This window comes from Heterocephalus glaber, unplaced genomic scaffold (assembly GCF_053883595.1).
Source record: "Heterocephalus glaber isolate CG9 unplaced genomic scaffold, H.glaber_assembly_v1.0 deba00000546, whole genome shotgun sequence".
NCBI lineage: Eukaryota > Metazoa > Chordata > Mammalia > Rodentia > Bathyergidae > Heterocephalus > Heterocephalus glaber.
The window spans coordinates 23,017,373-23,087,143 of NW_028258147.1; the positions used below are offsets into that span (position 1 = coordinate 23,017,373).

At 36.5% G+C, this 69,771-nt stretch overlaps 1 protein-coding gene, 1 long non-coding RNA gene and 1 pseudogene across 2 annotated transcripts; 1 reads left to right on the top strand and 2 right to left on the bottom strand.

Moving 5' to 3' along the window:
* Positions 1–15,837: 15,837 nt before the first annotated feature.
* LOC147829647 (uncharacterized) lies at positions 15,838–23,063 on the bottom strand. The gene is made up of 2 exons (XR_015448739.1): positions 22,810–23,063; positions 15,838–17,548 (listed from the first exon to the last, which is right to left on the bottom strand). It is a non-coding gene; the product is annotated as an uncharacterized LOC147829647 (long non-coding RNA).
* Positions 23,064–24,294: 1,231 nt separating this feature from the next.
* On the bottom strand, positions 24,295–25,194 carry LOC101714837 (taste receptor type 2 member 2-like). The gene is given in 1 exon segment (XM_021244752.1): positions 24,295–25,194. A coding segment is annotated over 1 exon segment (900 nt).
* Positions 25,195–53,836: 28,642 nt separating this feature from the next.
* Positions 53,837–55,583, top strand: LOC101715195 (mitochondrial nucleoid-associated protein 1 pseudogene; annotated as a pseudogene).
* The last annotated feature ends 14,188 nt before the right edge of the window (positions 55,584–69,771 follow it).

Consider the following 69,771-nt stretch of genomic DNA (forward strand, 5'->3'; position numbering starts at 1 on the left):
TGTTGTAGAAGTGGAAGCTCCTGGATACAAGAGGGGAGGGCTGTCACATACCACCATAGGCCAGATGGAGCTGCATCTCTGTGATGCAGGTACCAAGTTGATTCTGCTGGAGCCTCTTACTGAGGTTTCCTTCAGGTGGTTCTGGGAGAAGAGTCCAGGAGAGGTGGTGACAGGTGTAGCAGAGCCATGTGGATGCTAACAGTGGTCAGTTGCCTAGGCAGAGTGTAAGGGAGACTGACTAGATTCATGTGGAGCATCAGCCAACCCTGGGGAGGAGCTGCATCAAGCCGAGGACCACAATTAACAGAAAGTTTCCTTATCATTCACCAGGAAGGCTCTGCTTGATTTTCCATGATTCCTCCCTCCTTAAAAGGGCCAACCCCTCCACCAAAGGCTCTGCCAAGGATGTGGGAAGTTTCCAGACTAGGACATTCAGCGGCTCCTCTTCTTCCCCTCTCCAGCAGGCACTGAGCCAGCCTGTGCCTAAAAGAAAGGTAGACATTCAAGAACAGAAGAATGAAAAGACTCAAAGCATTGTCCCTGCCGGCCCAGCAAAAACAGAGGATGAAATCCCTGCCTTGTGCCTTGGCTCATCATGTCACCTCCCCGAGGGCTTGCCTGTTTGTCTCCCTGGCTTCAGGAGCATCTGCTTGGGCTTTGCATTTATATCCCTGGGATATAATGCTTCCCATTTATATCTCCAGCTCAGGTTGTTAATTTATGGTTTTGCTGCCATCATCAGGAAGGCTCTAGGCAAAAGCAATAGCAATTTAATGACTATATAGCTGAGAGAGCTCAGAATTTTGGGAGATTTTGTCTAGTAGGAGGAAATGAAATGCAGAAGTATACCCAGGAGAGGTATCTTAGCTCTGTAAAACCCCAAAGCATCTTTACAAAGAAAAATTAAAGGCAAATTTAGACTAGAGTTAAGTAAGGGATATTACAAATGTAAAGTTTTATGGGTCTGCTAGAAAAATGAACATTTGCAAGTTACTGAGAGAAGCCAGACTGAGATCTGTAGGCCATGGGTGCTGATAAAGAAAGACTGAATTATGTGGCAAACACACTGAATGGACATGATTATAAACTGCAATGAGAGCAAAAATAACCTGAGTGAAACAAACTTCAGTGATGTTATTGATTAGAACATTACTCACATGAATGTAGTAAACAAAACTTTTTTAGAGGGTGATGGAATGGACCCAACAGTGATGACATGAAGACTAGTTTCCTAGAAGTGCCTGGTCATGGAGGAGGGCTGTGCTGAGGTCATTTTGCTAATTTGAGACTTGCCAGGCACTGCAAATGGTGGCCCCTGGTATCCCAGAAACCCTGTCCACGCTCTCTCTTCAGGGCCTGTTTACCACCAGCTGCCCTGCCTTCCTCTGCCACTGGCCTCACCATCTCTCAGGTCACTGAGGCAGGTTGGCCACCTCTGCCGCCCCTGTCATTCTGAGGGCAGTTAATGCCCTTGGATGTTGGGCTACCATCTCAGACTCAAAGACTGGATTAATTAATGTTTCTTTTCTTCCCATTATCTACCTTCTAATTCAGTGCTATCTCTTGTCTTCATTTCTCACAGTAGCGATTCTGTGCTCTCAGTCACTCACACCTGAAACCAAGTTGCTTTATATTTTTCCTTTATTAACCAACACTTGAACTAGAGAATTAAACTTGCCCAATGAGAAATCAGGCCTTTGCCCTTGGCTCCAGGAGATGATCTGTAAGCTTTTATAATGTCCTGCCTGATAAGAGTGTTTATCTGTGGGCCTTGGGCCACCCCAAACAATCCATCAATGCGATTCATGCTGGGGGCTGTGGACCATGTAATAATATCAGCTCAAACTCCAGAGAGGCTCAGAACTGTAAGTCAGCCTTGCAGGCAGTGTGCAGGCAGTGTGCAGGCAGTGTGCAGGCAGTGAGCAAGCTCCACCTCAAACTGGGCACCAGGGGTTCAGTGAGCTTTCCTGGCTGGTAGTACTCCACGTGTATTGTCACACATCATTTCCGGGGAGGTCAGCATTGTGCATGGCTCCAGTGCCAGAGGACAGTGGGAGCTCCATATAGGAACTCCCCTGGACTCTGTCCATGTGTCTTTTCCCTTGGTTGATCAATCTGTATCGTAATAAATCATAACAATGAGTATAACAGCTGTCAGTGAGTTCTGTAAGTCATTTTATCAAATTATCAAAGCTAAGGGTGACCTTCCCCCCACACCTCAAACTAGCAGCTGATCCCTGAAATGAGGGTGATCTTTACAGGCTTTATCCTACTTGACCTTACAATTGCCTCATCCTTGCCAGAATTCACTACTGAAATGTCACATAAGGGTTTTTGATACTTGCCAGTCTATATTTAAAAATTTCCCTACCACTAAAGCTATAAAGCACTTAAAGACAGGTGCTATATCTTAGTCAGTTTATGGGGTTTTGTTTTATTTCTGGTACCTGGGACATATTAAGTGAGGAATAATTTATTTTTAAATGAATGAAATAGACATATGTACAGCCAAGACCAAGTAGCAAGTGAAATACGTAGTTCAAATCTGCTATTGATCCTGAAACATATGGAAATAAGCAAGTAAATACCATAATATAGGACACTGGGGATGTAAAAGTTATCACAGTGCAATTTAACCAAGCTGAAACTTGGCTGTGTTGCTGGTGGCTGGTAAAGGCTGTACTTCCTCATATGTATGAGCTATACCTCAAACTGGATTCTTAAAGCATAGATTGGAAGCTTTAGACACATATACTCAACTGCCTTCTGGACATTTGTTCTTGATCTCAGAGTGTATTTAACATGAGCAAATTGAAATTTATTAATTTCCTAACCCACAGTCCTCCTTCTTTTGAATATTGTCCAATCTCAGTAAATACCCTCTCATCCACCAAGTGGCCAGAAAACTGAAAATTATCCATGACTTTTTCCTCTCCCTTGCCCCTTCCTTTAGTTATCACCAAGCCCAGTGGATTCTTTTTCTAGGTATTCTTTTTTCTATTCCCAGCCCTACTCCAGAAGGACATCAGTATCATTCACCAGACTTTCAACTTCCTGCCTACCAGTTTTCCTGCCTCACCTCTTAACCCTCTGCAATCCATTCACCATGATGCAACCAGAGCGATTATTTTTAAAGAAGCACAAACCTTACCTTATCTGTTTTCTTAATGCCTTGTAATAATTCCCACTGCCCTACATGTTGAGCCTCCTACACACCATTACCACCTTCCTGTACAGCCTCATCTCTCACCACTTCCTCCTCATGCTTGATGCCCCAGGTATTCTGAGCTCCATCTAATTCCTCTCATTCATTTCACCCCATCTCTTGACTCCTATCTCTTGACCCATCCTATTCTTTCTGCCTGCAAAATTATTCTATCTACTGTGCCTAGCTAATTCCTACACATCCATTAGGTATGCATAGAGTTCATACTCTGGAAAGTATTCTATAATATATTGAATTTTCCTTAGAGTCCCACAGTACCTATTATCCCACATGTTCTATAAAGTCCTGAGCTGCCCATGTGGGTGGACTCTCCGAAGTTTTCATGTAGTGAGGAGGTTAATGTCACATGGAGAGGCCATGTGTATGTGCTCCCATCCAAATCCTCTGCATCCTCTGACCAGACATGTGAAACTCCCCCATCTCCCAGCCATTTGAGCCTTTTTGACAGAAGCCCTAGACTTTGTTTAACAGGGAAGAACCGACTTTATTGTACTCTACATTCCTAACTTACAAATTTTGTTAGCATAATTAACTGGTGATTTTATACCACTGCATCTTTAAGTCAATTTGTTACTCAGGACCAACCAGTAATTAATATACCTTCTCTGGCTCCCCAGGTCTGGATTAGGCCCCCATTCCCTGAATTCCCATAGCATCTTATACTTTTCCCATTGGAATTTTGCATGCTGAATTTCACTCCCAACTTCCTCCTCTCTATAACACACTACAACACACTTCACTAAGTCAGTGAAGGCAAAGATTACATTTACCTCGTGTACCTATATATCCTCAGCAACCCGCATATGTCTGACACAAATAGGCCATAAGCAGTAACTATCCAACAGATCTGCAATAAGGAGGTGGTCATGACATCACTAGAAAACTTGCCCAAAACATCACAGCAGGAGAAATGCAGCCCACAGGACTCACCTACCCAGTGAGTAAGATCTGTCACCTTGAGAGGAAAGCTCCTTAGGTCAGCATGAGGGTCAACAAGAGCCCAAACCCAGTTCCACTACAAAACTGGCTTTCAGTCTGTGAATGTTTTATGAAAGGAAGACAAGCCAAGCACAGGAAGAAAGATCCAGAGAGCAGAAAGGTTAGAATGTCGAGGCCATGGCTCTAGATGGAAAATTATACTGGGAGCTTAGATCACAAAGGGACCCAGGGAGAGTAGCAATGTCTGCCTGACCTTTATCTAAGACCCAAAATTAATTATTAATCATAAAGCCTACCCCAAATCTATTGAGGGTAGAGTTAAAACCTGATTTCAATAGAGGCCTTTATAGTGCTTAAAAGATCTAGAGAAAAGGACCAGAGCTTCACCCAGGGAAATGATGAAAGGGTCAGTGAGGTTTATGTATGCATCAGAGAAGAAAAGTTAAAGGAATTTAGCTAAGAAGTCAAGGTTTCTTTCAGAGTAACTATATGGAAATGTAAACACTTTAATTCTGTAGTCAAGTAAAAACCTACAGAAAGAAAAGGAATATTTAATACTATTTTCTGATTAGCCATAATGAATTAGAAGTGTGTTTTGTCATATGTAATGTAATTATTTCTACCAATTGCTGTTTAAATAAATTAGATAAAGGAGACTGAGGATTAGAATGAAGATTTCCTTAGATGGAAACTAGAAAAGCAATGAAAACTATTTTGAAAGTGAAGAAGTTTACCTTTAAATTTCTCTACCTCCAATTACCTGAGTTTTCTTTCTCAAAACATAAGTATTAAACGTAGTTGTTAATTAAGTGACGGATTGTGACAAATGTAGAAGCAACAGTCTAACCAGAAGCCACTGCACTGGCAGTGAAAACTGGCATTTTACAGAGGTTTGTGATGGTTCTTTAAAAAGGAATGAGTCACAGCGCCAGCCCTTCCATTGGCTCTGGCCAGTATCACAGCCTGTGGTCTGTGAGCAGCAGCACCGTCAGCCCTGGCGCCCAGGCAGCAGGCATGTCCAATGGGCTGGGGACCCAGTTCTTCCGAGGATCCTCCACACACTACACATCCCTCTCACATGCAGTCCCAGCTGCCTCGTCCTGGAGCTCACCCTTGCACTAAGGGGCGGCCACTGTCCCAGACATTCCTAATAGCCAATATGATGGCGCTGCCCAAGGCTGCCTCACAGCCTCATGGATGCCTGTGTCACCTCTTTCCATATGACCCAGGCCTTTCTCAGAGGCTCAGGGCTTTTCCACTGTGGTGACCAGTGCTGATCTGTTCCATCCACCTCTGAGGCACGGATGGCAAGCTCATGGGTCCAGGGACAGGAATCAGAAGATAAAGCCAGGTTGACTTCATTCTAAAGTAAGAGAACGATTTGCTATTTGCCGATACCCCTTTCCCCAAGATTCACTGGCAAAAAATTTTCCCAGAGTCCCAAAACTTCTCATACAGTGTGTAGGTGATTTTAGCACACCTGAATTTGTAATCTCCATGGGTCCTACTTTAGTAAGACACAAAGCAAACTTTCAATTCTCTTCCCTGTTGCTTAAGAGTAGTTAGAGGTAAGCTGCTAAGGACAGAGTAGAGTCATAGTGAGAACAGCAGATTTTAGATGAACTGGTGATTTGACTCCTGCCCACTAACCGGTGTTTATTTTAAGCATATTCAGCTAATCTCTTGTATTATGACACCAAATGTTTTATATTTTTTTTGACAAAATAGCCAAAGACAATCAGCAGAAATAATTTTCTGCAGAATAGAGGTAATATTCAAGAAAAGAAAGGAAAGAGGTTGGATGTGAATCCTGTTTCAAAAATTTTTTTTAAAAAGAGGTTGGGCTATGATTCAGTGTGAAGGCTCTGGATTCAACTCCTAGTAGGGCTTCCCCTCAAAAAAAGAAAACTTTCAGTGACTTTTTAAAAAATGCAAAGCATATATATATATATATATATATATATATATATATATATAATAAAATCTAGAAGGTATAAAAGGGTATAAATCTCTCTGGCCATATTTTTAATGTCTATTTGTTTTTCTGAAAAGTAAAAAAAATCCTTAGGTTGTTTTATTTTGGGTTTGCTTCAAGAATAGCATTAGGAGTAATTTCTTGTGTTTGTACCAAGAAAAAAAATCTATTTACCTGACATGTGGTATTATTAGACTCACTTTCTATTTTAATTCAAATCTTCTTAATTAAATTACTTTCCTGCCTCCCAACATTCTGAGATCTGTGACTATGGTAAAATCCTACCACCTAGTGGAAAAGCTCTTTACTGTTTATTCTAAGTATAGTTTAGAATTTAGAATACATTAACTGTTTTAGTGTACATTAACTGTTAGCTATTAGCTATATATGTCAATCAATTTTAAAATGTATTGTTAAGGGAATAAATTGTTAAAGGTATTTCAATAAGGATCTTTATAAATTGTAGGCCCAAAGACTCCACAGTGTTACAATTCCCAGAAAGCAGTGGTTACTGTGTACTCTTGAGATCTACTTTCATTGTTGGGATTTTTTTCTATTTTTATGTGTTCATTTAGTGTTGATAATGTAAAGATCTAAGCACAAATGAGTGACATAAACAATAGTTATAATCTGCGAATGCTAAGCATAATAACTTCATATGCATGTCAGTCTATGGAAGTCATTCAAACTGAGAAAGGATCATTCTTTTCTCTTAAGTCTGAGAAACAGGATAGATCATATTTTCAGAGGATCTGGAGGTTGTATTTTTACAATGAATAGACAGTAATTCTATATTTAATATTTAATGCTTTATTTGGTTTGACTACCTCATTCCAGGCAATAATCTTGAAGGCACAAAACTTACGTTAGAAATTATGGATGTAAGATCTAAGTCAAGGAGAGAACCAGGGGAATTCAGGAAGTCAAGAATCATAATAAAGTCAAATATATAAATATGATTATTAATCCAGACTGGCAAATAACTGTATTGAAACTACACCTAGGAAACTACTACTGAGTGGAGGTAGAAAAAGCTTGAAAGGAGGAAATGTCAATAATATTGTGTGAGTGGAATCAATAATGAAAAGGGAGTGTGGATATAATTTGGACCACAGCAGTTGTTGGAGGGTTGATGAGCTATCCGCTGATAATCTGGGTTTCCCAAGAGCAACGTAGCCTGGCACTGCCTTCATGTCAGTCACTCCTAGCTCATCATTCTCCATTTAAAACACTTTATTTGCTCAGGAACAAATGTAAATTGGAAGGAATCCAAAGAAAGCTAAAATGATCTTACAAAGACAGATTTTAAAAAAACAGACTAGATGAGTTAAAGGTGGAAAATCTGAATGAGAACAAGAAGACAAAAGAATTAAATCCCAAGAAAGCATAATGCAAAGATTTTGGAGTATTAGGAAAAAGCAAGCAAGCAAACAAACAAACAAACAAAACACCCAAGGCTATGTGAGTTGCAGGAAACAGAGTTCAGCTTTATGAAGGAGAATTTGCTGACAGGGTATTTCTTTTTCTAAACCTCATGAGTCAGGAATAGAGCCCAACATTGCAAAAATGTCAGGAGCACATAGACTCTCTAAACAGGGCAGTTTCGTGGCAGGCAAGTTCTGCAGCTGCCCAGAATCTTGTGCTTGGCTAATGTTCTTCTCCAACCTCTTGAAATTCTCAATAACTTATAAACTAAGGGCCTGCAGTTTTGTTTTGCACTGGGCCCCACAAATGATGTAGCTGATCTTGGACTAAGCTGAAATTATTTAGAGTTTTTCACCACTACTGGCAAAAGATTTTTTTTTTCTTGCAGAAAAACCTGAAAATAGAAAATAAACAAGATCAAGGACAATGTGTTTACCTACTTTCTCTCCAAGACCGTCTTTCTCTCTTTCCTACCCACTGAGCTTCTCTTAGTCATCTCACTGTGGACAGCAGCCCCCCAAATAGGAGGCTTGCTTTGCCAACACAAGCCACCTCATCAGAGTCCATAAGCAACAGATTCCTCCACAGATGTCACTACACTTTAGTCAAGTCTTTCTTTTGCCAACTGGCATCTCTAATCTTTCCAGATTAAATCATATATTACAGAATCCACAATCCACCTCTGATGAGTAAAGAGATTCATTAGTAAATAAAACAGAAGACCTCCAGGGGCTGGGAGAATTACTGATTTTTTTATTCCAAAACTATTAATAAACAGAGAATTTTAGGGAATATTTGTATATATAAACATATCACTAAAAGCTAATGTTTCTTTATTCATCTGTTTGAAGGACTTCCTCTCTCCCAGATATTGTTTGGAAAGGAGGACTCAGGGATAAGAATAGTTATGGTCTCCACTCTCATGGTGGTTATACCAGAGCTATACCAAATGCTTCACAAGTATATTACTTCCTTTTAACCATGTTATGAGATCAGTATTTGTCATAATCATTTTTAGACAGAAGAGAAGGTGGAGAGAGGTCAAGTTTCTTTCCAAAGGCCACAGAGCTATCAAGAAGCAGAGCTATGCTTCTAATCTAGTTCTCCTGACTCCAAAACTCACCTGGTATCTGGCAGGACTAGGCTGTCTCCTTGAGGGGACAAACTAAAATTATTTCAGAACATCTGTTTAAGAAGCCTGGATACCTCTGGCAAAGAGATTGAAAAGAGATTAGAAGGATTAGATATGGTCCTCCAGTCATTCACCTCATGAAAGGCTAATATGCAAAATATATAAAGAACACCAAAATAACAACTGTAAAGTAAGTAATCCAAATTTTTAAAATGGTTAAACTATATAAATAGACAGTTCTCAAAAGAAGAAATGTAAATATATGAAAAGAAGCTGAATGGCACTATTCATTAGGAAAATACAAATCAAAAACCATTATGAAATATCACCTTATGCCAGTTGGAATGGCTATTATAAAAAATAACAAATGCTAGCTAGGATGTGGAGAAAATGGGGCCTTTTAGTTTATTTTGATGAAAAAGTGAAAGAGTAGATTCACTATAACAAACAGTATGGTGGTTCTAACCAAAATTAGGAAAAAAAGAAAACTAAAATAGATCCAGTGATTGCACTCCTGAGTATACACTCAAGGTAAATGAGTCACCATACAAAAGAGACACTTATAGTACCGTGTTTATTGTGGCACTGATCACAATAGTTAAGATCTGGAATTTGCCTAGGTGCCTATACAAGAATGAATGGATAAAGAAAACATAATATATATCCACAGTATAGAATTATTCAGCCATAAGAAAGAATGAAATTTTATAATGTGTAGCAAAATGGACAGAACTAGAAGAGATTGTGTTAAAATCAGTCAGACACCAAAAGACAAGTATTGCATGTTCTCTCTCATATGTGGAAACTTAAAAACGAAAAAGTTGGCCTGGAAGTAGAATAGTGATTAGTAGAGATTGGAAAAATGATAGGGGGAAGGGGAGGGGGAAGTCAGAAGGGCGTATGTATGAAAACTCAGTGAATCTCATTAATATTAACAACGGTAATTTTCAAAAAGACTTACATAAATGGAAAGACATTCTATATTTATGGATTGGAAAACTTAATATTAGATTTCAAATTACCCCAAATTGATGCATGGTTTCGGTGCAACTTCTGTCAAAATTCCTATAGTCTTTTTCTTTTCTTTTCTTTTTTTTTTTTGACAGAAATTGACAAACTGATCTCAGTTATAAATATGAAGGAAACAGACAAAATATTCTTGAAAAAATAAGAGGAAACGTGGATTCTCACACTTCCTGGTTTCAAAGTTTGCTACAAAAATCTAACAATTTGGTACTGGCATAAGGGCAGACATATAGACAAACAGAAAAGAATTGAGAGACTGTAAATAATTGCACATATCCATGTCAGTTTATTTGCACAAAGGTGACAAGATCATTCTAATAATAATTTCTCAACAAATGATGTCAAGGTAGCTGGTTATCCACATGCAAAGGAAGAAATTAAGAACTCTGTCTCATGCCATTTAAAAAAATTGATTCAAAATGGATCAGTGACCTAAATATAACAGCTAAAATTGTAAAACTCTTAAACAGAAACATAGGTGTAAACATTCATGATCTTGGAGTAAGCAATGGTTTCTTTTTTTGGTACCAGGGAACAAACCTGGGACCTTGTGCTTGGGAGGTGGCAGAACCACTGAGCTAAATCCCTGGCTGGTTTCTTAAATATAATACAAAAAGAATAAGCAACAAAATAAAATCAATAAATTGAACTTTTTTACAATTAAAAAAGTACCAAAATTGTTATTATGGCATTTTCTAAAGGAAATGAATTTGTTTTAATTATTTATGATGTCTTATTTTGTCGTGTAGTATGAACTTATTCTTACATATTTTTTCTTAAAAATATGTGTGTAAAATTAGGCTTCACTCGTGTATGAATTATAGATGAACATGTGTCCTTGCCTGCACAGAAATAAATCAGCTGGGGGGCTAGTTGAATGATTAAAGCCTGCGATTGCATTGTTCCTTCATAATTTTCCCTTAACAGGAAAAAAATGAAAGAATAGAAAAATATGAAGTTATAAGATATATAGTTGAGAAATTAGGGGAAAATAATGATATTTTCATTAGTTAATATTGATTTTATGCAAATTATATTTTGTACAAGACGTTTCATTGAAATTAAAGAGTGGCCTTAATCTACATTCAACATCCACATTTATTCATTTATGAAGTCAAAGACCAGTTTAACTGCCACCTCTAAATCAAAGTATTTTAAGATATTCCTACCAGTATTTATCTTTTATTTTTCTGAATACAATAATGGAATATGAAGCTACATTTTGCCTTGTATTTTATAATTATCAAAAAGTTTGTCACTAGAGCATAAAATCACTGAAATGAAGATTTCTACAAATCTTATACATAACTCTATGTATTTTGGGTTCAACTGTGTAAAATTACTGTTTCAACCTTTGAAAAATGCAAATTTTATATATTTTAACCACAATAGGAATAACTATGTTTTATCAAATTTTGAGAATTACAGATATTTCCACTTTAGAAATTATGTCTAAAAGCCCAGACATCTAATCATATTTTTATAAGTAATGAAAAACTTCACTTCCAATAGAAGCAATATTAAACAAACTTCATTTGATTTTTTTCTCAAATATTTTCTATTGGAAAATGGCAAAATATTGTTAACTGCCTTCTCTAAATTGCTAATTAAAAATGAATACATTTCTTTGGTTAGTAAATGTACACAAATTTAAGCTTCATTTGCTTACATATTTTAATTTAATTTTGTGACATTAAATGTTTTGGGAATAGACACACAAATAGATATTTCTGATGCCTAAATGTTGCCAATATAAGAAATGATCATTGTAAAATAGAGCTAAGAGCACAGTGAACTCCCTAGACCACAAGTTTATGTACATTCTTAAATTTGTATAGAAGGGAATTCAGTACTTTCTGACAGCCACATTTCCTCCTTCTTGATATATTGCTATGATTCCTTATTTGCTATATTAATATAAATAAATTTCTTCTCTTATAAGTGAATTCATCTCATATATTAAAACATGTTCAATAAAATACATGGATTACAAAGAACTAGTTAATTGAAAAAATAAAAGAATTCAAAATAAAAACAAAAGCAGGGGTATTCAGTAGAAAATTGCTACCTTTATTCATCATTTGAAACACAGCTTTTTGTAAAATTTTCTGGAAAACGTATCTCAACAAATCTTTCCTGCAAAGGTAAATAAATAGTTTATAAGAGAAACATTTAGCCTTTGCTCTGTAAGGAACCCAGATTATAGTAAAGTTGTGTTTATAGTTTGACAAGAAATAGATTTTATTTTCTGAAGGTATTAATTTGTAGTTGAAAAAAATTAAAATAGGATGTCTAATTATTGCCTAAAACCTAGTAAGAAGCCAATAAATCCATCATTTTAGTTAAGGGGTTAGAAAATCAACAGAGAGAGAGAGAGGGAGAGAGAATATAATATATTCGATCTGGATAACTCATTTTTGGTAGGTGTTTAATAATCTCCTTTACAAGGTGATGTGAGTTTCACATATATATGTTTCTGAGAAGCACATTAAACTTTTATTTATAAGGGATTAATATGAATTAATTTCTCCAAAAGTCATTTTATAAAACAAAGATTATGAGTTCTTTCTACCCTATGGCTCAACCTACTGACTTCTGCTCAACAACTTATGGAGATAGCTTCTTTATCAAATCTTACACAATTAGGCACGTATCTTTCGACAAGATTTTTAAAAAAACTTTATGTTATAGAAAATTTCAAACATACATAAACATTTTAAACATACAAAGAAGACAAAATTGTGTAATCCATCCCCATCATCATGTAATAATCATCTGCTTTAAAATTACCAATACATGGCCAATCTTGTTTCAAAAAAATGCTTTACTATATCTAGAATTTCCCTCCATTTCTCTTATTATTTTGAACCATCAGACCATTTTATCACTAATTATTTTAGAATATTTCCCCTTAAAATAACAATATTTTTATTTTAAAACATAAGCACAGCATAACATCTTTGAAACTGAACATAAACACCAATACCAATGAGTATCATGATTCCTATTATAAGTGTCATAAATGATTTTGGTTTTGCTTTTTTCTTTATTAATTTTCCTTTTGAGGAGGTTAATTATTTACTCACATTTATCAAATTTCCTATGACTTGAGAATTAATTTCATATCTTTGTAATGGAATATAAAAGTTTCCTTGCCAATTTCCCTCATGGTTGGAGTCTTTTGACTATTTCGACTATTATTTCATTTAAAGAGAAAGCCACTAGGTGGGAGCAGTGCATTACTTAGAATTTTGTCCCAGTTCATAAACTGAAAAGTAAAACTAAATTCTCTTGTACTGTTTTCCCTGATGTTCAATTTTATGAATTTTTTTCTCATGAAAATGACAGTAAAGTTGAATTGACTAATTTTTGGAAATAGAATTAACCTATCCTTATGTTATCTGATTTTACGCACTTATTTTCATGGAGATGGATACCACTTTTAATAAAAAACTTGTATTCAAGTGCCTGTTTCTGTTTAGTTCACTATTATTAATTGTAGGAATTAAAATAAAATTGAGCATGGCCTGTGATTTCAAAAATATTACAAATAATTGGCTAGAATAGATAAAAACTGTAAGAACGCATCATGAGACAATGTATTAAATTTCAAGTGACTGATCTTGATAGTTACACTTAGAGGAAATTAATAAGAAGAAAATCTGGGAAATCTGAGAATGTCTGGAGATTTCTTAGAGTAACTAAGAACAACAATTATCCTTGATGACAGCATCATCCTTAATAAAAAAGAGAAGGGAAGGAAAGGCATTTGGATGAACAAACAGTATATGCTACCCCTTGAAATTCTCTTTAATGCTCTCTTGTATGCATTCTCAGAATTTTCTTACATGGAAATATTATTTTGAAGCTAAGTAACTGAAATTATATGTAGAATTACCAAAGACTTTTCCTTAAGTGTATACTTATGAACATCATATACTAAAATTTTATTGCACGTAAAACTGTGAAAAGTATAAAGATCTGGTTCTCAGCTTCCACAAAAACAAAAAGCTAAAAAATTGTAGCAAATGAAAACTTCAGCACACTGATTTATATATATAAATATATTTAGAAATTAAGCACACTTTTGAGTGCTGAACAACATGTTTATACGAATGAATTAACTTAAAATGAGTTGTAGTAATAATTTTATCATGTAACAGCTAGCTACAGTTTAAAATACTCTGTAAATTAGGAAGGAAGTAAAATAAACCTTAAATTATACTCTGAAGAAGAGAAGAATGACAGAGTTTCTTTACTGGGAAGAAGCAATAAATAATATTACTAATATTATCACATAGTTAAATACTCTAATTTCTATTTTTATTGCCTTTTTTACCAAGGGAACAATTTCCAAGTGGTAAATAAACATGATAAGAAAGAATTTATGCTTAACAGGAAGGAGATAATAAAGTAACATAATTATTTACATAAATTCAGGTCCATAAAATTATATGTATTACACAGCAGAACAATGAGAGTGTTGGCCTTGGCAAATGAGGTAGTACCTTTGGCAAATTTTTTAAGAGGACAATGTTCTATAAGCCAGGATATCAGCCATTAGAGATTTTTACATTCATCTCTGAAACAGTGTGTGAGGTAGCCCCTTTATGGTCATCACTGTGCATGTCACACAGTGTCAGCGATGGACAAAGTCGTAAACAAAAAGAAGGAAAAAAGAGGGACAAGTCTTCAGATTCTCGTAATAGTCCCTGGGCAGGGCTCTGGGCCAAGGCAAGGTGAACATGTTGTGTAGTGGGAATTCCTTATTACTAAGCAAGCCTAAGAGCAACTTTACAACAAGAAGAGGTGGACACAGAAAATTAAGGAAGAAGGTATCTGGGAATAAATATTACTGACTTTGGATGCCAGCCATTCACAAGGAAATTTGAAAAAATTGTCCAGTCCACATCTGCTGACAATGGGAACATGTGCAAAGTGGCTTTCCTGTTTTTCAAGAGTAAAAGCAAGTGGGAAGCGAGTTTGGAAGCAATTTCTCCTTTAAAAGAGAGAAAAACTTCCAGTTCTAATCATCTCAGTGTTTACACAGCCCAAGGTAAGTTCTCAGGGTCATTTTAAGACAGTTATGTTTGTTATACCACAGAACCCCAATAAATTCTAGAAGAGAGTTTTAAACAAACGATCAGTGATTTCTGTAAGGAAGAGGGTCTTTCTAATGACTCAGAAATGGACATATTTGTTTACAAAACAGGTTCGTGCATGAAAAAGAGACACCTAGTAATCTGTAATTCTAACAAATTGTGCCTAATATTCAAATCTCAATAACAAGGGGCCTCTGAAATTTAGAGCAGTTAGAGCCTTTTCTCCAGTTATCCATGTCCAAGACACAGATTAAAGTAGGCTGCCTTGACTGAGTGTGAATGGTTCTTTGAAGCAGGATTTACCTTGTTTTGTATTACTTACCAGGCCAAATCTCCACAACACACAGCAATTTGCCACCTCTGATTCCAGTGTATTTGTCACTGCAGTGGCCTTTCCAGAGAACTTGGGTGAGAATCACCTTCCCAGCCTTCCTCTTCTCAACTCACATCCTCTGGTTGTTCATCAATTTTGCTTTATCACTTTCTTCTGTCTGTTGCGGTTTATGGGATTCTAAAATGCTCATTTACTCCCTTTCCTGCCTCATCAAAATACTAACTTTGCCTATCATTCTAAAGTGATGTATACTTTATCTTTTAGAGTACTAATATGGAATTTAATTTTATTTCTTCAATTTCAAAACAGTAGAGAAATGCATGCCTTTCATTTAATGGTAATTGAAAATTTTTCTTGACCCAGTACAATAATTTAAGCCTAACTGACCTTTGCTCTGTGCCAGAAACTGTTCCAATGTTTTACATCTGCTAACACATCCAGACTGGACTGACAGCAACCTCTGGGAGTAGGTACTTTATTATTTCACTTTACAGATGAGGAGACTAAGCAGAGAGTCTAATAACATGTTCAAGTTTTTAGAGCCAATTAGCAGCTGGCCACATGGGAATCCATCCAATTTGCATCTGTGTCCCGGCCCGCGGGTAAGTCAACGGAGACCCTAGAGGGGGAGCGAGGATGAGAGGGGACAGGGGACACGAGAGATGGAGACAAGACGGGTTTCTGATCAAGTCTCGTTTATTGCAGAAGCTGTTACAACATATATACCGTAGGGCTAGAGGGGAGGAGCAAGAGGAGGGTACTGGGGCTACTTCCTTGTTGCCGGGTAGATTTGCAGCAGGCCCGGATATGTCCGTAAAAGGCACTCAAGAGTTCTAGCGGGGGGGCAAGGCCCCCCACAGGTCCTCCCTTTAAAATTATAATTTTAGAAAGGCGTCAGGAGAGCCAAGCCTGCGGGGGCTGAGCCTGTCTTGGGTCAGAGCAACACACGTGTCTGCACCGTGCACCTTACCCGTCATCGGTTAACCAGAGAATCAAGGCTCTGGCACCTGTCTTAGGCGGCACACGAGGGCTCTCTCATTGCATGGCACGCTTGCTCAGTTGCCCGTCATTGGCTTGCCAGCCCACTCACCAGGTGGGGCGAGAACACTTCGCCACGGCAAGGACCTAATCGATGGTCCGACATTCGTCCTGGTCAGCCATTGCCAATCTATTATAGTAGACCTGTATGGGCGCTGTTTTTATTGCCTCTATCTGGGCTCTAAGAAAGGCCATGATTTTGTTATAAAGTACGGGCCCTAAAGAAATGAGCAAGAGTAGACCCAATAAGGGTCCCAGCAAAGGGAGGAGATAAGGGAGGAAACCATTGAGGCCAGTCCAGAGGGGATTTTGAGTGAATTTTTGTCGTCATCTGTTTAAATCTTCCTGAAGTTCGCGAATTTTTCCCCTGACGATCCCAGATTTGTTGGCATAAAAACAGCAATGTTCATTTAAGGCTAGACTGTGAATAAGAGAGTTAAGCTACCCTGATTAAGCTTTTGAAGATAACCAATGTGGACATGCTACAATAACATATTCAGAACTTAACCAATATGAACGTTTTGTAACAACATATTTAGTGCTTAAATATCAAGGACAACCAATACAATCAATTTATAACATATTTAGATAATATTCATTGTGATATGTCTCCCATAAGATTATATAATATAAAATTTACTAGGGGGTCCCTTTAATGAATTAAGACCAGAATAATCATTTTCTGGGTGGCCACTTCTATATTCATCAAAGGGAGTTCCCATCTATAATCGTTTTGACAAACAATTAAGAATATATATCTTTTTATTTTATAACTGTTAATTGTAATTTGATTGTTGCGTGTGGGTAACAATGCACGTCACTTTCATAAAATAAATTTCAGTGGTACTTTGATCAATTAACAACCTGGGAAGAAAAGCATGTCTTTAGTTTAATAATATTATCTATAAGTCAATTTAACAATAGGCGAATATCCTTTGAAGAGGAAGGAACATATTGAGCTCAACTGTACAAACACAAACAACAGACAATAGACAAACATATAAGACAGTGTGTAAAATTAGGGTGCACCCAAATATAACTAGCCAAATTGAATTATACTATACTCTTGATGATTATTAGATTGTAATTGTAGGTGCCATTGTTAACTGGTTAAGATTGGACAACGTCAGGTCATCGGCATCATCAGCACACCTATCAACTTGTTTTACTAGGCGTTCTGGGAGCCACCTGGCTGACTTCATTTCCTTGGAGTAAATACACACCGATCCTCAGCCCCAGATAAGTACAGGATCCGGCCCGTGCCATGAGTGGTCCAGGGGGTCTTTCCACATCACCGAGGCAAATTGTCGTTGCGTCTCTGGTTGCCAGAAACGATTGGCTGCAGATAAACCTTTGGCATCCAAATTTAAGAAGTTAAGAATAAATAGTGCATGTGATATCAGATTTCTAGGAGACCCCTTAGTAGGATACCATTCCCCCTTTTTTATTTTGTCTAAAGTAATTTTAAGTGTGAGATTAGCCCTTTCTATAATGCCTTGTCCCTGTGGATTATATGGGATTCCCGTTATATGTGTTATTGTAAATTGTTTGTAAAATTTGGAGAAGCCAGAGCTGATATAGCCAGGACCATTATCTGTTTTAATTTGTTGTGGGCAGCCAAGCACTGAGAAGGCAGTGAGGAGATGAGCAATGACGTGTTTAGTAGCTTCCCCAGATTGCAGGGTGGCAAATATGAATCCACTATATGTATTAATGTTGACATGTATATATTTAAGATTTCCAAATTTAGGGTAATGTGTGATGTCCATTTGCCATAGGGCATTTGGAATCAAGCCACGAGGATTAACTCCCAGATGAGGTGTAGGAAGGTGCAGAGTGCACGTAGGGCAGGCCTTAACAATTTGTCTAGCTTGTTCTCTAGTAAGCTTATACATAAGGCGAAGCGTGTGAGCATTAAGATGATGGAATTGGTGTGCCTTCTGTGCTTGGTCAATCGGACTGGGGGCATCAGTATTTATTGAATAGGCAAAAGCCTGAGGTCTTGTGGCTAGGTCTGCTAAGCGGTTGCCCTCTGCAAGTGGGCCGGGTAGGTTAGAGTGGGCTCGAAGGTGCCCAATGAAAAAGGATTTGGATCGTTTTCTGATTAGATCTTGTAATTGGAGGAAAAGACCACCAGTCTGAGAGGCAAGTTTGATCAGTCCACATGTTTCTAATAAGGGAACAGATTGGGCAATGTAAGCACTGTCAGTAAAGAGATTAAAAGCTCAGGCAGGAAATGCGGTAAAGACCGCTATGACTGCCTGGAGCTCGGTTAACTGGGCCGAAGAGTGGGCGGTTTGGAACTGGACAATGTTATCATCCCACACATAGGCAGCCATTCCAGTGGAAGAACCGTCTGTAAAAACGGGTAGAGCCTCTGGCAGAGGAAAGCAAGAAGTGATCTTCGGGAAAATGAAGTCATGTCTGTTGGCAAAGTCAATAAGTTTGCTGGGAGGATAGTGGTTGTCCAATAACCCTGAATAAGAAGCAAGAGCAATTGGGCAGGAATCGGTGGTTTGTATAAGCCAATCGACCTGGTCCTTAGGGTAGGGTTGGATAATGACATCAGGTTCTTTTCCAAAGTACATCTTTCCATGGTCTCTGCCCAAGATAACTAGGTCTGCAACTGCAACATAATAGGGGTAAAAGACCCGCTTAGGGGAAACTGGGAGATGAACCCACAAAAGGGGAGCGGTTTGCCAAAAGACAGCAGTGGGAGAGAGGGAGGTTTTGCAGATGATATACTGTAAAGGAGAGTTATAATCCATAAAATTAATTGTTTGATTTTGAATGGCTTGTTCCACTGTACTGATGGCTTTGCGCCCCTCGGCAGTGAGCTGTCGAGGTGAAGTAGGGTGGTTATCACCTTGTAGGGTATCATAGAGAGGCTTCAGGTCATGTTTAGTGAGCTTTAAATAGGGCATAAGCCAATTAATGTCTCCTAGCAATTTTTGGAAGTCATTTAAAGTCTTAAGACCGTCCAGCCGCAAGGTAAGCTTTTGGGAGGAAATGTGACGTCCCTTCATCTGAAATCCAAGGTAGTTATAAGGGTCTTTTAGTTGAACCTTATCAGGGGCAATCTGGAGGCCATGAGATTCAAGTGCCCGTCGAAGGTCAGCATAACAAGCTAAAACCTCACTTCCTAATTGCCCCGCTACAAGGATATCATCCATGTAATGGATAATATACATTTGAGGCCAATTGTCTCGGGTGGATTGGAGTGCCGCGGCTACAAATGACTGGCACAGGGTGGGACTATTGGCCATGCCTTGGGGCAGAACCAGCCACTGAAAGCGCTGCATTGGGGTACAGAAATTGGTCGCTGGAAGGCTAAATGCGAAGCGTTTTTGATCAGCAGGATGTAAGGGAATGGTGAAAAAGCAATCCTTTAAATCAATAATAATCTTGTAATACCCAAGGGGAATGGCTACCGGCGAAGGGAGACCAGGTTGTAAAGCTCCCATGAGTACCATGGTTTTATTAACTGCTCTAAGATCTTGTAAGAGTCTCCATTTTTCCGACCGTTTTTTAATGACAAAAATGGGAGTATTCCAAGGGGAGTGGCTAGGAATAATATGGCCAGCATGAAGCTGTTCCTGCACCAACTGTTGAGCTGCTGACAATTTCTCCTTAGAGAGGGGCCACTGATCGACCCACACTGGATCATCTGAGAGCCAGGTAATCTTTTCAGCATGGGCCGCAGGAGTGTCAATGGCCCCTATGGAAAATGGCCTAGCCCTGCCCGAGGGGGCCGAGGGACAGGCTCAATGGGGTGAGTAAGGTTTGTAGGGTGTTTCCCCAGTCCCGTTCCTGGAATGTACCCATTTTTAAACATCTGCATAGTGACAATTTCATTGGGGCTGGAAATAATTATCCCCATTTGTGATAGTAAGTCTCTTCCCCATAGATTAATAGGTAACCCTGAAATGATATAAGGTTGAATGGTGCCCTGATTACCATCTTGGTCTCTCCAGGTCAGATCTTTGGCACTTTGTTTAGGATTTTCACTCTGACCTATACCCCCGAGATGGGTGAGGGTGTCTTTTAATGGCCATGCCTGAGGCCAATCCTCTCCCTTTATGATAGTTACATCGGCACCAGTGTCAACCAGCCCAGAAAATTGTCTCCCATCTAACCACAAGGTCACGAGAGGCTTTTGTGCTGAAAGTATCTCTGACCAGTAAACATCAGATGAGCCGAATCCCTGGCTGCCTCGGGCGTTGTTTAGAGCCTTATTAGAGGTAGAGAGAAGGGGAAGGAGTAGCAATTGAGCAAATCTTTGGCCTGATTGAATGGTATTAATAACTTTGGGAGAAGAAACCATAACTTTAATTTCCCCAGAGTAGTCATTATCTATCACTCCTGGGTAAACCAACAGCCCATTTATGGTACTACTGCTTCGGCCTATTACGAGGCCAAAAGTCTCTCTAGGTAAGGGTCCAAAGACTCCTGTGGCGAGGGCCTGGACTCCCATTTCTGGGGTCAATACTGTGTGGGTGGTGGCACTGAGGTCCAATCCGGCACTTCCTTTTGTGGCTCTGATGAGGTCTGAAATGGATTGCTGTTTATTGGAGCAAAATTGAGTGCCCCGTAAATTTGTTTGGAGTTGGGGGCCTGGGGCTGGCCCCCTTTCCCGTTTCCCGAATTCGAATCCTTAAGAGGGGGAAGGGGTCGGCCCTGGGCATCAGTTTTGGATCGGCACTCACTCGCCCAATGCCTCCCCCGATTACATCGGGGGCAGGGCCCGGGGGGCGGAGCATTGGGGCCCTGCATTTTAGTGGTCGGGCATTCTCTAGCAAAATGGCCGGTGGCCCCACACCGGAAACACTTATTGCCGACGTGGCGTTGCAAAAATTGTTTGACTGTGAAGCCTTGCATGGCGGCCGCCATGGCAAGGCCCTGTTGGTAGGCGGCCCCAATCTCAGAACAAAGGCGAATGTAGCCGGAAAGGTCAGTTTTCTTTTTATAGGGGCGGATAGCGGCCTGACAGGCGGCATTGGCGTTCTCAAAAGCAAGCTGTTTAACAAAATCTGTCCCTGTCTCCGCGCTCCCAAAAATCCGGCCTGCCGCCGTGAGAAGGCGGTGGACAAAGTCCGCAAATGGCTCGTCTGGGCCCTGCCGAATGTTAGTGAGGGAGGCACTCACGTCTCCTTTGGAGGGGAGCTTTTTCCAGGCCCTAGTGGCGGCGGTCTGAATCTGGGCATATAACCCCGCATCAAATTGTATTTGTTGGTCGTTGGCGGCGTAGGCCCCCTCCCCAAGGAGCATGTCAAGCACCCATCCATTCCCCGCCTGAGCATTGCGCCTAGCAGTTTCTCGGCAATTTTTAACATATTTAGATTTCCATAATAAATAATCACCTCCTGTAAGGGTGGCGCGGGCCAGAGTCTGCCAATCAATTGGGGTGAGCCAATTTTCTGCCACCGATTCTAAAATAGCCATGGTGTAAGGTGCAGTGGCCCCATATTGAGCTGCAGCCGTTTTAAATTTTTTAATGACCTTAAAATCAAAACCACTGTGGTGTCTTCACGCCTGTCTCTGTGCGTCAGTAGTTTTAGTTACGGGAAAGGCTTCCGCATTTTTAAGTTTCAGGGATACTCCCGACCCGGATGGCACCCTAGGGGCCGCCCCTCTAACGGGGGGTCGTGGCTTAAGTTTGTCTTCTCTACGGACATTTTTATGGGCTTTGCCTGTTCTTAAGCCTTCAAGCTGGGTAATAAGTTCTTGGTGTTCCTTTTCTAACCTTATCTGTTCTTTTAGAAATTCTATTTTGTCCCGGAGTTCCTTTTGGGGATCAACAACAGGACATGCCAGAGTGGGAGTGTCGGGGCCTGAAGAGATATAAGGAGGGGGATATCCGGAGTCGCCCCACAATGCTCCCCCCGCGGGCTCCTCCGACCCGGAGCCCTCTTGGGGCGGATCTGGGGGCGGAGGCGGGCCACGATAGGCTTGAAGGGAGGGATATAGGGGCGGAACCTTCCGCGAGGGTGGGGCTGTCCTAGAGGCGGTGGCGGAAAGCAAGGAAGCAGGGGTTCGGCGAGGCCCTGCCCTACAGGGCTTGGCAGGGTTCGTGGCCGTTTGGGGTTGGTCCGAAGGGACGTCATGTCCGTCGGGGGCGGGATCGTCGTCACTGTCAAAGGACATCAAGTCCTCTTCTTTGTCTGACAAAGAAGTCGTGGTCTCAACGGGCCTGGGCCCCGGCGCCATATTGGCCCGGGAGACTGCGTCAGAATCACTGGCGGGTGTCAGCCCCTTACCATCTCGGAGAGCTACCTCCCCAGCCTGTATAGCCTGCGCCACCAGTGGATCCCTCGCTTTATGAGAAATAATATCATTAATCAAATTCCAATATGAGAACGCCGCAATAGGGACCTTCCCGGGTCCGCAAGTGGCATAATAATCCTGGAGAGCTTCCCCCACCTTTTTCCATCTCTGTTCGTCAATGGTTCCCTCAGCAGGGAACCAGGGACAGAGATCTTTAATATAATCAAAAAATCTTAACAACTGTTTGACTGTAACCTTTACCCCTCGTGCCTGTAATGTCTTCTTGAGACCTTGCACAAACAATTCGTGCTGACTAATGCCCTGTCCCATAATCGCTGCTCAACTTACCGAGGTGCAAAAAGACGGCAGGTCCACGTCAATTGCAAGCCTCTCCCGTGTCGAGTGTGCTCTTTGTTCCTCAATCTTAATCTTAGGGCCCCTGAGCAGCGTCCTTCACTGGATCCCCCGTTCTCTGGCCGCACGTTGGGCGCCACTTGTCCCGGCCCGCGGGTAAGTCAACGGAGACCCTAGAGGGGGAGCGAGGATGAGAGGGGACAGGGGACACGAGAGATGGAGACAAGACAGGTTTCTGATCAAGTCTCGTTTATTGCAGAAGCTGTTACAACATATATACCGTAGGGCTAGAGGGGAGGAGCAAGAGGAGGGTACTGGGGCTACTTCCTTGTTGCCGGGTAGATTTGCAGCAGGCCCGGATATGTCCGTAAAAGGCACTCAAGAGTTCTAGCGGGGGGGCAAGGCCCCCCACACATCTGGAGCCAGGTTCTTAACCAGAGTGACTTTAGGCTAGTGGTTCTCAGAGTGTGCCCCTAGACCATGAGTGTGAATATCACCTAGAGACTTGTTAGCAGTTCTCAGGCCCCACCCACCACCTAGTGACACAGAAACCCTTGAAGTGGGGCCTACCACTCTGTTTTAACAAGCACTGTGGATGATATTTTCATAGCTGTTCTCATTTGAGAATCTCTGCCTCAGAGAAGAATGAAAGAAATGCTAGTACAGATTTAAAATTTTCTTTTATCCAGTGGCAAATCATTCCACATATACACGCATCTAGTTTTTCCTCATCCCAACCACTTTTAATCTACTTTAATTACAATTTGTTACAGTTAAAATATCAACATTTATTTATTTGTTTGTCCAAGATGAATTTATACATTAAAATACTCTAAGATATAAACAGTATTACAAAAGATCTATCTCTCCCAAGCAAGACTATTCAAGATTCTTAAACAGCAGAATCAATTCAAACCTAGCAACAAATTCCAAAGCTTTTACTTTAGATCTTCAAATGATTTGCTGCTGCCATGCCCCAGACAAGATTCCCAGTTGAAAAGAATGTCTCAATTGTCACGTTTGCCTGCTGACACTTCACTGTCAGCAACCTTCCTTACAACAGAATACTTTGATAGCTGGGGGAACTCAACTTCTGTTGTTTCAAGTCTTGAACTAAATCAAGATGCTTTTCTCTATCTTAACCAGAAGATTACCAATGGCTTGGGAAGACAGATAAACTATCTAAAACATTGATTAGCTACAGGAAGTCTTAGGACTTTTTCCTTATTTCTCAAACAAACTGGTATTTCAGTGTGAATGCTAGTTAATAACATGTATTACCATCACAATAGTTTTGAGTACACAAGCCCTGGACAAAGAGACATCCACTCCATCCAACATCAGAATTAGTATCTCACATGTCTTGTGGTGAAACATGGGTAAGAAATTGCCACAGAGAGAGGAAAAGTAAACACACAAAACAAATAAATCTATTGAATCCATATCAAGGAGAAATATATTTCACAGTCATCCTTATCTTCATTGTTTCTTTTCCAGGCATAGAATTCTCCTAAATGATTGTTGGAACTTAGAATTACTCAAGATTATTATAATTGAATGGCCAGCGGGAAATGCTGCCATTATTTCCTTCATCACAAAGAACTGAGCAGTTCTGTAAGGAACTCTGAATGTCATATTTGCCATGAAGGCAGCAAAATAAGAAACAAAGAAGCAAAAGAATGATACCACTGTTTTTAATGCATTTATATGGGCTTCTTTCTTGGGATTTGAAGAACAATGAGGTCCATTTTGCATCCGATGTGTGTGTTTATAAAGGGAGATGAATAACATAGAAGTGCAGATCACAAATATGGCTAGAGGAAATATTAATGTCAAGTTAGGAAGAAGAAATCCATAAGTGTCCAGTATGTTGACTGTCATCCTCTCCTGTGTGTCATTTCTGAAGATAGCAATAGGGACTCTTAGTCCAATACATACAGATGCAGTGCTCAATGATGCTAGCACACTTCCCAGAAGCAGCCAGCATATGAGCTTTGAAATTCTAAATTTCAACCAAAGAAAACAGGACTGGGTGAAGACTGAAATCTTGAGGCAATAAAATACAGAAAGGCAAGTAGTGAACTAGAAACTGATGGAGCTGAAAAGCATCCAAACGAATATCATTTTTACACTATATATAAATTCTTCATAATTGCATGGAAAGAATACAGAGACCACACTGTGCATCATTAATATAATCTGCAGGACCAGTCTAGATAATGCTATACATATTAGGAGGATTTGCACTGGTGCTAGCTTTCTGATTTTGATGAAGTCATTACAGTTCACAATTAAAAGAAATGCATTTACAGTAATTCCTGCAAAGAATCCTGCTGACATGATGGTCATGTGAAAAACATCTAAGGAAGACAAGGCCATGTTTCCTATGATGAACATCAATGTTTCCTTGTAGATGGTCTTAAATACCTTCTCCTGATGATCTTGCACACAGGAACATATATCATTGAGAAATCTGGTCTTCTGTCAACTTCTGGATCACAGGTAGATTCTTATACTCACTTTTCCAAGAAGGAAGAAAACCAGACTCCCTCTGAAATCAGGTACTCTTCACATGAAAATATGCCAATGCAAATGTAAGCATTTGAATGATAGATGGTTAAGTCTTCCAATAACATCATCAGAAAAATTGTCATATATTCCCTATTTAATTTTCATTTTTATTCTCATCGAAAAAATCTGATTATAAGTATATTTCATTTAAGTTACTGCTATTTCGTTTTATCTTTTGTGTTTTCCTAAGGTCAAATGCCACATCCTCAATAAAGATGCTTATTTCCTATTATTATTTCAAATATCTAATCTCAGGTATGGCTTTTACCCCAGCATACGTTTTACCTTATAATACTTCTTCTCATTTTCAATTCTTCTCAAAGGTAATTTCCACTCCAGATTTGAGCATCATTTCTGGAACACAACTTTTTATAAATAAGAATCTTTCATTCTCCTAAATAGATCATTTTTTTTGTAGAATGTTGGCCTTAGGGTCATTAAATTTAGTAATGCATAATTGCTCCATATGCTTACATTATCATACACTCTTGTTGAAGAGAATTATATCACAAGGTTTCATAAGGAAAAGTTTCACTACCATCAGAGGGTATAATTACCATGTTAAAAATTAGCTTCTTTTCTTTATTGAAGAGGTGTTTGTATAACCTTGTTGAAATTTATTTACATCAATATAAAATGTAAAATAACTATTAATATATAACAAGAAGTAGTACTAAAAGTGCTTAGCTAAGCATTCAACAAATGTTAGCTACTATTAACATTTATTAAATGTCTGTCATCAAAATAATGTTTCCACAAAGCAATATTTTTAAGAGGTAAAGTAATTAGATGCTAAGAATATTAAAAAGAGAAGAAACAAATAACTATATTTGGCACTATCCACAATGGTCATAGTTTAACAGTTCCCCCAAGGTCTTGCATGAAAGGTAATCAATCTACTAGATGATGAAAACAAATGTCAAGGCTATCTGTACAACTTTCCCTGACAGCTGCTTATTTCTCCCACCCTACTCTACACACTCTACCTATCCAGAATATAGCAAGACTGATCCCATTTCTATCTCTTCTAGAGATAGTCAGTTTGATAACCCACATAGTGATTCTGGTTTTCACTTCACACCTGCTTTTTTTTTTTCTTTTGGTCTTTCTTGTCTATAACTTTTAACTTTTTTCTGAAATGTTGTTTACCTTGTTTCCGTGGCCACTCCAAGGCCTTCCCACTTCTAGGTGCAAGTAAAGAAACTTGATTCAATCCCAAACACTGGATCATTGGGTGAAGGAAAGATAAATAGGACTTGGACAGGTTATAGCTTAGTGTCTCTAAGACTAGGTTGTATATATGAATTCTGGCATTTAAAAAGTTCTGGTAACTAGGCTTTTTTGATGGTTACTCTTCATTGTCAGCTTGATTGCAAAATAAAGCCATGGGAAGTGAGTAGAACCAGCCCAGGAGAGGATTTTGGCCAGCAAGGCCAGGGGTAGGGTTGCCCAAACCCTTTGGAGCTCATATCATGCCATCATATGTCCCAGATGCTGGACATAGAGTGACAGGATTTGGTGTTTGCCCAGAAGAATTTAATGTTTGCTGAGTTTCCCTCTTGTTTAGTCTGATTCATCCCAATTAGAATGGGAATGCTTACTGACCTATGTTGTTGTATCTTAGTATTATGGAACTGGTTTTATGCTTTGTTTATTTTTTTACTGGGACTAAGAGTTGATATGAATCTCATAAGAGATTTTGGACTTGGACTTTTGGGTAATGCTGAGACTGTTCAGACTTTGGGAAAAGAATTAGTGTGTTTTCAGTTGTATGTAAAATAGTTACATCCTATTAAGTGGAATTACGACCTGGTTATTGTCTCTGGAGACTGTAAATTAAAGAGATGTTTTGGGCTGTCAAGTTGACAAGGAATGATGGTTAATCTTGATTGCCAAGTTGGTTGGTTTGAGAAACACCTATGAAATTAATAAAGCTCAATTCTGAGTACGTCTGCATGCATTACGAGGGTGTGGCCTTGGGCTATATGTGGCCCCTGGCCCTTTCTTCTCTGACTCGTTCTATGTGCTCTGCTTTCTGACTGATAAGAGGTTAGAAGTAATCTTCTGCTGAACCCTTGCTCCATGATGCTTCTCCCTCCGAGCCAGCTGACCATGGACCAAAACCTCTGAAACTCTGAGACACATAAACCCTTTCTTCAAGTTGTACGTTAGAAAGCTTACCAATACAGTTTTCAAATACTACACAGAATTCTCATTCTTAAAGTTTTTCATCTAAATCTTTCATTTTTCAAAAATTCTGTTTTTATTAGAATTTTATAATCAATGTGTTTCACTAAATGAGCTTGCTGAGTTAAATGTGCTTGAATAAAGTGGTGCAGCAATTTGCCATCTACAAAACGAGACAGATGACATGTACATGTTAAATTACCAATTATATAATGTTAGACTAAAATCTTGGAATGTGTGCTGACCATTAGGATAATTTCTATTACAATGTATCTATTACTTTTAAAGTATATCATCAGAAACTATGTGAAAAATGTGTATTACTCTAAAAATACTTCATTTTTAAGTACAGCAATGGATATCCTTTTATATGTCAAGTATCTTCAAGTAACTAAGATTTAGACATACAGCAATAAATATATTATCTTATTCCACATTTCCTTTTTTATTTTATTTTCTCTCAATTTTCCTGGTAAACTAGAGTAAAATAAGATGAAGTAATATATGGAAACTTGTTTGTGGGTGCACATACACACACACACACAATTGCAACCTAATCATATTTTTCAAAAAATGTTTCATTGCTAAACTTTGATTTTTATAACGCCTACCTCAGAATGCATATATGCTTTGGATACAATTTTAAGAAGCTTTATAGAATTTTGTTTCTTATATAAATATGTAATTTATAAGCTAGAATTTATTACCATGGAGTGTCCAAATGCTTTAAATATGCCTTGGCTCAGTTAGTTTCAAACCACCTTGTGTCTGTCACATTTATGTAGGTGCAACTCGCTATATGGTCTGTGAGCCAAATGATTTTGCTGAGAAATTTGAATTTATCCATTACTTATTTCATTCTGAAATCCTGAATTCTGGCTCTCACTTTCCTCTTTAAATATGTCATTTAATTGAAGAGGTAGCTTGACTTTTCCAAGAACTATTCTAAAAGTATCATTGGCATTTAGCTATAATTTAGTTACTTTGTATTTGCATTTGTAATTTTCCTGTCATAAATGAATTGATTTGCATATTCCTTGTTGAATCCCAATTTTGGAAATAAGAGTTTTATTGAAGAGCTCTTTCTCAGATATAGGAAAAAGTTCATGGTGAATGAGACAGTCTTAAAGTTACTAATTCATATGTGTGTTAGAGATTTGGGAAAGGTGGTGGGAAATGCCAAATGAAAAGTAATGATTTTTGAATTAAACAATGTTTGAAAATTTTACCAAAAGAATATATTTCTTTCTCAAAGAAAATAATTTCTATAGGAGGCCCTGAATTTTTATAATTTGTTAAATTCATTTCAGAGAGTCACTACCTTTAAATCAATATATATTCTTCAAACTGTTCCTGTGGTTCTTGAGGACTGGCATGCCTTCAGTAGAGTTTTTTGGTTTTGTTTGTTTTTGAACAATGTGGTAAGAATCTTCTGATTCTAAGATAATGGTTAAAAATTAGTTGGAAAATTAAGGTGAACTTTAAATATTGATATTATGACCAACCATTTTCCATGCACAGAGAGTAGCTTGGTTGGTTTTTATTGGTTACAACTGCATACGTGTTTGAATTTTTAAAATAAGTACTTTGAATTTGGATTACATGCCAGTGATTTGGCTTGGTACTTTATGGATCACCAAATAAAATCGAAGCTGTTTTCATTTATTTCAGTTGCAAAATTTTGTTGTCAATTTCTCCATTACCCCAGCTTTGCTACTAATATTGTGCAAAAAGAATCAGCTTTAAAGACTGAATCATTTATTGGCCCAAAACCATCTGTTGGATTAGTTAAATTCTATGAAAATATTCAAAATACTTTTTAGGCTCCTGTAAAGTACTTACTCAAAATTTTACCTACATTTTTTGTTGCTATCATGTAATTAGAAGAATTGAAAGAAGTAGTCACCATGGTCTTAAAAGGTACTCTGGTAGGAGGGCTGGGGATTTAGCTCGGTGGTGCTGTGTCTGCCTCACAAGCACAAGGTCCTGAGTTAGGAAAATAAATTAATTAAATAAAGAAATGTATTCTTGTTACACATTGGCAACATTTAGTTCACTTCTCTTTTTGAGATCAGACTGTAGTTACTAGAGAAAAGCAGAAAAGCATTTTGATGTCTTTGATGACTTTTTAAATCTTCAATGTAGTTTTTCCTTTTTGAGGTAATTTCAGCATTCTGATAGATTGTCTCTACAGGTTTTGAGCTTGGAGAGTTTTTTGTTTTGTTTTGCTTTTACTTAATCTCTGTGTTTTCTCCACAAGCTTCCAGAACAATATCAAGTACCAGACTGGCAATAGAGAACCAAAATTGGGTGATCATCAGACTCATAATCCAAGCTGCTAAAGTTGTTCTCATACTTGTTATATTGCATTCATAAAGTTAGTCTAGGAAAAGAGTAGAACTAAAATTAAAATTATAATCAAATTGGATAGTTATATTTGGATTTGACAATAATTCATCAGTTTACCTGCTAAAATATTAACAAATAGTTATTTCAGTCCATACACTTTTTGCACACTTACTCTCACTTAATTCTTACTATAAAACCATGAAATTATCTCATTTGATGAACATAGTAATTTGCAGAGCCTGAAGCTTGAATATGATATAAATAAGGATTTGAATACAGGTGGTCTGACTCTACCTGGAGGCCATGTTGTTGACTAAAATATCACAATATACTTGGGTTGGAATGGCTTGCTTCATCAAATGTTAGAAAAAAACAGAGAAAATCAACTGAGAATTACAAAATAGTGACTATAATCCTTTTCTTTCATATATATGAAAATAGGAAAAATTAACTTAAAATGTATATGAGAGTATGTGTATAAAGTGCTGAAACTGTAGAATACTGACCTTGGATTGTCAGCATATCTGACTGCACTTAGGTGCCTTGGGACTAAGGTAACAAACAGCAAACAAAACCTAATAGAAAATATTCAATAAAATTGATTGAATAATCTAAGGAAAATGAAACATGAAATCATGAAAGCTATAGAAACTCTAGGGTTCATCCAAATATTAATGCTAGTAGATAGAAATCAGATTCCTTCACAATTGCATCCATTCTATAGAGAAAGATATTATAGAATACTAAAGGTTATGTGACTTATTGAAGATTATATAACTAAATATTTGTAGAACTTATATAGGCCACTTTATTTTTCAAGGTTACATAAAGCAAATGTATGGAAAAATATGAAAATCTATAGTTTGATTTTGTCAACATTTTCATACTCCTCTTAAAAGCTAGAAGTAGTTAAATTGCCTTTGTATGAACTATATTTCTTCAAAGAGTGGCAAAAAAAATAGGATTTCATGACTTGGTGTTTAGAATGCTCTACTAATAAAAGTACATGCATTCTATTACACTTCTAACCTGAAATAGACTGCAGCCTACCTTCAGGAAGATAAGAACCTTTAGTACCATGTATGTAATCAGGAAAAGTAATTAATAGCATAAAATATGGTAACAGTATAATAGCATTAATATGCCCCCAATAAGATTTGTTATAGGAGAATAAGTAAACGGGATGGAATTACTGATTACTTTTCTTTTAAATACTGAATACAGAGAGTTCATTCTTAAAATCTTCTCATATTTTAGAAGAAAGTGTTACCTTTAATGCACGTATAAGAGACTGGTCTTGAGTTGGTGAGGAACTTACCTAAATTTAAACCAGAAAAGTGATGACAAAAATAAATGTTTTGACCTCCATAAACACAAATGGATACTTTCCAGAGATGATGTTACATTTCCTTGATGTTCGGGCCATTTCATACTCTGAAATATGTAAAGAATATACCTACCAATCAAAGCTCAGAGTGCACCTAAGAACGATCAATTTCAAAAAAAATCATGGAAGGCTGCCTATTACTTAGTCCAATTCAAAAGCCAGTTTGTTTCAATCATTTTTAAGAAACATGCAATATTTAATATCTTGATAATTATTTCTCCTTCAGAGGTTATTTTCAAGTCTGTTTTTCCAATGTCTTCTGCATATACAAGTTGACCATATTCCAATTCAAACTCTGCTCAACCATTGCATTTCTAGAGGCACTCTCGTCTTAAAATGAAAAGATACAGCAATTTATTTAAGAAAGATATGTTCCTGACTATTTTCCAAATCCTTCCAAAGATAATTTCTTGGAATGAAAACTTCATAGCAGCTAGAAACCAGTAAACAATGAGTTAAAACTAGCACCATCTCCCATTTTATTTCACTTTTGTATGATATTTTGGACTGACTATAATACAAGAACAATTTCTGTTCTTTCTTTTAGAAATGCTTCATCAAAGTATTCTTTTATTTGTCTGAAATTTAACTGATGCAAACTCAAGTCAACTTTCACACAAAATGAGAGAAATCTCTGTGCCCAGTTTTGGTTGATATTGGCATTTTAGACCTCATGAGGAGTCAAAAAGGTGATTTTTAAAACTTCCAGAAGTTCATATGATAATCTATTTACAAATCAAGAAAAACTAATACAACCCTTCCTTAGTTTACAGGCAGGTATAGCTAGATAGGTCTTCTTGCCAATTCAGAGGGGAATTGTATAAACTGAGCTTTTATTCAAAAAGTGTCTGCGTATAAAACACCAGCACATTAAGAAACATTTTTTTTCTCAATGCAAAATCTAGTGAATAAATTTATGACCATGACATCTATAAACTATGAACAAAGAAAAGCTTCCTCTTTCAAGGTTATATGCCAAGTACATTGTGTGTGGGGGCGGGGGCTGTGTGTGGAGCAAAATATGTGAACTTAATAACATTCTATTGATTCTGCCCTTTAGAAATATAATATGGATTGTTGGAGTTGATTCTGATTGATTTTTAATTATGAAAGCTTAGATTTCTAAACCTAAAGTTTTCATTTGGATTAATTGTTGGTGTGTGTAGTCTTATTTGGTAACATTTTGTAGTTACTTGTAACAAAGGAAAATTAGGAAAAAGCTCAAGAGATTTTCACTTTAGTATTTCTGCTGTAGCCACTTTCTTCCAGCTTAAGGAGTATCTGTAATCAGTCAAATAGACAAAACAAAAATTATAAGGGGACCTTACAGTCACTAGAAAGTTTATGAATATTTGTAAAAAAATTTAAATAGTAACTCAGTATAACAATGATGTCTACTACACAGATTCTTCTGCAAAAGTGAATCAAAGTCTATTCTTAGTGTATCTTTATATTTCATTTCTTAAAGCAATATAGTCACTGGTATTTTAAATATTATCCCTGTGGTCACATCAAATCTCCACAAAGGTGTGCACCCAATTCACACATTTTGCACAAACGTTAGTAGCACATTGGCTTGGGAAATGTGTATGTAAGACTAATTATACTTTTTATGTTAATCAGCAAGACTAAAACTTCTTTTATATTAGCTCTGAAAAAGATGACAATTCCATACTCTTTTTCCTACTGTTAGTCTCTTGATGGTAAGATTGCTCTTTTATTTGAATTTGCCTTACTACAGCATGATTGATGAGCAAAAAGTTGTAGATATTTAATGTATACAACTTGATATGTTTTGAGACAGCTATATGCTCTGAAAGCCATCATCACTATCAGTGCCATAAACTTATTCATCACTTTTAAACGTTTCTTGCCATTTGAGTGTGCATGTTTGATTGCTTTCCTAACACTTAACATAGGTCTACCTTCTTGACAAATTTTTAAAGACATAAAGTTACAGTTATGCAAAGAATACTCTTCAAATGTCAACTCAGATCAAAACAACCTAGAATAGCTGGCAAATAATAAGAAAACAAAGAAAACATTTCTAGTAATGTGAACAGTGAAAAACTGCCATTATAATAGAGGAAGTGAGATACTTAGCAATACTTTGGTTCTATCAAGTTAAAAAAGAGAGAGCAGAAGGAATAATTGCCTCCCTTAAGGACATTCACCAAAAATGGTGACTTTATAATTTTTAAAGTAATGTTGAAGTTGCCTTTTAAGGCTATGTTTTAAAAATTGGTAGAAGAAGCAGTTTAAAAGAAGAATATGAGATGAGTAGAAAATATTGATCTAAAGTCTCCTTTTACTAAAGTATATTCCTCTACCAACCAGTGGCTCTGCTTCTGCCCATACCAAGCTCATTTTTCCCTCCTCTCTCCTCCAGCGAGTAGAACCCAGATGCTGTTCTGCCATCATGGATTCTCAGCTAATTCCTCAGACCAGACTCCCTTTTATGGAAACTGGTACAGGCCTGGCCTGTCACTTTCTGAAGTCCAACCCAGATTCTCTTCTTCGCTGCTCTGTGTCCTGATCATTGCCAAGAACATATGATCCATGAATAAAATTTAACCAGTGTTTGGGCACTGGTTAAGAGCTTACCTAATTTTTTTTTTAGAGCTATCAGTATTCCCAGTGAAAACTAAAATTTCATCCCAGGCACATAAGCTTATTTTTGTTAAATATTTTTGGTGAAATATAGGCTAATGATAAATCTAGTCTAGAATCATACTATAAGGTTTCAATATTTTTACGTTGTTTTTATTTTTAAAAAGGATACATTTGTCATAATCATTCTATGCACATTTACTGTAAAAGAAGTTCCGTGTGTATGTGTGGCACATTAATAGATAATATGACTTCTTTATCCAGCCGCTATTTCTCTTCTCATTGTACTGTCTTTTCTCATGCTGTAAAATATTCTTCCTAAACCTCAACTCTAATGAGTAAAGTTCATAATGCAGAATAGTCAAACAATAAATGGTTTCATATTCTTAATTTGTTGGCATTTAAATTTTTCCTAATTTTCAGTTACATAAGTAATACTAAATAGGACATCTTTGCATATGAGTGTTTGATTTTATTTTATCTCCTTAAAGCCAGGATGTAGGAATGAATAAAATATATCACTATTTTTACATTATTATATATTGCTACATTGTTTCCAGAGCTATTGTAGCAGTTTATGTCCCTTTAGCAATACTTGATAGTTTCTACTGTACATGAAGCAGAATATTGTGCAATCTTTTAAACATTTTCTAATTTGATGTGGAAAATGCCATTTAATTTTTATTTGCATTTTTATTACAAATGTGTTTGAAGTTCTGTAGACATGTATTATCCACTTAAATTTTCTCTTCTGTGAATCATTTGTTCATATATGCTGCCTGGGATTGTTTTTTACTTTGAGAATTTAGAACTGTCTTTCCTCTTTATGCTTTTAACAGCCTCTTAATTAGAAAGCAAACAACTCTATATATGTCACTAAAAGTTGTTAAATATTTGGGAATAGATGGATGTTTATATTACTTATGAAACCACTTCTACTAGGATTTTTTAAACTTACTTATTATGTTTTGCTTTTTAGTCTGTTTGGATATCTATCTTCTTTTCCTGTATTTTTTTGAGGTGCTAGGGGTTGAACTCAGGGCCTGAACATGGCACATGTTACACTGTTGAGCTACATCCCCTGCCTTATTTTGACATGTTTTAATACAGCATCTGGAGATGAAGCTCAGAGCATGCTGGAAATCTCTTGGAGCTTCTGAGAGTGAAGTATGGACCAATGATAGTGCGTTGCTACATCCAGTTTCCTACTGTTTCATTCCTCATTAATGTTTCTACTAGAGAACAGAGATGAAGAGAAGATGATATTTTGAGCAATTTTAGTCCCTGAAATTTTGATCCCTTGGGTGAGGAAAAATGTTCAAGTTAGTATTTAAAATAAAGTTTTTGAATTATCAATAGATTTCATTGATACTAAAGTTCCTGTTAAATGGCTAATTTATAATTGCTAGGTGAGAAGATCTAGTCACATTTTTAATGGAGCAGTTTCTCTACTTCATAAGTTATACATCTACACAAACATATACAATTATACTTCCTATGAAGTATACACATCTTTGTACAAGATGCCTGTGTGTCATTAGCATATGTATTATGGTGGATGAAAGTAGATTTCCTCCTGTTAAACTGCACAGCTAAGACCCTGGATCCCAAGGAGACTCTTCGATTAAGTGGATTTCCTTCTAAGGACCAAGTTTCTACTCTGAGGGTCAGTCAGAAGGATCAAATTAGAGACTCTGGAGAGGAAATGAAGTCATCTACTTGTATGCGGCTGGAAACTGAGAGAGATGAGAATCTTACATGCACAACCAAACTCATGTTAAAAGTCTGTTTTTATTTACAAATATACTCTTGCTTTTCTGCTGGCTTTAGTAATAAGATACAAGAAGTCCTTTCTGTTGGGTCTTTTAAAACACCCATCTTTAGTAATTTACTGAATTATACCACCTGTATATCATTCTATTGCCTCCAGAAAGTGGGTTTATGGGGTAACAGCATTTATAAAATGTCTTAGCTATTTTGAACGTTTTTAATCAGGTCTCTCACATAGCAGAGTTCAGAGAATTTTACAATATTAAAATCATGTTCAATATGATAAAAGGAAGCCAGACATTTTTTTCTCTAAATAAAACTTTTAAATTACTTTCTTCTCAATTGAAGTATATACATGTTTAATAAAGGGCAAAAGTGCTATCCAAACTAAGAAAACTGTCTTGAAGTCACTGCTATTACTGTTAAACACCTGTAGGTGTTTCTCTGTGCTCTGAGATTTTTGTTTTTTAGAATTATAATGTTATCAGTAGCTTTTTAAAATCTGACTTTGTATTTTTAGTCTCATACAAGTTGTACCTTATTCTGAAAATAGGTAGCTGATGGGAAAAACCCCACTCACCTATTAAGAATGTTATTACCAGAACAAAAGGGTCTGTATAGACCAGAAGGTTATTATTCTGTTCTTCATAAACAAGAGAATCATTCTTTGTACTCTGAAGTCAGGATGTTGTAATTTAATTTAACATCAGTCAATGTTCTGTGTTCAACAAGCAGAATGAACCTGATTTATTGCTTCCTTAGTTAAAGTTAAAATGAAATTCTGACTTTTTTGACTTAGCATATTAGTTATTTATTTTGTAATATTATAGTTGTTAGCTTTTCAAAATACCTAATGTATAATTTTTCTCATTCTCATTGATATTCCTTTTGCATCTGATTTTATATGCATAATTTTATATTCACAATAGCGCAAGCCTAGTTAATATAATTATTGATCTGGTTTAGCTAACACATTATTGACTGTCACTTAAAAATGAGAATGCTTATGGTACATCTTTATTCATGAATATTCTCATTTTCATTATTTTTTGTATATTTTATTTGAAGCGAAACTTTACAATACTTTTTAGAATAACAATATTCAAACGTAACACATTTCTTGCCACATAAACCTTTTTTCAATGGTAATCCATCATTAAGATATACATATTTTTATAACTATCTATTTTATTGCTCTTCTTTCATAACTAGTAAGAGAACTTTTTTAACTTTATTTTTGGAGACTGGGTCATAACATAGTTTTCTAAATCTGTGATGTGACAAAAATGATCAATATTTTTAAAATATCAACATAAATTAGATGACATGGTTGATCTTCATTTTGTTATAGAGATAGTTTGTGTGTGCAGACTGACATGTATTTACAGGAGGTTGAATTGTAGCTCCTGCTGTGTCTGTGTACACACTGACTCATCGAACTGTAGGTAAATGCAGATTTTGTTCTATGTAAATAAGTGAGTGGATATTTCCTTTCACTAATCCATATTTACATGTATTATCTGGACTTTTACTGGTGACTGAAAATCTAGTTAATAGCCGTAGGCCTTTATGGAAAAGCATCTTGAAAAATTTAAAATATTATCTAAACAAAAGGAAACATAACCATAGGTGAGTTAACTGTTTATTGTTATTCTTTGCCTTTATGAAATTAATGACCATAATTTAAATCATTACTAAATGTATTAACTGAATTTACTGAAATACTAAAATAATCTTTGGTTCAGCAAGTGATCCATTTGTGAAGCTTTGTGGATGCATTCAGCCACACTGCTCTGCCCAAGTCCATGAGAAACTATCGGCTTGGGAGGAGGACTTTCAGGGGTGTAGCTTTTAGTGAAACATGACATAACTCTTAAAGCAGAAATGGATTTACAAAAAAGTAGTGAAGCACAAGGTATGAGGCCTCCTGCTACTGCTGACTGTGTACTTCCCAGTCCTTGCAAGGATCCCTAGAAATGGCTGTGCACATAGGCCTTTGACATATTTACAGATGTGAAGTGCTTTGTGTCGATTAAGACAGTCCTCTCTTCACCTTGATTTCTGTGGCTTTCCACAGGGAAAGAGTATTAGATGGGAATGGGAGTGACTGCAGGCATCTTCTGGATTTTTAGATCTGGCTAAAAGGAAGTTGAATTAGGGGATACATTGAGATTGTGTTTAGTCTGATGTACTTATGATTCAGTCTCTTCCACAGATGGTTCTGTCATCACATGCTGTCTTTGTGTGGGATTGGCTTTATGTCATCCACCATGCCAATGAGGTGAATCTCATGTCATGAGAATCTCAGCACCTGAGTTAGGAGCTTTTCACTCTACACACACATTCAATATCAGACCCTAGAATTGTATGCCTAATGGAAAAAAAAATTGGTCTTGAAATATACATACGTAAAAAATAATCTCTGGAAATTTGTCTAAATCTTAATGCTTATAAAGGAAATGACAGTCTTAAAATTTGACACTAGAGTACTAGTGAGGAGACATGAAAACAAAAATAATTTCTCTAAATTATTGTTAATAATAAAAATTTTCTATCAACTGCTCTAGAAGACTGAATAGTCTTCCTGTTTCCTTTACACGAAATGTTAGAGTAATATAACTTTTATACTCAAAAAACTTGCAAGCAAAAATGTAGGAAAAAAGCATTACTGAATTGAAGTGTTAGGAGTTATTAACAAAAAATGACATTTTCTTTGCATTTTTTGATACTTATTATATTTGTTAGCTTTTCAAGATATGTTTTACTTTTTCTCATCATTCTAACTAATATTCACTTTTGTGTCTTTTTGTATACATAATTTAATATTTTTATAAGGCATACCCAGATAATATAAGCTCTAAGCCTCAAAAAACTTCGTTTTTTCCTTACAAAGTTTAAAAAGCAGAATGTTCACTGGTGGATCTTCAGGAAGGAAAAAGAAACTCTCCAGTGACCCTTTCCTTCTGGCTTTTTCACTTGATGCTTATGTGATCACCAAAATAAGTCTCAGGGAATAGGTTCTCTCTTTCTTTATTTCAATCTCTGATCACCAAAACAGTGCAAAACAAAAACTAACAACAACAAAGAAATAAAACAAAAAGCAAAGCAAAGAACAACAAAAGCAAAGCAATAAACAAATGTGCATCAGCATTGTTAAAGTCAGTTATCTTTGTATGGTACTGTTATCTGTGGTTTTAAATATATATATATATATATATATATATATATATATATATATATATGAGTTTTCTACATTGAAAAGTATTGTTTTTATTTGAAAACTAAAGTTATTTAGTTCAAACATAGGATGAAAATCACCTTTGTACACATTAGCAAAGCTCAAGTAGATTTTAAAATTTATATTATTAAGTGTCTACTACATGCCAGACCTTAGAATTACCTAATAATTAAATCATTACAATTTTAGTTTTAAAATGCATGGAAAAACAAGAGGAGGCTGAGCAGAAATCATTGGACAGATAGTAACTATTCCAGCAGATGTTCATTTCTGTATTCTTTATAGACTTTCTTATATGTCTTGTCCTGAGTATTCTATGGAGAGATATTTAATTAATTGCCCTGGAACTTTCGCTTCCCCACTTCTTTGTTTGGTCCCTCCTTGGCCAAATGGACCATCAGTGAAAACTGGTGAGGTCTGATTAGGTCAAAGGCTGTAGACTCACATTGCTGCCAGTCCCCACATAAGAATCTCAACAACCTTTTAGACACAAAAGAGCCAGCTCTGACTCCACCTCCTTTTGTTGTTTTCTCCCTTCTTATGGCCAGTGCTATTTTCCCAAAGGGAGGCAATTCTTAGCCACTTGTAGGAAGACCATTCCCCTCTCCGAATGGTTGGTGGGAGACACCTTGGAGGGAGCTTTTCTGTGTTCTTTTAGAGTAGATGTTAGTAAGAGTGTGCTCAGGTTTGGAGGGAGCTTCCTGAGGCCTACTTTGTCTGGCTTACAAGCCATTAAAAAGAGGTATTTTGCTATAGGAAAAGGAACTTGTTTTCCAAAGGGAAACTCTCAATCAGTGATGGTGATCCTTTTAGAGTTTTCAGTGATACAAACGGCCTGCTGTGGCAATCGTGCCATAGGTTCACCACCCCTGCACTAAAGAGGAAGAATGTCCAGGGCTGGGCCTTTTAGGGGAAACTTAAAGGAGCTGTGGGACAAAGAATGGACCTTAAATGACTCAAAGGAATTTGTGAGCTATTTATTATGAAATGGGCAACATGATTGCTGTCATTTTGCTCCTGCTCCTACTTAAGAATTAAAAAAAAAAAAAAAGGAGAAAGCCATTGGCTAGGTGTACAGACTTGATTCCTCTCTGTTCCTCTAGAGAGGATGTTGAACCAGAATAGAGAATGGCAGGAGAGCTGACTCTGAGTAATGCACAATAGCAATCTGGTAAGCAAATAGGTAGAGAAAGATAAAAAAATACATGGAATATTTCAACAAAACTGCAAGAGACTATATGGAGTCCTGGGGAGAACACAGGATGGCTATTTCATTGAAAATTTGATATGGAATTTATCACCAAAAGTTCAAGAGTATGAAGCTCTTTTTTGCTTGTGTATATATATGACAAGTAATTTCAATTTCCCCCCTGTTTTCACATGTGTAAAATAAGGGGATTAATTTAAATAACTTCTCAGAATAAGTTTTTTTGTTAAAATTTTTAGTAAATGATGGGAAAGTACATCATTTAAATACTTGTAACTATATATGTGTACATATACATATATTTTATATATGTACATATATACATTATGCTTGTTAAGTAAGGATACTTGATATACTATAATTTCTGTAACGTTAAATCTCACTAGTTCAATAATAGAAATGATCTCTAAGCATCTTGCCAGCTTTTTCATTTCTGCATGCTATTATCTCATGGTAATCCAGAAGCCCACCCACAACCATTCTCCTGTGGAGACCATGATTCCCTCTTAGGACTCAGTACTGTGGAAACCCTCTGTCCTCACATTTCCCCACCACAGTTGAGAATGACTTTTCACACTTAGAATTTCCTGACCTTGAGAGTTAAAATAGAAGCATACATTGGAAGGTAAATTTCCCATCTCATACTTAAATCTCTCCTGCATTTCTTGACAGTGAAGACTCATTCAGGGGAGCGCTTCTACCGCACCACTGCTTCAGGGAAGAGTCTGGCTTAGAGAAGACTACTGAAGTGTTTGGGGATACATTTAGCTAAGCTCAGCTTATATGCATGCACACACACACACACACACACAGACACTATTGCCACACCTCAGTCCAAACTGCATATTGTCCCATATCCAATCCTTCTGCTTCTTATTTTCCTTCCAATCTGGGAAGATGGCTAAGAATAGCTCTCTGAAGAAAATTATCACTGTCATGATACAGGCTGTCTTTCAATTGACTTAATACTTGTTTCTTGGTCTAAAAGATGTGCTTTGGGCTATTTCACTGCAGAATGATCCCTTAGAAATTTCCTTTTTTTTTTTTTCTTTTGGTATGGGAGATCGAACTTGGCTCCTTGAGCTTGGTAGGCAGGCGGCAGAACTACTGAGATAAATCTCTTGCCCAGGATGATCCCTTAGGACCAATGAGGAAGTAACAACTCCTGCTAAAAGACCCTCATATACATGCTAGAGTACATTTTCCCAGAATAAAAGCAAAGTACTGCTTGAAACAGTAAGCACTCCTTTTATCCCAGAAGCCTAGAATCTGTCATGATCATCACAGAAGGCAACTTTTCTAGATTAAGAAAAGAGTTAAGTGCTGTCATTATATATTGAGTGACAATCAGCTACTATTATTTTAAAAGATTAGAAATAAATTGAATTAAAATGCATTAAACACATGCAATAAAGATATTATTTGACTTAATGTTTACCTTAGAATTAGGTAATTGTGACTTATGAGCTGGTATTCACATTATTAATAGGTATTTAAAGTTAGTTCTGTTGGCATTTTGGGTGCATATGCAGGAAGCAATATATAGTACAATGAGTTTCTAACTATTCTGTTAGCCTTAGCACATGTGTTGGTTTAGATACTGTATGTCTAGGTTAAAATTTGAGTCAAAAATTATAAGCCCCAAAGAATTCTGATATATAATTGCATACTTTATAAATACTCAGAAAGTTCTCTTCCAAGTATACTGGCCAAAGACTGAATAGGAGTTTTGGTGTGTAATAATCTCAGACCAGTAAACACATCATAATCAAGTTATAACTGTTATTAAGTATCAAAGTGAAAACATTAAATTACAAAAACTTAAAATAGCTTGTCTTCACCTAAATAAGGGAAAATAAAATATTTTGAAATTAACCACCACTTCCCAATAATCCAACCATGATGTAAGTATACACAGCCATTAAAATAATGATGTATACATTTATGTATTGAAGGAATAATAATAAATTATGAAAAGAAAAAGCACATGAATAGTAACCAAATTGTGCCCAATGTAAGTAGTTATACTGAAAAAATTCTAGAAAAATGTACATTAAATAGCTTGGTGGCTATCGCCCAGTAAAATCTTTGATAGTCTAATTACTCATATACTCAATTTTCTATTTTAAATTTTTATTACTTTAACCCTAATGCAAATAAAACTTTCCTGAGTTAGTAATAAATGTAAAAGTGAATGAAATATAAAGTCAAAGTGGAGAATGAGGATCACTATTTAATCAGTCATTATGAAACTGTTAATATTATACAGGCAGTTTTAAATCTCATTGCTCAGTTATTACAATGAGCCTCTAATTCTCATAGGGAATGTATTTTATGCAAAAGATATTGAGACCTTCTTGACTTTCCCTCTTTTATTTTTAGAGTCAACATATTTAGATTATATAACACTATCTAAAACTCTAACATAGTACCAACTTTAATTCCTTTATGGTCAAATGAAATAAAATTATTTACTTGTTAGTTATTGGCTTTTTTCTACTAGAATATTTTATGATGTCTAGAACTTGTCTTGTTCATTGCAGCATTTATATATCACACACGGTTCATAGCAGGCATTCAATAAAAAATTAATAGTATCTGTCCCTCAAACTTTTTCATCTATATTAGCTTGGGTCCTTCAATCTTTCCTGTTGGTATTTTGCCCTAAGCTTTTGGTATGTTTCTTATTTCACTAATACTAAATACTGTTGTTGATTTCAGAGGTAAAAATATGTTCATAAGGGAAATACACAACCAATGCAGAACCTTACAATATTCATAATATAAATGTAATTATTTTTTTGGCTTAAATTCTTTTATTGGTACATTTTAGATATACAGTATGTTTACATTTATCATTGGGTGCTTGTACACATACATGATGTATCTTGGTTCTTATTTTTTCCCCATTACCTGTGCACCCTTCACCGCTCCACCTTTCCCTATTTATATAGACTTCATTTACATTTTTTTCTTTTCTCATAATTTTTCCTTTCCATTCTTTCCTTTTCCCATCTCCTCCCATCACTGCTACCCCTTTGTACCTTTTCCTATTTCAAAGTATCAATTATTAGTTATTAATCCTTTTAATCCTTACTTAAACTCTCAGTTTCTCGCACTAGAGAAACTGTTCGGTATTTACACGTGTGTCCTATTTATTTCACTGAAGAGTATGGCCTCAACGTGCATCCATTTAGCTATAAATGACTCTAGCTTTTTGTTCTTTATGGCTGAGTAGTACTCCATTTTATAAAAAAAGACACATCTTCTTTACCCAGTTTCCAATTGATGGACACTTGGGCTGCTTCCAAGCTTTGGCTATTACAAATGTGCCACTATGAACATGGGTGCGCATATATTGCTGTGGTATGATTCTTTTAATTCTTTTGGGAAAGTACCCAGCAGGGGAATAGCTGGGTCAAATGGGACCTCTAGTCCTAGTTCTTTCAGGTGTCTCCATATTGATTTCCACAGTGGTCACACCAGTCTACACTCCCACCAGCAATAGAGAAGGGTTCCTTTCTCCCCACAACCCTGCCAGCATTTGTTATTGATTGATTTCTTGATAGCAGCCATTCTTTCTGGAGTTAGGTGGAATCTCAGTGTTGTTTTCATCTGCATCTCTCGAATGACCAGTGATGTTGAACATTTTTTCATGTATTTGCTTGCTGCTTTTACTTCTTGTCTGAGAAATGTCTGTTCATTTCAGATGCCCATTTTTGAATTGGGTCTTTGAATTTGGGGGGTCTGATTTTTTTCAATTCTTCATATATTCTAAATAGCAGTCCTTTGTCTGAAGTACAGATGCTAAAAACTTTTTCCCATATTGTAGGTTTTCTGTTAGCTCTGTTAGTGGTTTCTTTTGCAGTGCAGAAGCTTTTTAATAGGATGAGATCCCAGTTGTTGATTCTTTCTGCTAGTTCCCATGCTATGAAGGTTTTGTTCATGAAGTCTTTTCCTATGCCAATGTCTTCAAGAGTTCTACCTAACTTATCTTCCAGCAAGTTTAGTGTTACTGTTTTAATATTTAGATCTTTAATCCACTTCGATCTTAGTGTAGTGCATGGTGATAGGTATGGGTCTAGTTTTAAACTTTGGCAGGTTGAAATCCAGTTTTTCCAACACCGTTTATTAAAGAGGCTATTTTTCCTCCAATGAGGGTCGTTGGCTCCTTTGTCAAAGATGAGGTGGCTGAGTATGTCTGAAGTTGTTTCTGCATCTTCTAATCTATTCCACTGATCCATGGGTCTGTTTCTTTACCAGTACCATGCTGTTTTTAATCACAGTAGCTTTGTAGTATAGCTTCAAGTTGAGCATTGTGATACCCCCCTGCCATGTCTCTGTTGCCCAGAATTACTTTTGCTATTCCAAGTCTCTTTTGGTTCCAAATGAATTTTTGGATTGTTTTCTCTAGTTCTGTGAAGTATATTGTTGAAATTTCAATCGGTATTGCATTAAATCTATATAGTAGTTTTGGAAATATGGCCATTTTCACTATATTGGTTCTTCCTACCCAGGAGCAACGGGTGTCTTTCCATTTTCTTATATCCTCCTTGATCTCTTTTTTCAGGGTGCTGTATGTTTCAGTGTACAGGTCTTTTGCTTCCTTTGTTAGATTGATTCCTAGATATTTCATTTTTTTTACAATAGTAAAAGGAATTGATTCCCTAATTTCTCTCTCAGTGAGTCTGTTATTTGCGTATAAGAAGGCTACTGTTTTTTGAGTGTTGACCTTATATCCAGCTACTCTACTGAATCTGTCAATTAAGTCTAGAAGTCTTTTGGTAGAGTTTTTTGGGTCTTCTATGTAAAGTATCATATCATCAGCACATAATGACAGTTTCATTTCTTCCTTTCCTATCTTTATTCCTGTTATTTCTTTCTCTTTTCTAATTGCTGTGGTTAATGTTTCCAGAACTATATTGAACAGGAGTGGTGATAGTGGGCATCCTTGTCTTGTTCCTGATTTTAGCATGAAAGTTTTCAGTTTTTGACCATTTAGCATGATGTTGGCTGTCAGTTTTTCATGGATAGTCTTAATCAGGTTGAGATAAAGACCTTCTATTACAATTTTCTGTAGCGTTTTTATCATAAATGAGTATTAGATTTTGTCAAATGGCTTTTCTGCATCTATTGAGATGATCACATGGTTTTTGTCCTTGACTCTGTTAATATGGTGTATTACATTTATTGATTTACTGATGTCGAACCATCCTTGCATCTCTGGGATAAATCCAACTTGGTCAGGGTGTATGATCTTCTTGATGACCCTCTGTATTCTGTTTGCCTGTATCTTGTTGAGGATTTTTGCATCTATGTTCATTAGGGAGATTGGCCTGTAGTACTCTTTTTGGGCTGGGTCTTTCCCTGCTTTTGGAATCAAAGTAACACTTGCTTCCAGGAATGAATTTGGAAGTATTGATTCCCTTTCAATTTCCTTGGTGAGTTTAAAGAGTAATGGTGATAGTTCTTCTTTAATGTCTTGTAAAATTCGGCAGTGAAGCCATCAGGACCTGGGCTTTTCTTTGTTGGTAAATATTTTATTACATTTTCAATTTCTCTCATTGTAATTGGGATGTTTAGAATTTCTATATCTTCTTCATTTATCTTTGGCTATTCATATGTATCTAGGAAGCTGTCCATTTCTTCTGTGTTTTCCGTTTTGTTAGAGTACTGGTTCTCAAAGTAGGTATTGATGATCCTCTGGATTTCTATTTGGTCTGTTGTGACTTCCCCTTTTTCGTTCTTGATTGCATGGATTTGAGACTTTTCTTTCCCTTTTTTGTTAAGGTTGACTAAAGGTTTATCAATTTTATTTATTCTTTCAAAAAACCAACTCTTTGATTCATTAATTTTTTGTATCATTCTCATAGTCTCCATTGCATTGATTTCCACTCTGATCTTTATAATTTCCTCTCTTTTGCAAGCTTTTGGTTTGTTATTCTCTTCTTTTTCTAGGAGTTTGAGGTTGTGCATTAGATTATTTATCTGAGTTTTCTCTGTTTTCCTAATATGAGCATTCACTGCTATGAAGTTCTCATGTAGAACTGCTTTCATTGTGTCCCATAGATTCCTGTATGTTGTACTGGCATTTTCATTTACTGGTAGAAACTGTCTAATTTCTTCTTTAATTTCCTCTGTGACCTATTGGTTGTTCAGGAGGGTGTTATTCAATTTCCAGGTGTTGGTGGGAGTTTTGGAGTTTCTCACATTATTGATCTCCAATTTTATTGCACTATGGTCTGATAATATACAGGGGGTAATTTCAATTCTTTTATATTGACTTAGACATGTCCTATGAGCTAGCATGTGGTCTATTTTGGGGAATGACCCATGTCTAGCTGAAAAGAACGTGTATTCTGATTTTGTGGGGTGGAACACTCTGTAAATATCAATTAAGTCCATTTGTTCAATAGCTTGGTTCAGTTCTTGAATTTCGCTGTTAATTTTTTGTCTAGATGATCTGTCTATTTGTGATAGTGGGGTATTGAGGTCTCCCACTACAATAGTATTAGTGCTAACTTGGTTTTTCATGTCCATTAATATTTGTTTTCTATAGTTGGGGGCATTCATATTTGGTGCATATATATTTATAATTGTCATCTCTTCCTCTTGGATTGTTCCCTTCACAAGGATGTAGTGACCATCTTTGTGTCTCTTAATTAGTTTTGGTTTGAAATCTACTTTGTCTGCAAATAAGATTGCTACCCCACTTTTTTCTGGGCTCCTGTCACGTGGAGAGCTGTTTTCCATCCTTTTACTTTCAGTTTATGAATTTCTTTTTGAGGTATGTGTGTTTTCTGTATATAGCATATTGTTGGATTTTGCTTCTTAAAACATTCTGTCAGTCTACTTCTTTTGATTGGTGAATTGAGGCCATTAATATTGATAGATATAATTGATAGATATTGACTCATCCTTGTCATGATGTTTTACTGTTGTTGGCTCTTATTTCTTTTTCCCCCTTTTCCTTTAGTTTCTTGCCTTGCCTGGTGGCTTCCCTCTGTTGAGCCTCATGGAGTTGTGACCTTCATTGTCTTTTTCTAGGATATTGCTTAGAATTGTTTGGTGTGGTGGTTTGGTGTTCATGAAATTTCTCATTTGTTCCTTGTCATGGAAGCATCTAATTTTCCCATTGATTTTGAAAGATAATTTTGGAGGATACAATAGTCTAGGTTGGAAATTATTTTCTTTTAGGGCTTGAAACACTTGACTCCAGGCTCTCCTTGAGTTGAGGGTTTGTGTTGAGAAGTTTGCCATGATTCTGATGGGCTTTCCTTTATAGGTGACTTGTTTCTTTTCTCTAACTGCCTGTAGGATTTTGTTCTTCTGTTGGGTTTCTGGGATCTTGACTAGTATATGTCTAGGTGTAGATTTTTTTTGATCGTGGCTAGGTGGAGTTCTATATGCCTCACTTATCTGTATGTTCAATTCTCCACCTCTGTCTGGGAAGTTCTCTACCATTACTTCTGTGAACAGTTTTTTTATGTCAATTGTACTTTCTCCTGTTTTTTTTTTTGGACTCTTATCAGTCTTATGTTATTCTTCTTTGCATCATCTAGCAGCTGCTGAATTGATTTCTCATGGTCTCTTACTATTTTTAAGAAATCTCTGTTTTCATGATCCTTTACCGCAATCCTGTGTTCTACATCTAATATTCTATCTTCCGATTCTCTTAATCTGCTCTGCATGCTTTCAATGGAGTTTTTAATCTCCTGAATATCTGTTTAAATCTGTTTCATGGATTCCATTTCTTTCTTATGTTGAGCAATCATGGTTTCCATTTCTCTCTTATGCTGGGCATTCATGGCTTCCAGCATGATTCTGAGCTCATCTTTTTTTTTATGTTTCTGTTCTAGAGCCTCTAATCATGTCTTTCACTCTGCTCACCATCTCTGTAGTTATCTGGGAGATTATTTCTGTTTTGAATTTTTCTAGCCCCTCACTCATCTGTTTTGTTACTTCCTGTGCTATCAGTTCAGCATGTCCAGGTGGTTGATTATCAGACTTTTCCACCTTATTTCCCCCAGATTTGCCTTTTGGGGGGTGGAAGTCTGAGTTTGTGATTTGCTTAAATGTCTTCTCATTTTTGATTTTGGTACTCTCCTTGCTTTAGTTCCTGTGTTGGTATTTTGAAGTTGCTTATTGTAAGTATTCTTGTTGATGTATTTAGAACCCTTGTGGAATGATTGTTTCTCAGGGGTGTCTTCCAGATATAGCTGGCCTTTAGGTTTTGAGTCTCTAATGGCTCTGAGGCTGTCTCATTTTCATTATACCAGGAAGGACAACTGATTTGATCAATCACAACACCTTACCCCAAGTGATACAATCAGCAACACCATAGCATCAAATACATCATTAAAGAATGACAATTTGTGGTATTTATTAATCTATCACCTTTAAAAATGAAGGGCCTCCTCCAAGGTATGTTTCTGCTGTCACAATAGACTATGTGGGCAGCAATGTGCAGTTATAAGTCAATGAGTCTCAGTAAGCTAGTCCCAGACCCGTGAGATTCAGGCAGATTTCTGGCTGCAAGTCCCAAGCTGAGCTCCCTGTCCTCCAGCAGGGTTGCACTCTGCAAGGTTCTATTGTGGGTTTCAGCTGCCTTTCCCCTGAAGAGAGTGCAGGTTTTGATGGGAGCTGATGATCCCTCCAACTTACCAAGCATGGTTTGCCTTTATTGCAGAGATTCTCTTCACTTTTCCAGTGGACTTGCTTTCATCATGGAGCCTGAGAGAGGTCCTCTCTCTGTTGTTCACTTCTGCAGCTCAGGACAATGGCTTTTATGTCCCCCTCTGCCTCTGCAGTGTGGAACCAAGTATCTGCACAGCCAGAAGGCCAGAGGTGGGGGGTGGGGGGCTGATGTTGGAGGTGCCCACTCAGCCAACCTGGGGCTGGTGGGTGTGCCCGGGTGGGTCCTCCTCACACTGTCTTGGTCGCAAGCCTGTCTTGGTCACAAGCTGGGGGAGCAAGCTTGAGGAAGCAGGTTCCAGTCAGGCTGCAACTGCTCGGCCCCACTCAGCCCCACTTGGCCCCACTTGGCCAAGCTGGGGCTGGTGGGCATGCCCGGGAGGGTCCTCCTCACCCTGTCTTGGTTGCAAGCCTGTCTTGGCCACAAGTTTGTCTTGGCCACAAGCTTGTCTTGGTCCCAAGCCTGTCTTATAAATGTAATTTTGATTTGTATTGACTTGTTTTGGATTTATTTTGTATTCTTGTGGCGTTTTTTTGAACTGGGTATATTTATCTCTGTATGTTATGTATGTATTTACAAAGATGCTTCAAATTATTTTGAGAATAAGAAAAATGGAAAAGGAAGATGAGAAGAAGAGGAAAAAAGAGATTTTTTTATACATTAATTATAATTGGAATGACTGTATGTGTAAATGTACTGACCAACCCAGGACATTTTTGAGAGTGGAAAGGGGAATTTATCATACAGCAATCTCTATGTATTCATGAGGGATGGGCTCTGGGACCCCCTGTGTATTCCAAAACCTACAGATGCTCAAGTCCTTTATATAAATTGATGTGATGGTATTTGTTTACAATCTCTGCACATCCTCCTATACACTTAAATCATCTCTAAATCACTAAATACCTACTATGCATGCTGGAAATACTATGTAAATAGTTGTATACCGTATTGCTTATAAAGTAATGACCCCAAAAGACTATTTTTTTGATAAAGATAATTTAAAAAGTACTGTTTTATATGCAGTTGCTTAAATCCAAAGATGCAGAAATCCAAGGGTACAGAGGGATGAGTATAATTTCATCAGGATGAGAGAGTTGTCTAGGACAAAATAGACTGTCACCTAAACTTTGTGATTTGGAAAGATAAAGAACAGTGTGAATAAAAAAATAATGACCAGTCATGAAATACTTCCTTCTTTGGTCCAGCCTTGCTGTGGGAATGAGGAAGTGAACATAGCCCTTCTGCTTTCTGGCCCACACTCCTTCTAGGCATTACTACCCTCCTTCCTGTTCCACCCTTTGACCATATGGAATATTTTTGTCTGGAGTACAGAGGTACAAAAGTATAAACACACAGAATACAATTTTTTTCTGTATCATAATCCACTAAATTGTCATATCAATTTGTGCAATTAAAGTAAAAGATGGACAATTCTCAATATACTTCAGCTTTTCTCAGAACTCTCTTTGTGTCAAAGAACACAGAGTAGATGTGTACTGAAAAACTAAGTAGGTAAAAGCAAAATGTAACAAAAAGCTGACATAATAATGTTTCAAGATATCATCCTATCACAAATGCAAAGCCTTTGCAGAATAAGTCTGTTCCTGCCTACCTAGTATCTTTACCTGAAAGTCTCTCATCAATAGTGATTGGCTACCCCCACAAAAGTGAACCTGGTCAGCTCTCTTATTCCTGACGGTGTCTCCTTCTCAGTGTCTTGACCCCAGAAGGTTCTTCTGTGTGTAGGACCTTGTACTAGATACCTGGCCAGACAGCTTCTCAGAGAACTGGGTAATCTTTCACAGCTGCACAAACAGAATCTGACATTGAGATTGCTTCCTTCAGGTTCCCATCACACTTATTACACTGGATTAAAAGTGTTGCACATCTCCCTAACTAGGCTCTTGGCTTTGTTTCTTACTCTCATTTTTCTTCTGGCTTAATTCTTTTTCCTCAAAAAATACAGTGTTAATTTGTTTTATTCCTGCAGAAACAATGGATGTGTGTTCTATTAATTGAGGTCTGTTTAAAAACTAAAATGCCCTTCCTCACTCCAATCCCAACTTCTTAAAATACCAATTATAATTTGATAAATATCTCTACAAAAATATTTTTCTGAATCAATACCAATATTAAAAATGACATATATCAATATATTCTCATTTATGAAGTCAATTCATTCTATAGCTGAATATCCCACAATATGGCTTTCTCATAATGTTTTCAAATATCTTACAGGAAATATATATAGACGTATCTGTCCACTACTTGACTGCCTACTCAACTACTTATTTCAGTAATTTTAATTGCTCTTTATAGTATTATAAGGAACAACATTTCACATTTTTACTTCTAAAATATCTTTCCTAGTGTGACACTCAATTTTACTAGAGAAGTTTGAAATATTTTCTTACACTAAATGTAAAAAAGGCCTCATATGAATTCTTGTAGTGGATGAGTATGTTCAGACATTTCTATTGTAGAAGGATTTGATTAAAATAATGTTATTTGTGGCTGAATTATAGTAGCATCTTTCCGTATTGTGGTGGTCCTAAAACATAAACAAAAATTATTTGACTCTTCTCACTTAGAGGTGGGACTTTGCAACCTTTCCTTTGACGCTGGGCAAGCTTATGATGGGTTCCACCAGTTGAAATTCCTCTGTGAAAATGACATCATTCAGTTTGCCCGTGGTCCTCCCAGAGTGCTTGCTCTAGGGTAAGCCAGGCACCAAGTATGAAGACTGCCTACTCCACCACATTCAAGTAAGAGGACATTATACAAAGTTATAATATGACAAGAGACCAAGTATGTTGTAGGAAAAAGAAACATTAAAACAAAGGTGAAAACAACTGGATATGTTAATAATGTTGATGTTGAACTATAGGTCATATTTTTCATCTTTTAATATTACATTGGACTTACCAAAACACTTCTTTCAGAACATGTATTATCATTATTATCAAAATGAAATAAGCTAATAAACAAAAAAAGTTATATTATTCTAGATAAATTTCAAACTTAATATTAAATTTTTTATTTTAAAATACTTCCTCTGATTTTCTTTAAATATTTAGTTATTAACTAAAAAGAGGACAAAATTTACTATCCTGGAAATAAACTAAGTTTATTATTTTTACCAAAAAGATAGGAAGAGATTAAAATTATTGAAATATTAATTTCTTCATAGGCCTGTTGGCCAAATAAAATATTTTAGATGAATGAAGGATTGTTGACTTCTAAACAGTATAAAAAGTAAGGTGGGTTATAGCATATCATAATTAAAATATGGTGAAATAAGCAATAGCATACAAATTAATCAAGATATGCAAGGATTAGATGTCCACTCTATAAATTACCATGCTTTATCTCTTAAAAATTATTTACTGTTGTAAACTTACATGTATTTACTTACAAATGTACACAAATATAAACCTGTTTTTCTTAATGTAATTATAATATTCTAATTATAGTTATAATCCAATTATAATGTTCATCATATTTTTCTTTAGAAATAATTCATTTTATATTATGACATGAACAATACTAATGCAATACTATTACTAAATAGTATTTTAAAATTATGACTATTGAAATTATACATACAAGGCAGCAAAAAATGATATACCACATTAGATATTTTGTAGTAAAATGTTTGGCAATGTTAAGGCATAGATCTGAAACCGGAGTCTAAGACTAATTTAAGGAAATAAAATAATTGTTTGCACTTTGTCCTCCAAACATAATAAAAGGGGGAAAGTCCTGGGTAAAAATTATTCTTTTGCTCCTTAGCTATTGTTTTTTCTGTTGGTCCTATGTTATTATTATAGTGCTCATTATAGCTTCAAGCATTAGAAAAGCTAGAAATAAACTTATGAAGTAATTTATAAACTATAAATTTCTCAAATTCATGCAGTATGCTAATGTAGAGGAATAAGTAGGATCCTAAGAGTCTACAATCGCAATAAGACTTTGCTGACTGAATAACTGATTAAAATTAATAATTTGACAAATGAGTACACAATATGTGACTATCATTACCTTAGACCTATGACAGATGTAAATATAGTATTCAAATTCCATTCCCATAACTAAAACCTTCTTACTAGAAGGACAATGTTCTAATTACAACCATATATTTTGTCTATTCTGTTCCTAATTTGTCTTGACTTTTATGATGCTTGCTTACATTAATTTCCATAGAAATTGCATGACTGCACATCCTTGCATGTAGTACTGACCATGCACATAGCCCACCTTTACCCCAATTGATTACCGATAAAAACCAGTGGATTGGACTGCCCAGCACCTTTGTCAGTTGCACAGATATTAGTCATCCTGGCACCCTGCTTTCTGTCTCTCTTAGTTCTGTCTTTTAGTCCTCAGATCTGCATTGCACACTGGTCAGGATACTGGAGCCTACTGTAGAGGTTTCTGGCAACATTTCAGGGTTCCCCAGTAAATGACAAGTATATTTGGCAATAGCAACTTGGAAACTGTTAAACGAAAAAGGTGTTATTGATTAGACTAGAAATAGTTGTTGGTGTAACAATTTTGTGGAACATACCTCAGTGAAGTAGAACTGCCTGCTGGAGGGAACAGACCTCAGGAACTTGGTGAAGGACTGACCCTCAGGAATGCAGTGCTCACTGCACAGAATATGACATTTATTTGGATTGTACATAAAGACTCATTTCAAAACCTTGGTTTTCTCAGCAGACTATGAACTAAAGCAGAGTGCCTTGAAGTGGTGGAAGACATAGAGAAAGTGGATCTAGAACATTGCATCACCAATCGAACTCAAAAGAGAGCTTGGGAGGGGAAGGTGTGATAGGAGCTTCTGGAAGAGAGGCCCTCCTTGGGGGTGGCTCACACCTTTGCCTGTTCACAGTCAAGGCGGAACACAGTGTAAAAGCCAATCCAGGCTTAAAATAATTTAAATTTTGTCACATTAATTGATACAAAATTTGGGTTAAATCCCTGTGAGGTAGCAATTGAAAATAACGAGGCTGAAACATTAACTCGGGAACGATGATCAAAAAGCGTGGGGATCCAAGAGAACCAACAGCCAAAATAGCATCCTCCTAGAGTAGCTTGGGAAGAGGATGAGTGATACTCGGCCCAAAATGGAAGTGTGTCCTTATTGTAAAAAGTCATTTAAAAAATTAAAATCCTACTTGCCATACTGTAAAATGATAGGACCAACCATACCTACTGATCAAAAAATCTCTCAGTCAAAGCCATCTAGCCATCCACATGCTAAAAAAGTAAAGGAGCTGATCAGAGACTTAACTGAAACCAAAGGGAAAGAGTTTAAGACAAAAATGAGGAAAGAAATGCCAAATTGAGATGGGACAAACTAGGACAAACAATTGCTTCCTGTTCACAACTAGATGTTAGCTTAGAAAGAGCAAGTACTACAAAGGCAGATAAAGACATCAAGGACCAAAATCAGCTCACCTTCAAAATGTTAAAACACACTGAACCAGTTGCTTTCCAAGGAGAAACTAAAGCTCAGTTTTATGCATCAAATGACAATTCTAAAAGAGAACTTGCCAAAGATGTGCCTGCATCAGAGGAAAGTAAGTGTAATCCTTCGGAAACAGAATCATTGTTATTGGCTGGCTCAATGGAACCTTCTCTGTTGAATCAGTGTAGAAAATATTCCTCACTTGTACCTAATGATGTACAAGCCACATCTGCAAATTTGAAACTGGACACAGTTGACCTCCAAAGACAGGGGCTTACTAGTGCTTACCATCAGTCTCCAAGGAATCTTACTGCTAAGCTTCAAAAATTAACAGTAGTATTGAGCAAGGAGAGAGATTCCAGAGGCAGAGGTCACCTCCCAGGAGTCTTCACTGTCATTGAAGACACTAAGGCTCAGAAAAAGAACTCAGAATCATTCATGTTAGGCCTTCACATTACCCCTTTAGCTAAAATCCAAGTTGAGAATGAAGGAAAAAGACTTGGAGTTGGAGTAGAGGCTTGTGAGAGCAAAGGAAATGCAGAGAAAGGTATATTTGCAACAGAGATGCAGAAGTGGGATTCTGTGAGGGGTGGCTCTAAGAACTGCAGCTCTGGTGATTCAGCCACAGAAGAGAAATCAAGAGATGAAGGTCCACTTTTAAACGTGTTCACTCCACATGAGGCAGCTTACAGTGAGTTTCTTCCAGTATCTCAGTCAAATAATCAAAGTCCTCCCTCTCTGGCTGTGGAATCTCTTCAAGAAGAGAAAGCACAATTCTGCAGTCATAATCAAGTCCCTGATGTGAAGTTATTAGGGGAAAGTAAGAAACAAGCATCTCTGGAGTCCAAATCTGGCTGTCAGCCCCAGGCTTTGCATACTAGGTGCCAGCAGTCTATGTATTCTGCCCAGCATCACCTTTCTCGAAGCACCTTCATTAATCATCTTGGTGCCACAGACAGAAAGATCCTTCCTAGCTCCTTTGGGCTGGAGTGGTTTCCAGAGCTTTATTCTGGTTATCTTGGACTAGGAGTGTTGGCGGGGAAGCCTCATTATTGGAACTCAATGGCCCAGAAGCCTCAGCTAACCGGTCCTCAGTGGGGTCGTCTCTCACAAGGCTGGTTCCAGCGCAGCACCACCCTGAAGAAGAGTGGAGTTGGTAGCATCACGATGCTCTTTACCGGATACTTCACCCTGTGCCATAGCTGGGGCTTCAGGCATCTGAGGCGGCAGCTTGAACTTCTGGGCAAGTCTTCCAGCAGTGTGCCTAGAAATTCAGCATGAGTCTCCCTGCCAGCAATCCAGGCCACCCTCCCATCATCACGAGGAAGAGTTCTGACATCTTCGTCCTCGACAAGACTGCTGCTAAAAGTTGGCAATATTCTAGGAGGCTGAGGCAGGAGCATCACAAGTTTGAGCCCAGACTGGTTAACTTAGCAAGACCCTGTCCCAAAATTTTCAGAATGGTTGAGGATGTAGGATGTGAAGGCCATGGGTTCAATCCTCAATATTGCAGAGAGAGAAACAAAGGAAGACAGCATGCCTTAGCCTCCAGCCAAAACTCACATGTGAATGGATAAACCCTATGCTGCCTAGTTTTGCTTATTCTTGAGTAATACTTGAAATACAGAGATTGTAAGGAAAGTGTTTTTCTAAACCTTAAAATATTCAGCTGTTAGGTGCCACAGTGCATACCTGTAATCCCAGCTGCTTGGAAAGCTGAGATGGAGTGATTACAAGTTCAAGGCCAGCTTGGGCAACTTAGTAAGGCCTTGTCTCAAGGTAACATTTTAGAAAGGGTGAGGATATAGGTCAGCGGTAGAGCACATGCTTGGTATGTATGAGATCTATGATTCCATCTCTACCAAAAAAAGAAAAAGAAAAATCATTTTGTTATATTATCCACAGATATTCTCTAATTTATGGAAAAGCTATACGTTGTTATCACTCTTCATAATAAAATTATTTTTTAAAAAAGAGCTTGGATTACAAAAATTAGTTGTCTCCAGTGAAAAGTACTTTCTCTTATAGTCTATAAAATTAGGGCAAAAAAATTAGGACAATTGGCTGCTGATGTCACAAGCATCTGCTTTCCCTCACTATACAAAAATTCTGCACATATCTACATGCACGCATCCATCTCTACAGCAGTTCTATCACCTGCCACTTATTAAGTATTTTCCTTTCTGTGATTCTAGTATTAAAAATGCTCCAAATTCCTGACCATGACTCATAGAGTATGACTTTTGACATTTTAAGTTTCATGTTTCAAAGACCAATGAGTGAATAAGAAGAAAATTAAAATTTTATATGAGAGATTCAAGTTTGATGATCATAATCTTTCAAGAATTCTCATAAACTAAGAAAAGAAAGCATATATAAAAATGGACAAAGTACATAAAGAAAAAAACACAAGGAAAACTATATTATCATTAAATACAAAAAGTTACTCTCATCAAGTGATTGGAGAACTATAAATTGAAGCAGCACTGAGACATCATTATTCATTCATTAGTTTATCAAGGGTTAATAAGAATTTCCTATTCAGTGTTGTTGTAAATGTGACAGAGAAATCTTATGTATTGCTCCTGGAAATATGTTTTTAATTCCATTTTCCATGTACAAATCAGTAGCATTAATTACATTTATGATGTTGTACCAATGTATTTCCAAAACTTTTTTGTTGCAGCAGACATATTAGCCATTAGACAACTCTCCATTTCCTCCTTCATCCAGCCTGTGGTAACTTCTACCCTATTTTCTGTCTCTATCAGTTTGCCTATAGTAGATATTTCATGCAAGTAGGCTCGTATAATATTTGTCCTTTTACATTTGACTTATTTCACTTAGAATAATGTTTTCAAAGTTCATTCACATTGTAACATTATAAGAGCTTCATTTTTATGGTTGAATAATATTCCATTAATGTATTATATACCACATTGTGTTTATCCATTCATCTGTTGGTGGGAACTTGCATTGTTTTCACCTTTGAATATTGTGTACAATGTTATGAAATTACTGGCGTACAAATATGCATAGGTCTCCCTATTTTCAGTTCTTTTGGGTGTACATCTATGAACAGAATATGGGGTCATGTGGCAATTCTGCAATTTGGCTTTTTTATTATTTGTATTTTATAGTACATGTATGTAGTACATGCAGTTTACAATCATCTTGAGGAGTAGTTACATGGTACATACGACAGCTTGATCTTTTTTTAAAATCTCCTTCCCTCCACTCTCCTTCAATTCCCCATCCCAATTTTCATTCTTGTTGATATTATTACACTTAACTCATGTTATAGCATATAATGTTTACATTCACTGAGATAAACACTGAACTCTTCTTTATTGCATCATTTTACATCCCTGACAGCAATGCATGGCGATCCAAAAATTTCATGTCATTACTGACAATCTATGCTTGCTGTTTTAAAAATATATTATTATGGCTATCTTATTAGGTACAAAAATGATTCTCATTATGCTTTTGTTTTCTTTTTAAATTAGTGGCTGTTTGCAATAAATAACAGTGATATTTGTTTGGGGGAGCTGATACTTGCATATAACACATCTTGATCATTTCAATCTCTTTACCCTTCTCCCTTTCCTCCCCACTCCCTGTAATCCTTTTCCCCATCTCCACACGTCTGCCTTCTTGTTTCCTACCATCTCTTCTTTATTTTATTCATTTATATCTCAAGTTTCTCCTATAGAGGAACCATGTAATATTTAACTTTCCATGTCTGACTCATTTTGCCTAATATTATGATCTCGAGTTCGAACCATCCACAGTATTGATTGGAACTTGACATGCTGTTCCTGTAAATGACACTATTTTCTCCTTTATGGTTGGATAATAACATCCTATTGTGTATATATAAGTATATATATACTACATATAAATATATTACATTTCTTTATGCATTTGTCTATTGAACAGGCATCTAGACTATTTCCAGAGCTTAGCTGTTATAAATAGTGCTACAATAAACATGGGTATGTATGTGTCTCTACAGTATGATGTAATTAATTCTTTTGGGAATACACTTAGGAGAGGTATAGCTGGGTTGAATGGAATTTCATTAAGGTTTTGATTGAGATTTTTTTTAGTGACTAAAGATGTTTTATATTTTTTCTTGCACTCATTGGCACTTTTCATGCACTGATTTCTCTCTCTTTTTTTGGAGCAATTTTTATGTAAAACCTTTGTCCACTTGTAAATTAGATTGTCTTTTTGTTGTTGAGTTGTGGGAATTCTTTATATTTCTGGATATTAAACTCACCATGTGTATTATTTCTAAATTTTTCCTCATTCTATAGATTGTCGTTTCACTTTCTTAATAATATCCTTTAGGGTACAAAGTTTTTAATTTTCATGAATTCCAATTTATCTCTTTTTTGGTTTTTATATTTTTGTATGTTATTTTGCATGTTTTTGTATTTTTGGAGGCATATTTTAAAAATCTATCAAATCTAAGTTTGCGAAGACTTATACCTACATTTTCTTCTAAGAGTTCAAATTTAGTTCTTATACCCAGGTTGCTGATCTATTTTGATTAATGTTTTGCATATGATATTTGGTTAAACCCCAGCCTTGTTTCTTTGCACATAGAAATCTAGTTGCCAGGCTAGCACCATTTGTTAAAGTGGCTTATTGAATGGACTTGGCTCCTTGTCAAAAATCAATTGACCATGGATGTATGGGTTTGTTTTTGCAGTTTTGATTTTATTCCACTAGCCTACATGACTATCTTTATGCCAGTATTATACTGCTTTGATTATTGTTGCTTCATACTGAAATCAGTACTTTCCTCAGTTCAGACTGCTATAACAAAGATAGCACAGACTAACTTAAACAATAGAAATTTATTTCTCAGAATTCTAGAGGCTGGGAAATTCAAGAGCAAGGTGGCAAACTGTTGGGCTCTGGAGAGCAGTCTCTTCCTGGACTATAGGTTGCCATCCTTGTTTGTATCCTCACGTGATGGACAGAGTGAGGTGTGGTCTCTTTTTCTGCTTATGAGGGTACTAATTCTGTTCTTAGGGCTCTACCCTCATGGCCTGATCTAAACCAAAATCCTCCCTACTTCTTCAAACTGTGCTATGGAGGGTTAGGGCTAAACACAAAAATTAGTGTATGTGTGGGGCAGTGCATAAAAATTCAATCCACAGCAATCAAAAAGTGTGAGTTTTTAAACTTTGTCTTTCCCTTTTAAGAATGTTTTCTCTTCAGAGCCCCTTGCAATTAATACAAATTTGAGGGCTTTTATATTTTTTGCAAAAAAGGGCTATTGAAATTTTGATAGGGAGTGTATTAAAACTGTACATCATTTGAATATTGATATCTCAAAATATTGCCTTCCTACCCATAAACCCATGTGTCTTTTCATTTATTTCAGTCTTATTTCTTTCAGCAATGTTTTGCAGTTTTCAGTGTAAAAGGTTAGATTTATTTCTAGGCATTTCAGTCTTTAAATGCTGCTGCTGAATTCCTGTATATTTTTTCTTGCATTGTGCTATATATTCTTCTATGTGCATTATATTCCTTTTATGTAGGTATTACAGGAGTACAAAACTCTTGAATATTGGCATTATTCAACATTGCTGAATATATTTCTTAGTATTAATATCTTGGTTGTAAAAATTTTTTGAATTGTCTATAAGAAGTTATTATATTACCTGCACAAAGAGAAATGTGTATTTTTCTCTTTCCAATTTGGATTCTTTCTCTTGCTAATTGTCCTGGGTAGAATTAACAGTATAATGTTCATTAGCACTGACAAAGGTAGACATCCTTGTCTTCATCCCGATCTTGAGGGGAAGGAAACCTTTCACTGTTTGTCCATTGAGTTTGATGTTAGCTGTAGGTTTGCCATAAATGCCCTTTCTTATATTTGTGATAGTAATAGGCAATAGTAATTAATATTGACTTTCAGAAGTTTATTTGGAAATATCAATATTAAAAATTTAAAAAATTGGAGTCCCTGTTTGTCCATGATTTACACAGAGACAAAAGGACCTTTCATGGAGCAAATTGTACAATATCTGTGTGACAGTGCTTGAGAGAAGGGACTATCAAAAGCTGATATCAACTCGACCACAAAGAGCAGAAATTTGACTAGATTATGATATATCTACATTGTGGAGTATCCCGTAGCTATTAAAGTAATGTTATATATGTATATGCAAACCTAGAGGAATGCACAGTATCTGTTTTAAGGTAGAAAAACATTTCACACAAGTTTATACAAGACCAATTTTTTAAAAACCAAAATTTGTGTGTGTGTGCCTTTTTATGAGTACTTATAAGTATGAAGAAGGATGCATACTATGTGGCTATAACTAATTACTTAGAATAGAGGTAGAAATCCTTTGATAATTTTTATTAGTTTTAGAAAATTTTCCTATATTATAGTACAAATAAAATCATATGATATAATTAATATTTCCCAGAAATTCATTGATGAATACTGTGGAAAAGCTGTATGGAATAAATGATAAATACTTCAAGAATAGCCAGAATGGGAGGAAGGAGTGAAGCAATTGGGTATGGTGGGGGACCCTGAGGATACTAAGTAAAGTAGAAACACTTTATGGAGTTCCTGGTTTAATAGATTGTGTTCTCTTTACAACGATTAATATCCATGTAGAAATAAAGCCCATGAAGTTGTTATGTTATGTTTGATCAATCATACGAGCCACAGACCTTTCTCCCTAATTTTAGGAGCTTGCTGCCACCTATGCATCAGTATTGAGTATTACAGTCTGCATCAAGACACCTCAAGCTCCGTGGGTGAGCCATGAATGTCAAAAGGAGGCTTGAGTTTAATATATTTTAGTTTAGTTCCACACAGTTCAAAAGTATTTTTATCAAGAATAAATATTTAGTTAGGCATTTGCATTCAGAGATACATAAAGTTTTAGAGTTAATAAAATATCCAAATCAAGAAGCTTAGTTGAAATAAATTTAGAAGGAAATATAATGTTAATACTATGAAATTCAGACAAATGTACACTGAGACAGAGCAGGGTTAGGTTTTAATAACGTATAAGTTTGAAGCAAGAAGTGTGAGGTGTAGAGGCTACAAATTTACACAGCCCAAATCACAGAAAGCTGTGTTGTGTTGGTACATAATGAGCTCAGTCCCGAGCATGTTGGATTAAGAGGTTGATTATATGACTCTGAAGCACAGGCAATAGATACTCATTTATGATACTGTGGGTAAAAATGATAGATAAGCCACGATAGAGAGTAGATCATGTCAGAATGCTATGTAGACAAAGTGAGAAAATCAATGAATCAAGCAGGAAATTAAGAGTTTATTTATTTATTAAGAGTTAGAAGATCAAGAAACCTCTGGAGAGAGAGTTTATAAAATTATAAGACATTTCAAGATCACTGAGCAAAATTTTGTTTGTATGTGTATCAATCTCCTTTAAAAATGGTTTGATAAAATCATATGACTGATCTAGAAAAATACAAAATACTTGCATGAAAATAATGAACTATGTTTTTTATTTCCTTTAAAATTAATTTAAAATTAATTTAATTTAAACATATAAAATAATATATTTAATTGAATATATAATATTAACCAATAGTTTGCATAACCAGTGTAGTTGGTATTAAATTGTAGATTAAATTTTGCACAATAAGTTATAGAATTTAAAATAAATATTAACAAATATTTATGTCTTCACCTCTCTGATTTTATTTTTTTAAATATATAAATTAAGCCTTCAAACGAGAACGCATGTTTTTATGGAAAGAAACTTACTTGAGTCTCAATTTGAAAAGTAGAAGTTTATGTATAAAATAGCATTTTTCTAAATTAAAAAACCTTTAAAAATCTTTAAATCTTTAAAAAAGTGTCTTCAGCATAAGCAAAGCTCTTTTTTAAAATTCAGATATAGTTGGACTATCACTTCAGTCTGGTTTATTACAATGCAGATTAGAGCATACAGAATTTCTAAAATAGCAAGATTCAAAATGAGTTTCCATATGAGAAAAAATAATACATTGTAGTTTAAAATAGACAGAAAAAGTCACTTGTATAAGGCATGTAAATAGTTGTTAGTGAACTTTGTAAAAAATCAGTCAGCAAATTATAGCTTGCATGCCAAATAAAGCTGTCTCCTGTATGTGTAAATCATTTTATTGGAGCACAGCTATATCCATTTCTTTACAGATTAGCTATAGTTGTTTTGGCTTCACAATGAAGAAAGAAATAGTTTCTGCAGCACACTAGTCAGTAAAATGAAAAACACATCATGTGGCCTTTACAGAAATATTTGTTAACACTGGAACAAAAGTTGAAAATTACTCACTGAGCAGAATGGTTCTAACTTGGCTGAAAGGTGATATTGAGAGATCTTTGTCTAAGGGTTGAATAAAATAGGGCCTCTGTCCTCTTAGATGTTATATTCTATTTACTCTGTCACCATCAGCTGAATAAGATATTTGAATTCTTGAACTTGTAGTTATGACACAGTGACAATGGTACAAGAATCTGTTGATTGAATTCTTATGAGACGTGCTGTTCATTTGATTTAAACTTGATACCAACACAATAATAGGCAATTTTATAGTATTTTCATTTTCCAGAAGGAAAAATAATGTTAACCCTATTTTGTTCTATGTGTTTAAAGTCATATTTAAACTAACACAATCAAAGTCGTGGTCCTTAGCTCTTAAGATTAGGGTGCTATGGGAAGCAATGGCAGTGGATTTCTTGTACCCAGCTGTCAAGTGAAAGTTAGTTTATTAGATGTGATGTATTAATGAAATCAGAAGGGATGAGAAAGACTTAGCCAAAAGACAACCATATAGATTCAAAGTTATGCTTATCCGATGAAACTGGTATGGTATGCACTTTTTCTGTATCACTAGCTCACAAAGTTTTCACTCTTATCCAAAATTTAATGATAGCTCTATTTTTCAAATTACTACTGCATATAAGGATGAGCTGAAGTGCTTCCCATTTATTGTCTATTCAGCCCTCATTGTAGCCCTCTGAGATATACATTTATACACTCGTGTTATGAACAAGGAATTTAAGATACAAGAGAAGTAAGAGCTGAGATTCCAGAATTGATCTACCCAACCACAAAAATCCCTTCTCTTCACTGGTGTATTTGAGCTTTTGACTTCTTCTCAAATCAAAGGTTATCCTTTGTTGTACACTAAGGTCACAAAATATATGCTTGCCTTACTTGAGCTAGAAAAACTGAACTTCCATTTCCTTATCTATAAATTCTAATTCATATTTTTCTTACCCTAATGAGAAAACACAAACATTTTAAAATAGAGACTTAAAAATAGTTTCAGAAAAATATAAGATTACAGGTGAAATATGAAAGAAAAAATAATATATGTTAGGTAAGTTGATAATATTAAATAATTTAAATAAAATATTTGATGTATCTATGAGGCGTCCTCAATTAGCTAGTAAGCCAAATATGATTACCACTAGAATTTGTATAGAAAGGGTCATTGGAACATAGTCACTTCTATTTGTTTACAAATAGATGTATAGCTTCATTTGTGTCACAATGGCAGGAAAATGAGACTTACTATTATTTTAAGTGCTATGTTCAGATGTTTATTGGAAGGTAGGTATAATGAAATTGTCAGCCAAGAACTGTAAAAGGTAAAGTTATTTTACAGGTAATCCTGAACAATAAAACCACAACTAACTTACTGTCATATGCTTCAACTTATAACTATATCAGATTCTTCTTGATTTCACAAGTTATCTGAGAAATTGGGGTTTATTTTTCAGTACTACTGGTATAAGGGATTACCTGAAACCAAAGACATATATGAACAAATTTTGCAGGTTTTAATGCTTCTCTCTTTAACCTTATATTCCATAATCAAACTTAAAAATGATTATCATCTTTTGGCCACTTATTTGTAAAAATGAGTCATTTTGTATTAATCTAAGGAATTTGAGTCCTTTTTTGTTAATAATAAGGAACTATTCAAGGTTTGTCCCTCAAAAGACATTTTCTAACAAGATAACTTTAGACGCTAGTTTTAAAAACAGGGTGTAAATGTTTAAATGGAAATTCCCTTTTGTTATGGTTAAGATTTAAAATGTGTCCCCAAAGTCTTATGTATTTGGAAGGTGATTGGTTCATGGGGGCGCTATACTCATTGGTGATTCATCCATTGATGAGATCAGTAGCTGAATGTATTGTTAGGAGGTAGGGCTGGGTTGGAGGTGGGTCACTAGGGGCCTGGCCTGGTACTTTCATGGGCTGCAGGGTTCCAAGCAGTCATAGCTTACAGAATACTTATAGAAACAGAGCTAAAGAATCCTTCAGAGTCATAGAGGAGCTGTGTACACAACCAATCTTTCTAGCCAGTCCTTGGGCAGTTATGTAAGGCTCTGACTGCAGGGTCTGAATTATGGACAAATATCTCATGTATCTCTTTTTGAGTTTTCATAAGATATATATATATATATAATTTATATTTATATTAAAAAGAGGATGTACTCTGAGGAAAGAGAGCTGGCCAGGATATTTTGAAGTGTATGGAAAAGTCAATGAGAAAACCAGACTGACTACAGAAAGTTTAAAAAATTGTCAAGTCTCCTGCAGCGGAGACATCTGATTTTACATATCCTGTCCTTGGTAGCACCTAAGTTTAAAAACTCTATCTTTGCAGCCCTTAGTAAAGAACCCAACAGATCTATCTTCTCTTCACTAGAAGTAAGAGTGGACCTTCTTGACTAAGGGCAGAAAGATGAGTTCTCCAAAATTTTATTTAATGAAGATGATGACGCCTCATTTTCAAAGACAGACTCATTGGACGAGGTATCAAATTTCCTTCAACCTCCTTTGATTTGGGTCCAAAATTACCTGAAAAAGGTCACAGAAACATGGAGAACAACATCAGAGGAGAAAAACTCATCAAAGGAAAATGAAACTGCTTGCCCAAGAAGAAGCTGAATGTCAGGAGAGGGTATGAAAGCTGAAGAAACACAAAGGAAAGTTCAAACACTTTAGCACACAGTGAAGGGACTGTGCACAGCAGAGAAGTGTGTAAAATCTGATGAGAGTGTGCTAAAATCCCTTAGTGTGTGGATGATGCCACAGGGAATTGGATCAAAGGTGTGATTCAGGAAATGGAGACTGAGAGTACATGAAGCCAATACAGAAACTCATCAATGCTGTTAAACTTTAAATGTTTTCTTAAAACCTGAAAGAGAAAAACAAGAAACATCCAAAAAGTTATGTGAAGAAAATCCAGCACTGGAAACAGAGTGCTCAGTAGGATTGTGTTGCATTCATTTGGAATTCACTAAAACTTTGTGCTTGTATTCTTTGCTCATTCTCCAGTATGGGGGTGGCATGTTTACCACAGTACATATGTAGAAAAACAATGCGGCAGCTAGTGCTGGAATCGAGATATTCTGGAGGTCAAAATCTTAAGTCAAGGTGAACCTTTCCTTGCATCTACCAAGTTGTTTCTGGGTTTTCCATGGCTTGTGGCTGTTTAATCTCCACTTCTCTGTCTTCCCACAATCTCCTCTGTGTCTTGCATTGTTTTACTGATAGATGTCAAGCTGTTTTAGATAAAAAAGTAAATGACAAGTTTAGCCTTATTTTCTTTCTTCCAAGATTAGCTCTTAATATATCTCTTAAGATAATTTGTGTCTTCCAATTTTTCAAAATGTCTCATTTTTTACCTCCTAAATTTCCAGTTTGAAATAAGGTTATTTCCACTACATTTAAAAAATGATCATGGTTTCATGATACATTATAAAAACACATGAAGGTTATTATTTTATTTTATATAATAATTTTCCCCATAATGTTGGTATGTTTAACCATCCAGATGTGTCCGATATAATTTCATCAAGTTTCTCTACCCAATCCCCAAAAGACTTTTTGTTAAGATTTATGGGATTACAAAATGGAACGCTATACAACCATAAAAATGAAATCTTGTCATATGTAGTAATGTGGATGGAACTGGAATTATAGATTATGTTAAATGAAAGGAGCCAGACACGAAAAAAGATAAATACTACATTTTTGTCAAATGCTTTTTCTGTATCTATTGAGATGATCATATGGTTTTTGTCCCTGGCTCTATTGATATAGTGTATTACATTTATTGATTTGCATATGTTGAACCATCCCTGCATCCCTGGGATGAATCCCACTTGGTCACGGTGTATGATCTTCTTGATGATCTTCTGCATTCTGTTTGCCAGTATCTTATTAAGGAATTTTGCATCTATGTTCATTAGTGAGATTGGCCTATAGTTCCTTTTTTGGTTGGGTCTTTCTCTGCTTTGGGGGATCAAGGTGATGCTTGCTTCCAGGAATGGTTTTGGGAGTGTTGCTTTCCTTTCAATTTCATTGAAGAGTTTAAACAGTAGTGGCAGTAGTTCCTCTCTTAATGTCTTATAGAATTCAGCAGTGAAGACATCAGGACCTGGGCTTTTCTTGGTTGGTAAGTTTTTAATTACATTTTCAACTTCATTGGTTGATATTGGGTTGTTTAGAATTTTTAGATCTTCTTCATTCAACTTTGGTAATTCATACATATCTAGGAATCTGTCCATTTCTTCTGTGTTTTCCATCTTATTGGCGTATAGGTTCTGGAAATAGGTATTGATGATCCTCTGGGTTTCTGCTGGGTCTGTTGTAATTTCACCCTTTTCACTCCTAATTGGATGGATTTGGGTCTTTTCTTTCCTTTTTCTGATAAGGTTGGCTAAGGGTTTGTCAATTTTGTTTATTCTTTCAAAGAACCAACTCTTGGATTCATTGATTTTTTGTATGGTTCTCCTAGTCTCCATTGCATTGATTTCTCCCCTGATCATTATAATTTCCTCCCTTGTATGAGCTTTGGGTTTGTCCTGCTCTTCTTTTTCTACAAGATTGAGGTTCAGCATCAGGTTGTTTAATTGGGCATGCTCTGTTTTCCTAATATGATTATTCACTGCTATGAATTTGCCTCATAAGACCACTTTCATTGTGTCTCATAGATTCCGAAATGTTGTATTGTCATTGTCATTTATTTGAAGGAACTGTCTGATTTCTTCTTTAATTTCCTCTGTGGCCCATTGGTTATTCAGAAGTGTGTTGTTCAATTTCCATGTGTTTATGAAGTTTTTGCAGTTTCTTTTGCTTTTGATCTCCAATTTCATCGCACTATGGTCTGATAATATGCAGGGGATATTTCAATTCCTTTGCACTTACCTGAATATGTTCTATGAGTGAGTATGTGGTCTATTTTGAAGAATGACCCATGTGCAGCCAAAAAGAATGTGTATTTTGATTTTAGGGGGTAAAATACTCTGTAAACATCTGTTAGGTTCATATCTTTAATAGTTTGATTGAGTTCTAGTATTTCATTGCTTTTTTTGCCCAGTTGATTATCTATTTGTGACAATGGGGTATTGAGGTCCCCCACTGCTATTGTATTAGTGCTTATATAGTTTTTTATATAGATGGGTGCACTAGTGTTTGGTGTGTAGGTATTTATGATTGTCATCTCTTCCTCTTGGATTGTTCCCTTTACAAGGATATAGTGTCCTTCTTTGTCTCTCTTAATCAGTGTGGGTTTGAAATCCACTTGGTCTGCAAAGAAGATAGCTACTCCTGCTTTTTTTCAGGTTCCCATTGCATGGAGCATTGTTTTCCACCCTTTAATTTTTAGTCTATGAGTTTCATTTTGAATTAAGTGGGTTTCTTGTATGCAACATATTGTTGGATCTTGCTTCTTGACCCATTGTGCCAGTCTATTTCTTTTGATTGGTGAGTTGAGACCATTAACATTGATGGCTATAACTGATATGTATTGAGTTACCATTGTCATGACTTTTCTTTTCATTTGATCCTCCCCTGTTGGGGGCAATGCTGCATGATTCTAGGGAAAAATCATTTGAGTAGGCCTAGTTCTCCTGCCTACAGGCCAGCTATGGCAATCCAGACATAATTGCATTTTGGCCTTGGGTCACAACTGAGACCTCAGTGATCCTGTGATGCTGTACTCTCCAGGACAAGACCACACCTGCAGGAGACACCAGGGAGGAACCAAATCTTCATCTGCATAGTTCCACATTGTTCTTAGATTTCCACTGTCCCCCAGCCTTTGGTTACACCTTGTTTATCCCAATGTGAAGTACTGAACTCTGCATTTCACTTGTTACATTTGTTTCCCCATGTACTAAATATAAGATGCTGCAAGCTAGGGAGTCTTTGTCTTTGCTGCCCAGAGCAGCACTGATCAGACTTAAAGCTCAGCTTCTTCTCAAAGTCTCTTTTGTCTACCTTTCCTGTAATACGCAGTGTGCTGCCTTGGCTCACAGCAGACTAGGACTTACTGCAGAGGTTCTGGTAACATCCCCTTCCCCTGTTCCCTACACTCCCCCTTTGCTTTTAATTTCTTGTTGTGCCCAGCGGATTCATTCTGCTGAGCTTCCTGGGGTTGTGATCCTCATTGTCTTTTCCTAGGATATTGTGTAAAATTTTTTGGAGTGCTGGTTTGGTATTCATGAAGTTCCTAAGGTACTCTTTGTCATGAAAGTATCTTATTTCACCATCAGTTTTGAAAGATAGTTTTTCAGGGTACATCAGTCTGGGTTGGAGGTTCTTTTCCTTTAGGGCTTGAAACACATCACTCCAAGATCTTCTTGCTTTGAGGGTTTGCACTGAGAAGTCTGCTATGATTCTGATGGGCTTTCCTTTGTATGTGATTTGTTTCTTTTCTCTAACTACTTGTAGAATTTTATTCTTCTGTTGGGTTTCTGGAATCCTAACTATTATATGCCTATGTGTAGATTTTTTTGATCAAGGCTAGCTGGAGTCCTATATGCCTCACTTATCTGTATGTGAAGTTCTTTTCCCCTGCTTGGGAAGTTTTCTGCCATCACTTGTGTGAACAGTTTTTCTTATGTCATCTGCACTCTCTCCTCTTTCTTCATTGACTCCAAATCAGTCTTATGTTATTCTTCTTTGCATCATCTAGCGGCTGCTGGATTGATTTCTCATGTTCCCTTACAATTTTAAAGCAATTTTTCTTTTCCTGGTCACTAATTGCAATCTTATCTTCTATATCTGAAATTCTATCCTCACATTGGTTCATTCTGCTGTGCAGACTTTCGATGGAGTTTTTAATCTCCTGGAAATGTGTTTGCATCTGTTTTATGGATTCCATTTGTTTCCTATGTTGGGATTCCATCATGTTCCTTACCTCCTCTATTTTTTTATTTGTATCCTCTCTAGATTTATTAATCATGTCCTGCACTATGGGCACACTCTTTGCTGTTATGTGAGAAATTATCCCTGATTTCATTTTCTCCAGATCCTCTTTCATTGCTAGTTCAGGGACTCCAGGTGGTTGAGTATCAGAGTGTTCCATCTCATTTCCCTTTGGGGTTGCTGTATGTGATCTGGAAGTCTGGTTCTGTGGCTTGTTTACCTATCTTCTCATTTTGATG